The sequence below is a fragment of the Marmota flaviventris genome, chromosome 3 (assembly GCF_047511675.1).
Source record: "Marmota flaviventris isolate mMarFla1 chromosome 3, mMarFla1.hap1, whole genome shotgun sequence".
Taxonomy (NCBI): domain Eukaryota; kingdom Metazoa; phylum Chordata; class Mammalia; order Rodentia; family Sciuridae; genus Marmota; species Marmota flaviventris.
The window spans coordinates 63,240,510-63,312,392 of NC_092500.1; the positions used below are offsets into that span (position 1 = coordinate 63,240,510).

Genomic DNA, 71,883 nt, shown 5'->3' on the forward strand with positions numbered 1-71,883 from the left:
CTCCCCGAGCACGTGATCCAAAGTAGATATTGTCATATATCAGTTCGGAGCACTTCGCAGACGTAGGAGGGGTTCTGTCTTAGGTAAGGTCGGGGACGTTCAGGCGATTGGTTTGCAAACACCGCAGAAACATTATGAAAATCAATTGCAGATTTGTATTCGTTTTTCTCTCGTCACTCCCCTCCTCTCCATTCCACAGAGCGAGCAAAGGAGGAGAGAGAGGTTGGGGTGGGGTGGGCGGTGGGATGGGCGGGGGCGGTGGCTGGGAGGGGGCAATAGTATTTTTATCCCTAGCTGCTGCTCCCCACCCCACCCCCAGGATTGGGGAAAAGAGGCGAGCTTTCAATATGGGGGTCTTGCTTCTTCCTTGTGATCAGCAGAGACCAGAATGAAGACTTCTTTCCCCATTGCTCACTTCCCGGAGAATAGTGAATCCTTTTCCCCCAAGTCTAGGGACTCTTACCCCTCCAACCCGCAGTCAGCGCCTGTACAAAAGAGTTTGAAGAAGTCCATTCTATTATTTTTTCTGGCCAGAGCTGGTTGTCAAGACTCCCTTTTAGGTATTTGGAGAAGCTCCCCGGAAGAGTATCTGAAGTTTCCCAAAGGTGAGGCAGCTCATCTACAAGCCAGTGTCCCAACTTTGTCTGGCTTGCTGTGCTGTTGCCAGCTAGGGACTCCGATTAGTCATAAACGAGTGGTAAGCGAAGCGCCAGCCGCCCAGCCGGTGCCTGGCGAAGTCTGGGAAAAACCTTCTCTAATGTTGTGTTAAATATTTAGTATGAGAGAGTGGCCCTGGGTGAATATTTCATGCTTGCCTTTATTGTCAATCAATGTGCAGAAAGCTCCATCCACTGTGGATTTTTAAATCCCAAACCCCAAAGAAAAAGATTGGAAAGAAAGTCATGCATCTACGTTAGGGCCCTTGGGGTTGGGGGCTCAGCTCAGCTAGTAGGCTGAAAAGAAGCCTAATGGGGGGTGCAGCAGAATATGGTGGGAGAATTAGGTTTGGGGCTCCTATTCTTGAATGATTTGGGAGACCTGTGAGGCGAATAGTGGGGCCAGGTACAGTACAGACCAGCTGGACAGTGGTAGAGAGCTGTGGATCCCAAGGCAGGCAGGGTAGGGCCAGGGGCCTCTCTCTAGAGGGAATCTCCAGAACCTCAACCTTGGTGAAAGTCAGATACCATTGCCTCCTTGTTTCTCAGTCCGGCCTTGCCCTGCTCTCTTCCAAGTCTGTCATCCTCCTGGATGACTGTGACCCAAAGGGTAGGCTCGGTAATTTTGTCCTCTTGTCTCCCATCCCTTTGGGCACCACAAGACATGTCTGGGAATCAGAAAATCACTTTATTGAAAGGTTCTGGACTGAGTCAAAGGGACCTGATCAATTGGCATGAGCAGAGAGCAATCTTGGTTCCAAAGAGGAACTGCCAGTGTATGATTTGTTAAGAAAGGAGAAGAAGAGCTGAGACCCCAAGGACTGAGCCCACTGAGCTCTTAGAGAAAGAAAGAAGGAAGGAAGGAAGGAAGGAAAGAAAGAAAGAAAGAAAGAAAGAAAGAAAGAAAGAAAGAAAGAAAGAAAGAAAAGCTAGAACCCACCTTACATCCCTAACTTTTGGTCAAAATTGGTTTTCACTTTAAAATTTTTAATCATGATTATATTTTCCTTGCTGAAGCATGATGAAGTACGAGGCCCCCAGATCAGGTAGGGAAGACCTATGGTAACTTCTCTAAACACAACCCTGCCAAATCCATTCCTCCTCAACTTTTATTCCTCCCTAAATTTGCTCAACTTTTAGAGTAAAACCTGGGTGGGGTCTGCCTTGACCCTAGGTCCCATTCTTTAGGTTAGAGTGTTAGAGTACTCTTGTGCCCTTCTACCTACTCAGTGCTGGGCTTTGCTTTCTGAGCCCTCCTTAAGTCTGGGCTAGATCTTTACTGAGGGCAAAGAGGAACTAGATTGGGGCTTTGCTAAAGTGTGGGACTTCTCTGTGCGGAAGGGACCAAAAGGAAAAATCTGTTGTGTTTCCTACTTCCTCCAGCCCTTTTTATAGGGTAAACTGGGGGCAGCATTTTAAATTATAATGGTGGGGAACTCGGAACTGTGGTTTTTATGGGGTTCGCACTGACCTCATTAAACTTGAGTTTATTAGAGGCAAAATGCTCCCCAAACAGTGATAGTAATCAAGGAGAGGGAGGCAAGAGGTACCCCTATCCCTTGCAGAGGTGTTGATGAGGGTGGTGTTTCACCTTCTGCTTTCTCCACTTCCCTAGGAGAGTCTGCCTCCTTCCCCCTTCTGGCCTCCCGGGCAATGAGGGGCCCAGTCCCCCAAGGCACATTCTGCACAGGCAGGGACAAGGGGGGTGTGGGCTGCTTCCTGTGAGGAGACAGCTGTGGGCCTGAGCACTTGAATTTGACCACCAAGTTTATTCCAGGGCCATCATAAAAGTAAGCCAGGCGGCTGCAAGGGGCTGCTGGCGGCCTTATTTCCTTGAAACAAACAAACGAACAAACAGAAACAAAAAGGAAATGCAAGAAAGAACATCAATGACTTAATATCCTGGAAACTTGGGGTCTCCCAGTACAGACTTTGAGAAGTTATACTCTGCTTCCTAAAAGTAAAACACCAACCTTACATTTTTTCCTATTGTTTCTCTGACTTTTAATTTTTCAACAGTTAAAAAAAAAAATTCCAGCAGCTGTCAGTTGCTGCTGGGATCAAGGAAAGAAGGCCCTAAGGTCAGCAAGATGTTGATCGGCGAAAATACCTAAGGTGTAGGGTAGTGACTTCTCTGCCTAACTTTGGTTCCAGACCACCCATAAGCATGGTCTGAGCTTGCTTGTCCCAGGCTGCACCCTCTCAATCTGCAGTTTCTGGCCAGGACAATAGTTATCTCCCCTACAGGGACACATCGGTGGCCCCAATCCTTTCCCTGGTGGGCTTCACTCCAGGTGGCTATTTTTTTTCCTCACCTGGTAGGTGGGGAGGTCTCTCCAACCGCCCAGAGTCCGATCCTTCGCCTGAAATCCTCCGAGGGAGGGCCATCCTGCTGGCTCTACTGGCTCTTGTTGGCCTCAGTTCCCGCTGCCTGCCTGACCGCTAGCAGGCGGCTGTGGTCTAGGCAACTGCCTTGGTAGTCTGACCAGGGCCACACCAGCGCCCTTCCCTCCCACACAGGGACGCAGAGACAGCTTCAGAAGGGGGCAGTATCTAGCGAATTCTGGCCTGAGCAGCTCCCAGCGGCCTCCCACACACAGCGCTAGGGTTGCCTTGCAGCTTGTCTACCTTTTCCTGCTGCTGTGGGTTTTACAGATCTTGGTGGGGAGAGGTGACTACCCCACAGACCATGACTAGGAAGAAAACCCTGGGAGAAGAAAAGGGGTGTCTAAGCTCTCCTGTGGGCTTTGGTTGTAAATTCAGTCCTGTATAGAGTCAATGAAAAGATAAGGGGAAGGAGTCCCATGCATGGACACCCACAGTTCTTATCCTTGGAGGTTGAGGAGGAGCCCTCATAAAAAAAATCAGCTTGCACCTTTTTGCACATATTTCTGTCCCTTAGAGCAATATTGTTGCATTGAATAATCCCTTTAGAGTGCTTTGGGATTTTCAGACTAACAGCTTATTTTTCAAAGGAGACACCCATACCCCACTCCACCTCAGCCAAGAAACTGGAAAGGGTGGGACTGCTGGTTTGCAGCTTCCGCCTAGCTTCAGCCTTGGTCAGAGCCCCAAGCCCAAGGCCACAAGTCAGGCCACCTAAGCGGTGGACTCTGCTCAGTTTCCTCCGGCACATGGAAGAGGTGTGTGGTAGGAGAAGGGCAGTTTCTATACCCCTGTAGCCCCACCCAGCTTTCTCCTCAGAGGTATTGTCCCAGGAGGCTAGCAGTGCAACCCCATTTCTCCCCATAAAAGCCCGATTTTATGAGCCAGTTTCACTGCCCCCCACCACCAAATGCTCTAAAATGAAAGAAATGCCTTAAAAGTAGTCTGGAAATGGAGCCGCTGCCCTGAGCCTTAGTTTCCAAAGCCAGTTGTGGCCCCACAGAAAATATCTTTTCTGGGCGAAATTGCCCGCTTGGGCCACCCAAATCTCCCCCCCTTGCTCATAGCAAAGACTGGGTTGGCCCAAGCCGCCATTCCCAGGCTTTAGCGCCTACTTAGGCTCGGACCCAGTCCTAGCTGATCAAAGTGAGCTCGCGGCATTTTTATGAGATCAACTTCAGTGCCTCTTTACTTGTAATCAGACGCCTGGATCGAAAATGCAAAAGAGAACAGCCCATCAATCCAAAAAAGAAAAGGAGAGAGAGAGGGAGAAGAAGAAGGTAAGGGAGGAGAAGGAAAGGGAGAAGGAGAGAGAGCAAGAGAGAGAAGACAGAAAGAAGGATCTGAAAATTCAGGTGTCACAGAGCAAGAAGATTCCAGTCACCAACAAAAAAAGAATCTTTGCCCCCAGCAAGAATGGTTTGTGGGTCTGTCCTAGCCTCTAGGCCCTGTCTTTCTGCCCGCACTTTTCTGCCGGATTTCCGGGAGCCCTGACTCGCCAGGGCTTGAAAGCTAGATCCATCTGATAGCTTCCACAGTGTGGATGCCTGCGTGGGTCGAGTGTGCTGGCCTCCATTTTCTTGCCCCTACAAGAAAGCCTCCTTCTGCTCACGATTTAAAAGTCTCCCCCATTTTGCTGCCTTCTGTGATCTCCATGGTTCTCTCTTCACTACAGCCAGAAGTTGAGTTACAGGAAGATTCGCCAGAGATTTATCGCCCAGCCCCAAACTTGGAGAGCCTTGTTGTCATAAACAGCCGTCTATTGTCTAGACTTTTATCTCCCGGTATGGATCTGGATCATGCATTAGCAAGGCTCAAGGGACATGGGCTGGCTCTGTGGGGTGTGCAGTGCAGCCATGCCTGCCCAAGACCCTTAGGGGTTTCTTTGGGTCAGTTTAGAAGAATGCATAGATTTGTGTGTGTTCTTGGAGTTGGGCAGGTATACCTGAGTGTCCACGGGTGAAGGCCAGAGGTAGAAAAGGTCTCTTTCTCTTTGTGCCTGGGAACATTCTGGTGCGTGTACTTGTGTGTTGGGTGAGAATTTGTCACGGTGTGCTTTGTTCTGGGGCATTTTAAGTGTTCCTGTCTGGGCTTTTGCAGGTTTTATTAACCTGCATCCGCTGAGCCTGTTTATGTCCCTTCGAAGCAGATCATCTGGTGTTTTTCAATATTGGAGTCCATTGTGTGGATTGGCTTCTTTGAGGAAATGGTTTTGGGTGATACCTTTTCAGCCTTGCCCCTTCAGATTCCCCTATCCACCCTGAATCACACTTTAGCTTCTGCCTTCACCAGGGTGCCTGGCCTTGCCTTTCTCTGAGCGAGTTCCTAAATCTCCGAAGTGCCTGCCAATTTTCTGTCAGACATAGAGTACATTTTTGCAGGGTGAAGTCTGGCTATCTCTATCATTCCCACACTAGGGGGAAGCATCCCAACTAGTAAACCTCTTCACTTCCTGGGACTCCCCTTCACAGCTGAGGGAACATTAGAAAGGGCCTCCCCTGTCCATTTTGAACATTTAAAATACTTTCTGCAGAGCTCTAGATCTTGACAAACAGGGCCCGCCATTCCTTTTCTGGGACTTCCTGGTAGTGAAAGCTCCCACCCTGGCTATCCCCTAACTGCTTGAGCCCAAGCACTTTGACAAAAATGGCACTTTCACTAGATTAAATGCCTACAGGTGAAACACTTATCACTCAGACCTTAGGTTTAGAAGCTCCATTGAACGCCAGGATCCTTTAATACAACCAGAAATAATCAAACCTGGCCTCTTTGTTTTTTAGTATCGGAACACAGGGTAGGAGGTACCAGGCCCCAAGGCCTGGGAGCCCTGGTGACCATACCCATTGCTTCTGTCACCCTGGCCCCACTTCAGGTCTCTGAGGTATTCTCAACCAGGTAGGCAAGGTGGGAGGGGGTTGACTCCAGAGGCCAGCTTTCAGGTTGAGGAGGTGGAGGTTACAACAATTAAGGGCTTTGGAAGCATCAGATTTAAACAGAAACCCCTATCCTTGCTTTCTGAACATCCTTAACATTAGAATTTCAATTTAAAAAGAAATAATTAGACCTTAAAATGGCTCCAAGAAGAGGAGAAAACAAGCTGTGAAGTCCAGAAAAAAGGAGGTGAGCCCTTTGCAGATACCACCACTCCAATGATACCTTCTCTCCACACCTCAGTGATACCTTGGAGGAAAAGGATCAAGGATCCCAGTTTAGGCTCCTTTCCGCAGCACTTTCAACTGAGCTGCAGGCTCTACACCGCCAGCCCAGCCGGCGAGGATCTCACTTTCTGTCTCACAGGCCGGCTGTGACTCCGCCTTACTCTCCGTGTCTCCCTGCCTTCCTCCATTCTGCCGCCCAGCTCCCTGAAGCCAACAAATATCGAATATACTTGCTTCTCCGCACCCAAGGCCTGGACTGAGCAGGCTCAGCGCTATGGGATCGCAGCGGGAGTACCCGGTCCTTGCGTGATCACCAGCTGCAGCCTCTTTCTTCGCTATTTGCTGGGTTAAAACGCTTCTCTCTCACTTCCCTCCTTTTCGCCCCTGGATCTGAGAAATAAATCCAAGTCTCCTACTGCATCAGCCCTCCCCATCGCTGCTATCTCACTTCTCCTTACCGAAGATAATCTCTTTGTTTCCTGAAGGAAACCGTAATATTCAGACATTTGAGCGGTAAATGAATTTTTCTTTAAGATGTTTAATTTTCTCTCCATTTCTTAACGTCCTGCTCCGCTTGACGATGGAATAGAACGACTTTAGAAGTCTGCAGAGGGGAGAGGGTGAGTGGAGAGATGGAGCCCAGAGTTAGCGGTCATAGATGCGGAAGACCAGGAGAATTTAGGAGGGGAAGAGGGGGGAGGAGAGAGAGAGAGAGAGAGAGAGGAGAGAAGGCGTGGGGGTTGGGGGAGAGAGGGAGCCCCAGCTGGCGGGAGCCTAGCCAGAGAGAGAGAAAAAAGAAAAGTTTCCCCGGAGTCTTCGTTAGTTGACTTCCCTATCCGAAGCTTTCTCCGGCGGACAGAACTCACCCCCAATAAAGGAAGGAGTGGGGGTCCTTATTTTTTCAATGTCCCATAGAGTCCAGTGTTTACAAGATGAGAAATGCCACTGCCAGCGTCCTTCTGGAGAGAAAGGCTGAAATGGAGGACCGACGCCTTCCTTATAAGGTACGATGCTAACTTGACCTTCACTTTGTCATGGCGCCCCCGCCCACCCAGACTGCTGAAAGCGACCAGGCAGAGTGAGAGAAATTGCTGACCCTTGCCTCTGCCTCCCTCCTCTCTTTTTCTTTTAATTTCTGCCCTTTTCAACCCTACCTTTTCCTTTTAATTTCTTCCTTTCTTTGTTTTCTCCTCCGGTTCTTGCTGCCCCCTTTCTTTCTCTCATTTGTTTTAGTCTTGCCTTTGGTTTCATAGTTCCCTACGATTATCTGGGCCTTGCTCTCTGCCTTTGCCTCTAAGGCAGTCTTCCCCTGTCTCCCACAGGCTTCTGGACTCTTGACTCCTGGAAACAATTTTTTTTTTTTTTTTTTTTTGGTGCGAGTGTGCATGCTGCTGGGACTTAACCGAGGGTCTCATACATGGTAGGCAAGTGTTCTACCCCTGAGCCACAAACCCATCTTGAAAAAAATATTTTCAGTCTTCCCTTCATCCCCACCATGAACTGACCTCTGCAGTCCCAACTAGGCTTTTACCTCCACTCATGTGTCCTTTGGGAGGAGACTCCAGGAAAGAAAATAAATTTGGGATTAAAAGGGGGGGGGCTTGCTCTGGGCCCAGTGCCTATTTGGGGTTGACTGTGAACTTGATTTTGATCAGCTCCTGTCTTGCTCTCTCTAGTCTCACCTACCAAGTCTCCACAACACTAGTGGCCTTGCACTGAGAACTGAGAGCTAAGTCCCTTACTGTGGAGGCCTAGGGAGAGCAAAGCCCACTGCTCCCTAGACTAAGAAGGGCACAGTTCAAGTATCAAGTTGTTCTTTGTCCTTGTCTGAGCTTTATGACCCCTAAAATTCTAGAGATCTCCCTGAAGACACTCAGATAAGAAATTTAGAGTATTAACAATTTTTGAAAAATTTCACTCTTTTAATAGTAGGAAAGAGAAAGACTCTCAGAGCCTCTCTACCTTGCTTCATGCTGCCTCCCAGGCTCCAACAGAGCTTCTGACATTAACTCTAATCATATCTTGTGTGACTATAAAATAATATTATCGACACCCCTATAATTATCTATTATCCACTTACTTGTGATGATTACAATACTAGAGGAGGCAGGTCTATGCTGACAAAGTGAAGCCAAGTGAATATTGAAAATGAAACTGGATCAGAGGCCTTCAAACTGGATCTCTTACTTATTTGAGTATGTTTTCAAAATCTGTAAGCTCCTGTCTAGACCCTTCTTGATTTAGGAGTAGTCATTTAGTAGAACTTAGGGTAATATTGAGAGACCCTACCACTATATCCTTTTCCTCTATATCCCAAACACCCCCTGGCCCCTCCTCCTCCTCAGCACAGACACCAGAGAGGGTCAAACAATAAAAGGGAAATGCTTTCTCTCACTCCCCCTACAATTATCCGGATAATTGCATGAATTCTTCCTTGAATACCACTGTGTACTGAGGGTCCAGGATTTCAGCAGGAAGTGCAGAGGACAGGATTTCAAATGGGGGAAGCTGAGAGTCCTGGGTTCTTACATTCCTGGACTTTATAGTTCTGTATAGTGTTACATTGTTTCTTCAGGCAAAGATCTTTGTTCCCCTTCAGTCATTTTTCTCCCTTTCCCCCTCCCCTTCCCTCCTCCCCCCTTTTTGGTCCCTTTAAAGGAGACTCAGATCATCTTCTGCTCTTAATAGATGACTATAAAAGTAAAATTAATTCCCCCTTGCCCTTTAATATCAATATCTCTCTGTTAAGTATGCACATCGGCGAGAATAAACAGAATTAAGTGCTACAACCCGAACCAGCAATTACACCCAAGGTGTTTTTCTCCCCCATTGCATCTGGCTTATCAGGGGCTGTTCGCTCTGGTGCAAGATAACCAGCGGGTATTTGTATTTTTTTTTTATAAGCTCATTGGACCCTGAGCCAGCACCGACCTGGTAGAAAAAGCAACCACGAAGCCAGAGAGAAAGAGAGAGCCAGAGGAGGGAAGAGAGCGCCAGACTGAGATGAAAGGGAACCACGCAGAGAAACGCTGGGAAAGGAACGAGACGGCAGGTCCCCGGAACAGAGGGCAGGACAAGCACTCACTGGCTCGCGGACAGAGGTTTATATATTTTTATTTTTAAAGTCTCATTTTGGGCCCGATGAAGAAAAGGGAGAATTCAGGGAAGGGGAGAGGAAAGAGAATTATCCGGGTCCTGGCTCACAGCACGAACGCTCAAGAAGGAAAGAGCCCTGGATAAACCCGAGTGGGCGCCAGGGCAGCTCAGGCTCCAGGCAGGCATCGTCCCACTCGCAGCTCAGCTCGCGACCGGCGCCCTCCAAGCCGCACCCTGCCCGCCCCGCGGTGGCTGCCGCAGCTTCCTTGCTCTTCTTATCATCTCCATCTTTATGATGAGGCTTGTTAACAAGACCAGCGAGCTGGCCACTCACATCTATCTCAGCCGCGCCCGCTCAGCCGAGCAGCGGCCGGCGGGGGGGACTGGGAGGCGCTAATTAATTGATTCCTTCGGACTGTAAAATATCGCAGCGTCTACGCGGAATCCGTGGATTCATAAACAATATCTCTGCTGGGTGTGAGTGAACTGTCTTAAAGAATTTTTTTCATAGGTATGTCAGACAGCCCTGAATTTTTAGTTGCTGAGACCTAAGTGAGACTAATTTTTAGGGGGCCAAAACAGGGAACTCAGTGCCAGAAAGTGCCTCTCCAAAAACGTTGGGAATGATTTTGTTGGGAAAAGGAGAAAAGAAAATTTGGGGTTGTGAGATAGCTTTTTCCTGTCGATTGTGTAGACCCATAGTTTAAAAATGGGAGTCCAATGGGCTGGGACCGCTGGAAGCATCTCTTTTCCTAGCGAAAGGGAGGCTAATCCCAGATTTGAGGCTACCAATAGAAGCCCAGGTCAACCTTTGTTTCATGTTGCTCTCTAGACTCGATATTTAAAATAAAAATTTAAAATTAAGCAAATATTAGCCTTCAGGAACCCCCTTATGCTCAGAGAACAGCTAGAAATCAACATGTCTGTTAAACACCACACCAGACCAATGCGGCCTCCTTTTTCCTACCTGGCAGAACAGAGTCAATCTCTAATGTACTTACATTAGGTCTAGAAGAGAGCATCTTGGGACCACATGGGGTAACCTAATTATATAATACTATGTAGGAGTGATTATGCAGTAGATCCTGCTGAAAACAGGACTTAATCCTGTTCTAAATACCCAGCTTCAGACAAGAGAGATACAACAGGGAAATAGATATTGGCGACCACTTACATAATAATGCTTGTAGACATAGAAGGGGATTTTAGGAGACAAGAATAATAGAAACACAGAAAAGAAAAAATAAAAGTTCAGCAGATGGAGACTGTCATTACTAATGCCTGAACTTCTTCTAGTTCTTACTTTTAAGATCACCAGAGAAATATGTACTATAAAGATGTAAGTCCAACAATTGTATTTTTAATATATTTGGTATACATACACCATGCAGGCAAACATAATTTACAGTGTGTAAATATGCACTTTGTGTATGTACAATATTTTTTCATTAAATTTTTGTGTACATATAGCAAGATCTAGGTAAAATTAATGCACAGATTCTATGTGTCCCGTGGAGTATATAAGCATGTGGCCAAATAGACTCAGGACTGTACATTCCCCATGTAGGACATATTCACTGTAGTATTTATATATGTAAATAAATTTTACATGTGAGTACCTATGCTATGTGATCTTTTCTCTATACATTGCTTTTCCATGTGACAGATAACAGTGCCTCTGTGTGCATATTTTATATAAAACTGTATTTTGCATGCCCACAAAATACAAGTAATATAGGTATCTCAAAGATCTATTAACATACATTGGTCATGGCCCCAGCACAGCCAGGTGTATATATTAGGGATTATCTTTCCAGGATTCCATGTGGACTACATGCCTTTCAGAAAGCTTTCCAAGCAAGGACTCCTGGTGGGTTGGATCCCTACAGACCTGTCCTTGAAGGAAGTTTTCCTCTCATGGTCAGACAAACTGAAGACTTGTCTCCAAGTGCCCAGCAAACTCTTTGGCTTGAAAATGAGAAATCGTCCACTGGCACTGAGCTGGTTCCCACTGGTCCAGCACTATCGTCTTGTGGTGGTTCAGTTTCCTGGCTTCTGTGCTAGGATTTGGCGGGTAGCACAGGAGCCACCGGGGGCAAAACCGCCAGAGATAAGAAACCCCGCTGGAGGGCTGGCTGCCACTGTAGGGACACTGCGTGCTGGCAAAGGGAAGGCATTTTGGTAGAAATGTCTAGTTCCCGCAGCTCGGACAGAGCCTCAAACTCCATCTGCTTTTCAAGGCTTCCCACAAACTCATGGTGTGTGCCCTAAGGCCCAGGGTGCTCAGGGAAGAGGAACTGGGTGGGACGCGGTCCAGGAGAGACAGTCTCCACTGCTCCGGCCAGCAGGGGTCATCCCGTCCTTCGCGGGGCCCGACTGCCCTCGGAAAGCGACCAGAGCCTCTGGCGCTGTTGGGCGGCGAGCTACTCGGATCAGCCGAGGCTTTGGGCGTGCTGAGTTGCCTCTTCCTGGGCCCCTGAAATGGACCAGTCGGCGGGATCCGGACCGATCCGGGTCTCAGAGCCCTCTCCACTGGGCCGGGGCGCTGAGGGCTCCAGGCGTGAGTTGGGGAGTGGCCCAGGCGCCCGAGTCCTCCGGCAGCAGCCGACCCGCCTTTGTCTTGGGGCCTCCCCTAGAGCAACAGCCGCGAGCACGGCGCGGGCCTGCAGCGGTGAGCGGCGGCGGGAGAAGACTGGGGAGTCTTGTGGCTGCGGGCGCGCGCCGCGGGCCTATCCGCGGAAAATCGGCAACTCTGTCTCCATGGAGGCAGATACAGAAAAGCGGCCGCTCAGGCTTAAGACAGGCCTGTGGGCTGCGGGATACCGGACCTTCTGTTCACCTCGCGCTGGATTACACCAAAACCTTCTGCACCTCCAAATGCCCATTGCGCAGAGAGGTTTGGAGGCTCCAGGGTGCGTTTCTCCTGTGGCCTGGAGCCTAAAAACCGGCCCCGCTTTCTTGGATATAAAGGGGAGGGAGGGCTGGGGTGGAAGAGAGTGGTGGTCCGAGCTGGCCGGAACCCAAGGTCCCAAGGGTTTGTTTTGTTTGCGGATCTAGGCCCCTGGTCCCAGCTTCTCTCTGGGTCTGAGCCATCGATCGCTCTGGGTTTCCGGTTGCATTAGCATCCACAGAACCCAGACTGCCGGGTCCATCTCCTGCCTGCTCGCTCAATAGTGGCTTTAAATACCCAGCTTTGGTTGTGCAGATCCGAGTGGAGCAGAACAACTTCGTAGATAATCAGGACCAAATACAGAACTCATTTGGATGATATAAGCTTATATATGTAAGCAGAACAGAAGAATGATTTTCTTCCTAAATCTTATTTAGGAGAAATATCTTGCTCCTTGAGACCCAGTTTTAGACACAGGGTGCTTTGTGTTAAAGTCAGTGGAGTCCATTGTAATTTGCGGGGGTTAAACTAGACAAATAGTTGTGGCACAGACACAATCCTCACTCAGATTCAGAGCTCAGCCTCAACCTGAATATTGGGGTGGTGGGTCCACCATGACCTCCTTTTAATGAGAGTCCCATGGAATTCCTTTTCAGTCCTGAGGAGAAGGCTGTAGTGTTTTCCTTCTCTGACAACTTCCTCAGTTATTCAAACTGGAGGCCTTCATAGACGCCACCCAGGAAGGTGCTTTCTCTTTCAGGTTGGGAGCGTTTTTTGGGGGGGGGAATAAATTAAGGGACAGTTATTCATGATCTCCCTAAGTTTACTCTTTTTTAAAAGCCACAAACTCTTACACTGTTGGCCTTTCCTGTATAGACACATCTTAAGCAGTGGATCTTAAGCAGTCCTTAAGCAGTCCTTTGCCTGATCTCCCCACCTTTACTCTTTATTCTGGTATTAACTGGCCCCTCCCCCAGCTCATGGCTTCCAGAAGCTGGTTACCCCCAGCCTCTCCTGCACTCCCTGGGGCCTCAAGGCCTGGAGTCTCCTTCCTGCCTGCACTCACAGGCTCTGCCAGATAGTTGGGAATTAGGAGTAAAGGGAGAATGGGATTTGATATAAATTTGCTAGTTTCTTTAATTGAGGAATGAGGAAAGGAGAGAAAGATTTCAGGGCAGGAGGCTTTGACTCTATGGTCAGTTCAATGGGAGCACCTGGTATTCCTTCAGAAGCCTGGGAGGGTGGAACAGGAATTTGGAAAAGACTATTTATTATGGCTGAAGCCAGAGAGTTAGAAAGGGTCACTATGGGGAGCAAAAGGAGTAAAGGTCAAGGCAGAGGGAGGGCATTTCATAGGGCAAGAAGGGATAGTGGAGGTGGAAAGGGCTCACGGGTACATTGCATCCTGCTGGGCCACTGACCTGGATGTGGGCTTCTCCCTGGAAAAGCCCAGAGGGGAATACTGGCTTCAAGGATGGAGCCTACTTCACCCACTCCAAGGGGTCTTTAGTTTCCTGCCCAGTTATCTTACAACACACAATGTCCTCTCAGAGTGAAGTTCCAGAATTAGGATCACAGAGCTGAAGCTCCCGAAACACCAACCCCCATTTCAGGGGCACTCTTATCACCCCCATGTCCCAGCTCAGCTTCTATTATTTGAGTTCCTGCAATGTAGACCTCCTTTTTTGAAACTGGTTTCTGCTTCTTCTGAGCTGTCCACATTATTTTAGTCCCCGTGACTCCTTGGAGCTCTCTCTCCTCCCCCTAGTCTACAGCTCCCCAATTTTCTCTTTACCAGTAATTGCTTGAGACTACAGATGGCAGTTCATCAACATTTCTTGGTTGACTATATATTTTTGTTGCTTCTGCAACTGCTCTTCCTTTATTATCTATTATACATTTATGATTTTTATTATTCACCTGAATTGGAGAAAATAAAGTGGAGAACAGTTAGGAAGCTGAAGCTCTCATTCTTTGTGGACAGAGGAGTCCATATGTGGGGGGCCCAATTTTAAAAATTGTTCCAAAAATCATACTGTCATACATCCATATTTTAATTATTAATATTAATATGACAAAGCAACTCTGTACAAGGACCATATAAAGGAGAAACGTGCTAAAGACAGATGTTTGAATAGGAGGATATACTACAGAGAGCTGGGAAGGAAGTAGGGAAGGGGTGACTATCCTTGGGGACTATACTAGGTACTAGCAACAGACACATAGTACAGGACATAGATTGACAGAGAAACTCACGGAAGTCAAGTTTAAAGTGAAGGAAAGAAAATATTGCATATTTGTCCTCCCGCCCCCCACAATTTTTGAAGTGTTCTGGTCTCTCTGATAGGTTGTAAGAGTCAAGTCAGGGTGGTGGAGCTTGAATCCAGCACTGACCAGGCTGGGTATGGGTATGCCTCATTTCCAGGACCAATGCACAGGAAATTGAGTGGACAGCTGGAAAGGAGGGGCACTCTAGGAAGGAGTGCCTAGGTGAAACAAGTATAGGTTGGTGGAAAGTGTGTCAGGTGTCAGGTGCCCCGTGGGGAATGAAGGCATGTGATTGTATCTCCTCTCTATAGGACCCTGTGAGCACTAATAGGCTGCCTGCAAGTGCAGTAGTGGGCTTGTAGTGGGCCCAGTGGTTTGCTGGGTTCAACTGTTTGCCTGTGCCTCAATACAAACCCGTACAAGGACTTGAAGCTGTGCGTTGTTGGGGAAGTCTGGTGATCTGTGCATTGCCCTCAGAGGATGGGGAGACTTTGCCCTGGTGGGAAACACTCCAAGCCAGCAGGCCAGTTTCATACTGTCCAGGCAGCACTTAACTCCAATCAGTCTTTGCTTCTCATCTCTTTTGCTTCTATAGGGGTGGGACAGCAGATGGGAGGCTGGCAGACTTGGGAAGAGGAGTAAAAACTGAGTGCAGGATGGCTAGTGGGCTATCTCTCTCAACTGCTCCTCTTTGGAGAGTCAGCCCAGGGTCTACTCCACTGGGCCTGGGGCCTGAAGGCATTTATGGATAAAAGGCTTTCCCACTTGGAGAAGCCAATCTTTGGCCTCCAATGGGTTTTAGGGAAGTGCCCCTCCCTCTGCTGTGGTCCTTGTATTCCAGTGGTTGGCTGGCCTGGGGGCGAAGCAACCCAGAGACAAAGGGCAATGGGGGGGTTGGTAACGAGAGAAAGGAGTTGGGTGGGGAACTGTAACCTCCTTCATTGTCGCCAGCCTGGGAAACAGGGGCTGAGCTGGGCCTCCGTGGCCGGTAGCCCCTTTAAGGGCTGATTCTCTTCCCGCCTCGTAAATTACGCCGGTCCAGCCTCTTCGGCCATGACCATGAACGCCAGCGGGAAAGGGAGAATCAGCCGCTGCTGCCTTGGATGCCAGAAATTCTCCCCGCCAATCAATGCTGTGCTAGGCAGCCCCTTCTGCAGCTTCTTGAACTTCCTGGAGGGCCAGGTGGGGGTCCCTGGGGTGGCTACTGATCTTGTGACTGCATCCGATTGGCCCTCAATTTCTGGCTAGCTGCTGTCCATCCGCAGCCCCATAGGCCAAGATAGCAGGACACCTGTGAGCCAGTGTTGGCCAGGGCAGGCAGGGGACTTCTGAGAGGGCTGGGGGCCAGGAGACTGTTCTGGAAACCTGTCCTAGAGGGGGCATAAGGCTGATGATCGCCTTGCTTGTAGCTCAGTCTGCCAAACCCTGAAACTTCTGCCCACACTATGCCCAGGCCTGGGGAACCCAGACCTGAACAACGTTGGGCTCTTCTTCTAAACTGCACTTCCTCCTTGGTTTCCCCCACCCTCCAGTCCTGCCAGAGGTACCCTGACTCCCTTTAATGATCCTCCCCTCTTGCTCCCTCCTCCCAGCCTGTTCTAATCCCACCAACTGTGTGTTTGGGCACCTTGGTTCTACTATCCCACCCTCATCTGCTCCTCCAGGAAGAGAGACTAAAGACCACAGAATGGAAGTGGAGGAAGGGGCATCTGGGCCGCTGTTTCTTCAGATCCTTAGCCTAGGTGCAGCACCCCATTCCTGCTTCAAATACACCAACCCTATGCAGTGCCCCAGTCTTTCCTGCTTCTGCCACCCAATGGCAGCTGTGAGCTTACTCTCCCTTCTCTCTGGGACCTGGCAGGGCCTGCTGGATGGGGTTGTGGGAGGGAACCACGAACAAAACAGACAAGAGGATGTCCAGGGAGGGCCTGCCAGAGAAGCCTGGCGATCTAAGCGGGAACTGCGTCCCAGGCAGCGCCCTCTCTTACTCTCGTTCAGTACAGGCTCAGTCTGGGGCTGGTGCCGGTATCCTGACCCCCTAAAAGAAGGAGAGCGCTTGTTCCCTCAACAAAAGTCTTTTCTTTTTCATTCTCCGGTTTTGAAACCAGATCTTGACCTGCTGGTCACTAAGATTCAAGCGGTCCGAGAGTTCCCTCCGGCGCTGGCGTGTGATGAACTCGTTGACCAGAAATTCGCCCTCCAGCTCAGCCAGCTGCAACTTCGAATAGGGCTTGCGCTTCTTCCGTGAGCGGCTGTGGATCGGGTACCAGGGCGCGCCTGGGTGGAGATGAACCGCAGGGTTGGCCAGAGGATCAAGGGGTGACCAGCCCAGTGCCCTCAACCCTTCCCCAGATCCTTTCACTTTGGCTCCACATGGGACCCTAAACCCTTCCTTTCCCTTCTTGCCTCTATGCATCCCAATACCCTCCTCTACCCAGACCCCACCCCAACAATTCCTCATCTCATCACTTTTTTTTTCCGCTCTCATTCCTTGCCCTTGACTCCTCAACCCTATCTCTGTTCTATGTTCTTGTTCCTCACTTCTCCCCAAACCTCTCCGATTTCTTCTTTCCTATTCCTCCCTGGCCTGGTTCTCCCACATTCACGACCACTAGGTCCTCATCTGTTAGAACAAACATGGACAAGTGGTGAACAGCCTGTGTCCACTGATGTTTCTTAAAAAAAAAAAAAAGTAGATAACGGGGGTCAGTGGGAAGGCAGAGGGAGAGCCAGGTTCTCCTTTCCCACCTCCTTACCCCAGGCCTAGGGAAGTCCCAGTCAGGATCCTCCTTCTCCGGAGCTCCAGTTCCCCTCTAGTAGCAAGCCAACAAAAAAGGAAATCTCACCAGTTCTTTTATGGGGATATTTACATGTTTATAGGTCTCTCCCCCCACCCGCACTTCTTTTTAAAAGAAGTGCTTGCTCACCATACATTCTGTCACCCCAGGCAGCCCTAGCTCAGTCCTACCCTGCCCACTCTAGTAGGATGTCAGGTCTGAGTAAGTCTCAGAAGCGGGCCGGGGTCCTTACCGCTGGCTGAGAGCCCGCCGCCGGGGTTCAACGGCGATACCAAACTGCCGGGGTCGCCTGTCCCGGCGCCCTTGTTGCCCTCGTTGAGTAGGGACGAACTGGAATCGGATTCCAACGACTGACACGAGGGTGGGTCGTGTGGGGGTCCAGTACTGCCGTCCCCACCGCCGCCGCCTGCCGCGTAGTCGTACTTGAAGCCCAGTGCAGGGGGCCCCGACGGCTCCAGCGGCAGCAGAGCTGCCCCCGGCCCGGGACCCGGGTCGCGCCCGCGCTCCTCACGCTTCAGACTCCCGCCGCCGCCCTCCGCGCACGGCTCGCGGTAATAACCCTTGCTGTCCTCCACACGAGCCAGCTCGCACGTGCGCCCGAAGGGCGGGTTGAGCGACACTGGGCTGCCGAGATAGGGCTGCGGGTAGCCATTGCACGGCTCAGCCGACGGCCAGGGCAGCGAGCACACGTTGTCGCGGCGTGGGTAGGACAGCGAAGGCAGCCCGGGGAGTTGCGCCCCGGACGCGCGGAAGTTGGGGAAGTAGAAGGTGTCTCCTGTGTGGATGTTCACCAGCGGCCCCACAAACCCAGGATTCAGGAGATTATGCTCGCCCATTTCCGCGGGGCCCGACCGGCAGCTTCTACTTTATTGCTATCTGACATTAAACATAGTTAAACCTGCACCAGTCACCCATTGGCCGCCCTGCTCACGTGGGCGCCGCCGCCAGGGGGAGGGGTGGGGACAGCCGATTCCCCCACCACCACCCGGTACCAACTCCAACTTCCCCCTTCCCCAATCGTGAGCAGAGGTGGGGGGGGGGTGAGGGGCGAAAGGTGGGGGCAGGTTTATTCGCTGGATTCTGGTTTTTTTTAAAAAATCATATAAAACCTGGGGCAGAGAGTGAAGCGATCGCTGGATACGGGGGCAAGAGGGAAAAAGCTACACCAAAAATACCGGCACATACACACCCCTGCACCCTGCAACGCCTCCCCCCCCCCCCATATGTATTATCTTATCCCCAACAGCTGGACGAGTACAGCCTGTCCCTCTTTAATTAGCTCCTTTATTAACTAAAACCGTTGGAATTTACAATATCTCCCCAATAAATTACTATTAGATATTGTGTCATATAAAGTTTACTGGCTGTTTAAGGAGACGGATGAGCCCTTTGGCTCGGGGTTTATTTACAGTAGAGGCGAGTGGGGGTAAGGACAGGTTTCCCTGCAGCTATCTCTCCCAGCTCTGCTGCTGCTGCTATGCTCATCTTCATCAGTCCTTTCTTAGGAATTTGGAGATATTTGAGGTCCTCTCATCAAGAAGGGCTGTGGAGAATTGGTAATGCCAGTTCTTTTCCCCAGAGCCCAGAGCCACCCCAGCCTCACACCTTCACTCACCATTAAAGGAAGGATGCAAAAGGAAACCAGAGAAAGCAAAAAAGGAGCTGCCTGCCTGCTCTTGAAAATCTGGGGGCTTCTGACTACTATTCCACTGCAACTTCTGGGGATGGAGGGTCTTCTGGGAATCTCCTGAAGTCTTTTTAGCAGGAGTCTGTGTGCCCCTACCAAGGCTTGGCCGCCAGAGAGATGCCTGACTTCCACTGCAAAGGAGATACCCACACACAACAGAGGACTTGCCGCTGGGACCATCAGACAGCAGCACACAGAGGCCGGCTTTAGGTTGCCTCCTGAGGTGGGCTGGGAGTGAGGGAAAGAAACCTGGAAAATTATCTTGTTGGGGTTTTCAATTTTTATTTATTGTGCAAGCCTCGGAAGCTTCTTCCTGAGAAGTCTGAGAACCCAAAGCTGATGGGTGGTGAGATAATCAACATCAGCAAAACCATAATTGGATTCTCAACTAGATGCACAAAGCACAGTCAAATGGATTTAAAAGACAAGAAAAATATGCCCCCCCCCCCAATCAGATTATCTTATTGGGGCCACAGTTGAGAAAACACTCAGATATCTATGTGATTGTTTCGAACTTTGATCCAAGGCACAGGCTTAAGTAGTACAAGGTTAGATAAATAGTTCAGCAAATGTACAAATAAAAATAATCCGCTGGAAATTTACAGAAAGCCAGAGGGACCGAGACAGTCCGAAAATAAGAGAGAAAGAAATCCATGTAGGTGAAAGTTAAGTATCTGAGAATTATCCAGAGCTACAAAGGACACCGAAGTGGAGGAGAGTCTCATCTCCCTCTTTTTCTCTCTCCCTCCCCTCTCTCCTCTGCAGGATGCGGCAGAGGAAAACACAGATTCCTCGAATTCCACCGCTCCCTGAGTGATTTCATATCCCAAACTATAGCTGCTCACTCCAACAGAAATGTGTCCCCGCGGGCGTCGCCCTAGCAGCTCGCAGCCGGTAGCTCGACGCCCTCCTCTTGCCCAGCTTGGCGGGTTCCGCTTCCCCGCCCCGGCCAGCCAGGCCGCTCGACCGGCCCCTCCCGCCCGGGAGCCGGTCCTGCGCCAGGCCCACTTGCCCGAACCGAAGTCTAGCGGTGGGATGCCCCTCTGTTCAGTCAACCTACAGTCAGATCTAGAGGCGCCAAAGAATGAGCAGGACATTCGGACTGGATTGGTCTTTTTGTGCTTAATTGATTAAGGGGCCTCGAAGCTGCAGAGAGGAGCATCCCTCAGCTGCAAATTCCGTATCACAGCATTTCCAATATCTTATTTCCCGCCTTCCAGATGCATTAATGAGCGCTGTTGAAATTTTAATTTTTATAATTTTTATTTGGGGGTTACTTTGGTCATAAAGATAAACAGGGTGTGACTTTAATATTGCTGATTTCAATCAGAACACTACGCTGGCAGCGAAGTCTCCGCCCAGGCTCCCCAGGCCTCGGCGGCGCTCAGCGGCTATTGTTGGTGTGAAGGATGCCGTAGCTGGCTTGCCGAATAATCACTAGCCTTTATGGAATAGAGTCTTCTCCCCACTCTCTTTTCCCTTTCCAGATGACTCTGATCTCCTAGAAAAAAGGACTCCAGGACGAAGGTCTCGGCCTCTCTCGTCCCTCCCCAGCTCGAAAAACCTCAGGCTAGGAGCTCTACTTGCCCCTCCTGGGCTAGACCACTGAACGCTGGAAGCATCGGCCACAGGGCGGCAGATGCAATGCTGGGGAAAGGAGGATAGGGTAAGGGTTTCCTTCCACAAATGCATTTCTCCCAGCCCTATTCGGCTCCATCAAAGCAGGCTGTTTTCTGCAGGTTTCAGACTCTGGGCACCGACGCACGCACAAACCCGCTTCCTTCTGTGGAACCGGATATTGGTTTCTCTCAGGAAGAGCTGCCGAGAGTCATCAGTAAAATTCGAATCCTCAGGGTTCTGCTCCCTCAAGTCCACGGTGAACCAACCTAGGGATTTTCAGGACCTTGCAGAGGACTCAAGCAATCTAAGTATCCAGTCTTTCCATAGCGAATCACAGTGGCTCTGTTTGCCTCTAAGTAACCTCTCCACCGACGCAACTTAGACGCCCCTTCCTTAACCGGGCTCAGACAAACAAAACGCGGCTCCCAAACTGGATCCCCGGGGCCGGCGGGAGGCTAGGTTGTGAAGCTTCAAATTTTAAGTCCTGCCTCGGTAAAACCTGCTCCCTGGGAACATGCTGAGGCTAGGTGAGGAGATTAGGAGGGACTTGCAGCCCAAGCGTTGGGCAGCTGCGTTTAGCCGGGTTTAATCCGCCGGCACTCCACTACTCACACGCAAAACTATGGATAGTCAACAGCGGAGCAATTGGTGCGTCTCAACTCTCCTGCACATTCATCAAATCACGGTGCTAGAAGGGGTGGCTTGCCTGCTGGTCCCTAGGCCACTGGCTGTCGCTGCAGCTGGCCAGGCTCAACCATGCCTCGCTCATTAACTCGGGGGTTAATTAAAGCTGAAGGCAAGGATACAGTCCAAGGCTTTCCTTGAAGACCCTAGGCAGCCGGCGTCTTTCAGCGCATCCACCAGCTGGATGCCCCTCCATCTCTTCCACACTTTGTCTTTTTTTCTATCCCTCCCGCATCCTCGTGGCCTCTACTGTGGCTAAGATCGGGGACAGGAGTTAATGATAAAATTTAAACCGTCTTTGGTGACTTGGGCAAAGCGGCCGTAGGAAGCTTATGCCTCCGGAATCAGTTTAAGAGGCAGCTGCGCTCAGGCCCTCCTGCCAACGAGGTCGGGAAATATTCAGCACAGTGCTGCCTTCTCCCTGGTGGGTGAGAGGCCAGAGCCGCCCAGTTCAAGGTCACTGTCTAGTTTGCAGAAAGCGGTTCTGCCACGTATGCAAATGAGCCAGGGCCTGGACCCCTGTAGGGATGCCAGCAGGAGATTTGAAGGATAGGGGAGGGGAGAAGAAGAGAGGTGGTTGGGGAGGGGCTGAACCCCGCCCAACTCCTTTTCGGTCCTCTATATCTCTCCATTTTGGTAGGCTGGGGTTTGGGACTGGAACTTTGTCAAGTTCAGACAGGGGTGGGGGTAGGAGTAGTAGATTTGTTCTCCTCTTTCCTCATTTCACTGGCTTCTCTAGTATTGGAGCCCACCTGGATCCTAGCCCTCCCTGTGAGTGTCCAGGACCTAGATCAAATCGCAAGATCCTTTCTTCAGTGCCGCTTTCTAGGGATCTGCAGCCTGGAGGAGAGGGGCTTGGATGAACCTTGGGTGAAGGAGCCCAGACAGGCATTCAGGTTCAGACTCCTCCAATCCTGGCTCCTCTGGGCTCCCTCCTGCCAAAAGACCCCAGTCGAATTGCCACTCAGAAAATGGGAAAGGGGTAAGGGGAGAGAGACATCTGGGAGACCATTTCTTCACACACACCTTAACTTGAGCATTTCTAAATGAGCCATCTTCCCTCATTTTTCTGTCCTTTCGGTGGCGCGCTAACAGTTAAATAGAACCGTAGCTCTGACATTTTCCGCCTCCGCCAGCAGAGGATCTCCTCCGCCTAGTGAATTACTGAATGTCAGAGAAGGTGTAGGGACCAAGTTGAAAAAAAAAAAATCATCAAATGCCACACCCACAGCCGCCAGTAGTGCAGCCCAGTCCAGGTCTGCACCCACCTCCAAGCTGGGTAGGGGGGATGGTGATGACTACCCCAAGTGCCCTGGCCCTTCAGCCCTGCAGGCTGACTCTGACCACATCCACTGGCTTGGTCCATCTCTGAAGAGGGCTTGACGCTTGGGGTCTGCTCAACACAGCTACCCAGCTGCTTCCCAAACCCAGGACCCGAGTCCTGGGCGAAGGGGGGCCGAAGGATTGAGGTTGGAGCAACCAACCCAGGAAGCTGATGGGGGTGGGACAACTAGCAGACAACCTCAAAGCTGGCTGAGCTTGGAGAACAGGGGTTCACTTACCTTTGGAGACTGAAGAGGCTTAGAAGGGTGAGGGGCAGGAGTCCTCAGCCTCTAGAAACCTTCCGTATCCCCCCCTCCCCAAGGCCGCCCGCAGGCCCAGACGAGGTATCCAAGGGGCGGGGCGGGAGAGGCGAAGGGAGCGGCCAGTGGCAGGCGCGCGGGAGCTTAGTTGCCAGAGCATCTCTGGAGAAGCCGCCTTTTATGGGCGTTATTAGCGCCCCTGTCTAGACTGGAGACGACACCTCCTCTGTGTGTAAACAGAGGCGGCGGGCTTTGGCGCGAAGGGGGATGGTGAAGCAGCCCTCCCCTTCATTGGCCACCGGAAGATCAAGGCCTTTTCCATCCTCCCCCCCCCCCCTTCCCCTGTGCTCCCTGTGATGTCAAGGTCAGAAAGACCTAGTCATGGTCAAGGCTAAAAGAGGAAGAGCCTGGTTGGTTGCTAAAAGAGTCTAGCCCCCTCCTCCTTCTCCCAGAAGCCCCTCGCTCCTCAGGGCCCCTCAATCCTGCACCAACCAACGAATGTCTAGTTACACGTCTGCGAGAACCGGCACTTAGAAGTTTTGTTAAGGGTGGGCTCCAATACCACCTAAGACTGACTCAGGAGGATCCTGGGTGGGAAATTCTCTTTGAAACAGGATGGAGCTACAAAGAGGTCAATTGCAGGGACCCCAGCTGGAACGGGAGGGACTTTTTAGAGAGATGTCGGCTTTGCACCCACAGTGAGTGCTCACCTCTCTCCCCACTGCTGACCCAGCCGCCTGTGAATCAATCTCAAGAGAAGATGGTCTCAAGAGCAGACAGCCATGAAGGGATCTGCTGAGAGAATTGCTGGCCTTACTTCCTCAGGTGGGTTCCTGACTCTGGGACTACTGGCCAAAGAAAGGCCTATCTTGAAATGCTGAGTGAGGAAGTTTTTTTTTCTCCAATCAGAAAAAGATCTAGCTGAACCATCCTTGGCAGCCTAGGAGAATGACCTCCATAGGGTGAGTCCTGTGAAGCCCCAGCTCACTAGGCACACTTCTTGGCCTAGGGCAAGTGGGGAGTGGCATCAGGCTATCAGAAGGATACAGCCCTTCAGACTAACCTCTTGTACCCTCCTATTTGCCTTCACTTGTAGCCAGCCTAATTCTAACACCAACACTAGGAGACTGGCCTTGGAAAGAAAGACTTTTGGTGGGGAGGGTACTGAGGATTGAACCCCAGGGTGCTCTACTATTGAGCTATGTCCCAGCTCTTTTTAACTTTTTGAGATAGGGTCTCAATAAGTTTCTTAAGGCCTTTTTCCATTGCTGAGGCTGAGCACAAACTTGTGATCTTCCTGCCCTAGCCTCCAAAGTCACTGGGATTACAGGTTTGTGCCATCATGCCTAGACAAAAGATTTTTATTATAGGTGTAAATAAAAAGGAGAAAATGCACTCTACACCTTGGGATAAGTGTGCCAACTGACAACACTTTCATTTCTACACTTCCATACAAGCAGCCAGGACATTCTCAACTGCTCAAAGGCTCTACACACACACACACACACACACACACACACACACACACACATACATCCCTTCAAGGAATATCTCACACAGTCACCAGTGACAACTCTTGGATGAAGAAAAGGGACCAATATAATTGGGAAAGAATATCCATTTCCCAACTTTGCCTCCCCAGAACCCCCCCCCCACACACACACACACATACAATATTTGCTTACTGTTATGTGAGATATACCTCCAGAATTAATTTGGGCATGATAAGCCTCCAAAATCAGTGTAGATATATTTCATCAAGTACTTGGGAGGATTCTAAACATGCTGGGGCTCACAAGCTTTCAGAGAAAACACAGTCCTTGCTTGCCTTGCCAATGTCCTAGTGCACCTTCAATCACCCACTTTTGGGGACTTTGAAAGCATCTCTCAGTATGGAAGACTTGATTTCTTTCTTGTTTTCTCCCTACTCCCCACCCCACCCTTTTCTTTTCTTTCTTTGTTTACTTCTTTCTTTTTTTTCTTTCTTTTTTTTTTTTTTTTTTTTTTTTGTCAGTGCTGGGGATTGAACCCAGTGCCTAGTACATGCAAGGCAAGCACTCTATCAACTGAGCTATATCCCCAGTCCCTGTTTGTCTTTCTTTTTTCTTTTCTTTTCTTTTTTTTTTTAAGAAGGGCTTGCTGTAATGCCCAGGCTGGCCAGAACTTTTGGACTCAAGCAATCCTCTGGCCTCAGTCTCCAAGTAGTTGGGACTTCAGGTGTACCACTATGCCTAAAACTTGGTCATTTGGTTAAGTATGGGTTTGTGTGCAGAAATAGAAGGATCCCTCAGTCCTCAGAGAACTCTAGACTTCTCTTTACCCACTGAGTCCCCAACTTCACTTGCATCTATTACAATGTCACAGGACTACCCCTAACAGTCAAGAGGACTGGGCTTCAATAGTCCCAGGATTCTCTCCACTTTGTTCCTTTCTCTAATCAAACACACACACATTTAAACTTCAACTCTCTATCTCAGAAGACATTCAGAGGGTTTTGGAGAAGAGTTGGTATATTAGATGTGGAGAATAAGGACAGATGGAATTTAAAATGAATTTTTTGGGGGGTACTGAGAATTGAACCCATGGGTGCTTAACCATGGAGCCACATCCCCAGCCCTTTTTATTTATTTATTTTTAAAAATTGAGACAGGGTCTCACTACATTGCTTACAGCCCTTCAAAGTTGCTGAGGCTGGCTTCGAACCTGTGATCCTCCTACCTCAGCCTCCTGAGCTGTTGGGATTACAAGCGTAAGGCATTGCACCCAGCAAAAAAAGAATTTTATTCTTAGGAGATTCACCTATTACCTCTCCACTACCTAGTATGTGGTTCTCTGGTAGTCAACCCAGTGTTGAGACCAGTGGAACAGAAGTGGCAGCCACATCTCTTGTAGAGCCTCTCAAAGAATAAACTCTTCAGGCTGTTTGTCTCAGGCTGTGTGTGTGTATGTGTGTGTGCGCGCACGCGCAGGTGCACACATGAGCATGTGTGAACTTGTGCTTCACTCCCAGAAAAATTATTTAAATGAAAATTTAAAAGCTAGAGCCCCATCAGGGAAAAGGAAAATGGAGAACTCTGATTTCCAACCTGATGCCTCCAGTCTTTCTATGTCTCAGGAGAGGAAAAATATTATATATAAATAAAAATTGCTGCAGTAAAGATTTAATCTGAGATAACATTGTTTTAGGCTATATTGCTTTTTAAAAGTCTCTTAACCTGACAACTTAACGATCTCATTAACTCTGCCAGATAGGGAGATAGGCACAGACGCGACAAGGAAAACAAATTAGTGGCAGCATCTACACAGGCTCCTGATTGCCTGCAAGACTGGGGTTCCCAGAAATGCTAGAGAGTAAAAGCAGTGCTGGCTTGGGTAACTGGGGGCCCTAGGGATCTTAGTGTTCTGACCTCTCCTCATAGGTTGACAGAAGAAAATACTGCACTCAGGGAAACTGGATCCTAAGCTTCCTTGGCAGACTGTGCCTATCTTATTCCAGCCTCAACTCCAGCCCCAAGCTGGCTGGAGGAATTTGGGACCCTCTGATGGCAGTAGGACCCCCGGATGGAGCCAAAGTTTAGCTTTCCATCCCTGCAGCTGCTACCATAAGCCCACTCAGCTCCCAGTTGGGATGCTGCCTACTCAGCACCCAGAATGGATCTGAATTTCAGTTATTATTTTTTATATATTTTGTGACGGTGAGGATCAAACCCAGAGCCTCATGCATACTACTCAAGCACTCTACCTCTGAGCTATACCCCCAGCCCTAAGCCCCAACTATTAATGGAAATGGCCAGTGATGTACTTTTCTCATCCAACTACTTCCATGCCTTTTAAGTTACCAAACATATTTTTTCCTCCCCTAAGTTTGGTGTCAGCATGGGAAGTTTTCTCTTGCTTGAATAGTACAAATAGTTCAAATCCTAAGTAAAGCAAAATACAGCTTGGGGGATCTACCCAGATGGGGTGAATCTATACTCTTTCCCCTGCCCATTCTGGCTCAGTCATTAGACATCATTAGATGGCTCTGAGAAGCCAGTGGACAGAAGGGACGTCAGAAGGAAATCTGAGCAATGAAATCAAGCCAAAAAAAAAAGATATTTTATTTTAAAAACAGGTTTGTGGGATTTTTCTGTTTGCATTCAGTACATTGTCATTCAGACATCACAATACTATATACAGATACACAACATTTAAAAAAGAGCCTATTTCTGATGGACATTTCAAAAGAACACTGTTTTGTAATGCGCCAGTGCGAAGAAGGAAGGAGGTGAGGGGCCCCCACAGCACCAAGTTGGCCTTTGAGAGGGGAAATATTAGGCAGTATCTACATTTAGCTGGATAATGGAGGACCAGTTATTTTAGGCTCCTAGAGTAGCTCCTCTAGCTTTCCTAGGAAACTCAGTAAAAATGAAAGTGTAAATCCTCTCTCTTCAGCTATTGTTTTGATGGAGAACTGACCAGAGAAAGATTCTACTGAGGCACCCACTCTCCATCCCCTTCAAAGAGAAGTTTATTCTTTTTTTTTTTTTTTTTTTTTTTAATGTTCTGTTTCTGAGCCTGGCCTAATTCCCAACCTCACCAAGAGAGATAAAGAGGAAAGATAAGCCACGTTTAGCACTGGGGTTGGAGTTTTGTCCTCCTTGAATTTCCACATGAGTGAGAGAGAGAGCATAGAAGGGAGGTGGTGGGGACAAAGGCAGCTTCAGAGAGAAATTGTGTTCAGGTTGGGATGGGGTTAAGGGATGCACCAACTCCAGGTTTTGTTGAAATAGGAAAGAAAACCTAAAAGTTCTAAGCAAGATCTGTACTCCAATCAAGCTGCCAGGTCCCCAATAATTATCATCAATATTATTAACACGACTTTAAAAATATGCACAAAAATCGTAACTGGAAAATCTTGCCTATGGAATGCAAGAGGGAGAGGGAAAAGGAGAAACTGGAAGGGAAGTACAAACTCACCAGATCCTGTGCCCAAGCCACACCCCTAAGAAGGGTCTTCTACCATCTTGGGCATAGGATGAGGCAAGGATAGGGTCATTTGGGACACCCCCCCACCAACCCTACTTTGGTTGGAATGATTGGGCTCTCCGCTGCCATTCCTCTATTTCTGGTGAGGCGAAGGGAGACAGCCAGAGAAGTAGAGGCCCACGTCCTTCCTCGCCAGCTCCAAAACAGCTGAAGCTCGGTGAGTACCCTCTGGATGGGAGAGGGGGCGGGGATGGAATGGGGATTTAGGGCAAGGCAGAGCGCAACCTCGGAGACTCTGGGCCTCCTGGCGCGGGGTCCTCTTTCTTGTTAACATTAAATACTGCATGGGCGCAGCGTCCTTCGTGGGTTCGATTATGGTACAAAGCGGCGACATAAATAGACGGGGCGGGCTGCGGGGTGGGCGGTCAGGTGGAGTGGAGATGAGGCGCTTTCGATTTGCTGACCACCTTCTTCTCTTTCACCCGGCGGTTCTGGAACCAGATGGTGACCTGGCGCTCCGAGAGGTTCGTGGTAGCAGAGATGCGCCGGCGCTTCTCTTTGGTGATGAACTTGCTAGCCGCATACTCCTTCTCTAGCTCCTTCAGCTGCACCTTAGTGTAGGGCACACGTTTCTTGCGCCCGCGCCGGTAGCTGCTCACTTCAGGCTGTAGGGGAACCACATCTGAGGGGAAAGAGAAGGCGGGCGGGAGGAAGTGAGGCAAGCGGCTGGATCTGGCTAGAGGCCGCAAGCAAGGCTATGACACTGCTGAAGCACAGGGTTTGGGCAGGGACTCAAAGAGGGCCCGAGGATTGCTCTGCCTAAGCAATCCTTTGCACCTTTGCTATTAACAAAGACAGGAATAGGGTGAGACCATTCTGGCCTCTGGTACAAATTTCAGGGGAAGAGGCGCCAAAAAGTCAGTGATTAAGATAATATTTTAATGCAATGTTTAAAATAATCAAAATGAATGCAAAAAAACCCCCACAATAAGCAGAATATCAATTTAAAAAATAAATACAGGATCAGTATTACTGATTTTTCATTTTGCCTCGCGCTCCAAAATGGCTCTGCATAGCTCTCCTTATTAGGAACCTTGAGCCTTCAGAGGGGAACCTCTAAGGACCTGCCATGCCTATAGGATCCCGGGTATTTAAAAAAATACCTTCCTACAGTTGGCTCATTGGGTGCCTATCAGTCTATACTCTGCCCCATCATCAGAGGAAGGAGTTCTGTTGTATGCGTGTTCTCGGCTTCAGTGAGCACAGACAACCAAATGGGTTCTTACGCCTTTGGGCACTGGCCTTGCAATAGAAATCTGAGGTACCAACATAAAATGTCAGGAGAGGAAGGGTGTCCAGGGGAAGCCAGCCTATTTGGGGACCAATCACTCTAAAATTGGGGCTCAATGTTGTAAGCCACCTAACAGCAACCAAGGTGAGAAGTCCTGTCTCAAGGCATTGGAAATCAGGTAGTGGGGGTCCACACTCAGGTCCCACCCAAACAGAGCAAATTTGGTCCCAAACTCTTCACTGTTCCATTCTTTTAAGGCTAAAACAAACTAACTACATTCCATGAGAGTCCTAATTCTAATCCTAACCTTGTCATTCCCATCACAACCAGTTCAGTTTCTTTGGGCTCTGAGAATTTCACAGGAACTGAAAACAATATGTGACTTATATCCCTGTCTTCTACTCTACCCTCACCCCTGGCAGTAAAGGTCACAGAAACACTTTCACAGGGAAGTGGGGAATGAGGAAGATTAACTGAATAACTCAACTCTCAATTTTTTCCACATAAGTATTATACTTCATTAGGTAGAAGCCAATGAGGGAGACTGAAATATGTGAAGTTTCCTCTTCATTCACACTATCCTTTGGAGTTCAGAGTGAAGATACAAAATTCCTCCTGAAATGCTTCTTCATACCCCACCCACACAAAACACCTTCCCTGCACCTACTCCCATTGGGTCTGCACTCTCCCAGGGATGCTTATCTATACATGCTGGGGAAAGAAGAGTTCACAATCAAATGTAGGGAAAAATAAAATGCCCAGTAAGAAAACAGGGGTGAGGGAGTTCCAATAGCCTGCTTTGGCTGTCTTCATGGTGACAATTTCTCAGGAAAACTGTGCAGCTTTTCATTTTTCTCTGTCTCTGTACAAATAAAGCCATTTTTTAAATCTGAAAAACAAAATAACTTCATTTTAACAGATAAGATCCTTTAAGTTAAAAAATGAGTTTTAGGTACAAGATAATTTTTAAAAATTCTTAGTTCTCAGTTTGTTTTTAGATATGACCATGATTTGAGAAATTGATGATTCAGGGACAAGAAAAAAAAATGAACAGGGTAAGTAGTGATACAATGAGTTTTCTGTTTTTGCTTTTGTTTTTAAATCCTCAGAACATTTCCTCAGGTTTATTTTGTTAAACCCATTTAACCAGATCAGGAGCCTGAGACTCAGAGAGGATAAAATAATTTAAACGTCAGAATCAAATTTTTAAATTCAGATTCTTTGAACTCTTAATATAATAACATCATATGTTTTAAAATGAAAATAGGCCATGTAGTATAACTCAGCTTTAAAACACCCCTTTTTAAAAATTTTTCCTAGAGAGCAAAGATAGATTTTACTTCCTGAATTAACCAAATAATTGTCCCTGATTTTTTTGCTTCACTTTCTGTGAACTCTTACAATTACTTACCTAATTTTGACTATCTAAACTCCAACTCTAAATTTCTAGTGAGGTTTAATCCACAAAACCCTTAAAAAAAATCTGTTTAAAAAGCAAACAACTAGTCTAAACTGGTTATTTTCTCTATAGGATGACACTAATTGATTTGACCAAGATTTTCATTTTTCAATTTCAGCCAGAGTGCAGGCTGTCTGGCTTCTTTAGGAAATCCCTCCAGTCTTGACTTTTCAAAGAAGCCCCCCTTTCATTGTCTGTGGCCTTTTGGAAAGGAAGTAGGATCTACAGATGTGGAAACACCTGGTAGATGAGACCTTGAGCTGTGTTTACACTGGCTAAAATAAGTGGGGACTTGGCTATTAATTTCACAACTACTCCCTCCCTAGACTCCCTCTAGATCTCATACACAAATCACTTCATACCTCTCAACCTAGTCAACACCTTTGAGGAGTGAATGAAAATTAGATCATTGCTTAGCCTTAGCTTTTTCTTGGAGCCCAAGGGGCTTCCATGTACAGGTTCTCACAGCCAACCCACCCTTTATTACTCACTCCCAAAAGCAGGCTCTGGGCTCTGAAGACCATGTTGTCCAACTAGAAATCCAGCTAGCTGCTCTTCTCAACCCAAATCCAAAGGCTTGTCAGCAGGGATTTCTAATATGGTCCAAGTCATCAATGTTTCTTTCTCTCCCCCTTAACCCCATCTCTCTTTCTTTTTCTCTCTCTCCCTCCCTCTTGAATTCTATCCTGGATTTTGTCTCTCTCAGTTTAAAAAAAAAAAAAAGAAAGAAAGAAAAGAAAAAGGAAACGGTGTCTACACTCATCATAAGACCAAAAAAAAAAAAAAAAAAAAAGAGCAATGAAGCAAGGGTCTGTATAATTGGAAGAAGGAAGAAGCCACAACACATCTCCCTAATTATCTGGATCTTTCTGAACAATTGCCTCCATCTCCCACACCAGCCCAGACTGCCATAGATGAGGTTTCTCAGAGCCAGAGGCACTGAAGAGAGACAGTGGTGTTTATGCCTAGATGTTGCCGAACAAACCACAATTGCATAGACAGAGTTATCTAGAAATCTCACTACTTCTAAAAGATCTGTGTGGGTAGAAAGATGGAGGGTGTCTGAAGATAATTTCTTTTTCATCTGACTCTCGCCCAGACCTCTGCATTCACTGAGCTACACCATCCCAATCCTATTTCTACGGAGTTGCAGAGGCACGCTGGGTTTTATATCCATTCCATGCTATAATTTTCGAATGTATTAAACCTCAATTGGGCTGTATTTTTTTTTTATTTCAAAGATATTTTTCTCTAGGAGGCTGTGATAGAAAAGTGTTTATTTTTAGCAGATTTTTTCCCCCTGAGAGCCTTTGAGATGTTTATTTTGATCAAAGATATTCCTGAGCTTCACTCCAATCCTTTATCCCCACCAGGATTCACATGCAAATCATGGATATTAGAGTAGCTCTTTCTCTTCTACCTCAAGACTCTAAACACATTGTCCATTGCTGTAGGCCTGGGTGCTCCCACCCACAGTGGGCCTGCTGGGCACCTGCTCTCCTGCCTATTGGTCCCATTGCATGGTCCATGGGGTCCACTGCTCCAGAAATTCATACTGGACCCTCATTTTCTAAGGAACTTTCTGTTTTGGTCAAATAGAGAATTAAAGGGCAACCTCTCTATAATACATTATAGTATACCTACATGTAAACTGCCTATCTTCTAGAAATATTTCACATTAGGCAGTTAATAAAAAATCATGTAACATTTAGTTCTTACAACCAATAAAGAGTAGGTGATACATGATACCATGTACTAAAATTATATCATACTTAATTCTGATAGTCAGAAATGGGGTGACTTGTGTTGGTCCCACCCTGGTATAAGGTGTGTTAGTAAATTTCATAATGGTTACAGAACATTGTCTGCTACTCTCTAACATCATTCAGTGATTCTTCACCATCTACCTCTCTTCCCAATCCCAACCCGGATACAGAGGAATTTTAGGCCCACCCTTAGGAGGTCTTCAGGTCTATGCTTTCCAATGAAAATATCCCTGGCCCCAGCACGTGTAGCTAAGGGGGCCTTTTAGGCATTATAGGGAGATATCTGGGGCTGCTCTGGTCCCCCAAAGACCTTTGAATGCATCACATCAGAAGGAAGGACCTTCTCTCACTGAGCTCTGCTTACAGGGACAGCAGACTCAAATGCTGGCTTCTCTAGACCCCAGAGAATCCTTATTTCTCAAGGAAATGGAATCCAAAACTACTGATGTGGTTTTGGGAAATCTGGGATTGGTCTTTCTCCTCTGGGGAAGGGTGGGAGTTATAGAAACCTTTCCTATTCAGAGATAGTATCCGTTGAAAAAAGAATAGGTCATTAGTATATTGTCCTCTCACATACACAGCTATGCAAGATTCAGGGGTCCCCAGGCAATGGCCTGGACCCCAGATCCTCACAGGTCTTCTTACTCCACCCTGCATCCACAGCCCCTCTTCCTCTGTCTGGGGCACCAACAACTAACTCTTTTTTGACCACATTTGGGAGATGTGGAAGTGGAGACATTCATGGGATTTGAGCTCAGCATACCAGAGTGCCAAAGAAAATTTAATAGGGCTTGCATCCCTCTCCTCTCTTGTTCCTCTCGAGATTTTAGCTCTTCGAGACCCTTAACAATCTGAGTATCTATGGATGAATTTTTTAAATAAATCAAGAAAAAAACTTACAGTTCTACAGTATCTGGCAAATTAGATTGCTATTTTTTAAAAAGCACTACTGCCTGAATGATTCTGAAAATCCAGGCAAAGAGAGGGCTCTTATCCCCTCCTGCAATTATTCAGCGGGTTGAGAGTTTTGTCCTAGATTTCAAGGCAATGGAGGCCCATTCCACCCCCATTCTGACCAGCCAGCGGGTTTAAGGTACAGTAGCTCTGCGTGAGGCTGGAGCAGGAAGGGGGAGGAAGAGGTGAGCTCCTGACCCGAGCCCGAGCCCGTGGCCGGGCGCTCGGCGCCTGTGATTGCTTCACTCTCGACCCGGCAGCTCCGGGGAACGTGTCGGAGCAGATTTCTCCCCAGCGCATTCCTCAGCTCAGCTCGCCCGGCCGGCTCCATCGACAGCCCAGCCGAGCCGGCGCGCCGGGGCCAGACGGCGGGGGTGGCTGGGGCGCGGAGCCCCGGGGCAGGCAGGGCGGGAGGGGTCCCCGGCGGCGGCGGCGGCGGCTCTCGGGCCCCTTCCTTACCTGGGAAGGGAGACTTCCAGAGGTGGGCGGACTGCGACTGCTCCTTGGAGCAGTACACCTGACTGTCCCAGCCATTGGAGAGAGCCCAGTGCTGGTAGCCTTCGACCGGGATGAGCGCGTCGTGACGCGGCTCCGGGTGCCCGCTGATCCCAGGCACCACCGACACGTCCAGGTAGCCGGGCATCGCCTGGTAGGAGCTGGCGAAACTGGGGTAGAAGGCGAACTCCTTGGCCCTGGAGGACAGGTCGTCTCCGGGCAGGGAGCCCGACGGCTCCGGGTACTTATCGCCCGGGTGGTAGGCGCAAGGCTTCTGCTGCAGGTTCACGTTGTGCGACAGGCGGCAACCGTAATAGCTGCCCCCGAATGGGTAACCATAGCCCAAGGTGGCGCTGGACGAAGTGGGGGGCGCCGGCGGCGGGGCGCACTGGCGCGCCGCCTCCGGGGCCGGGATGTCCGTGTAGACGGCGCTCTGAGGGGCTCCCAGGGGAGCAGGCGGGCGGCCCAACACCGGGTGCGGAAGCAGGTCGCGGCAGTGGCTGGCCGGGCAGCTGCTGCCCAGACCGTCCATGCTTGGGGCTTTGCCGGGGCTGGCTCCGCTGCAGCCGGCCCCCGTTCCTCCCGCACCACCTCCTCCCCCGCCGCCGCTGCCGCTCTCCGCCGCGCTGTCCTCATAGACGTACATAAGGCTCTCCGGCCAGCGTGGATGCAGGAGCAGCGAAGTCGTCATGACATGATCTGCTCGAGCTTTTTAAAAACTCCACTTGCCAGAGGCAGCGAGCTAGGGAGACACCTCGCTCCCTATTTCCCTCCCCCATCCCTCCTCCCTTCCCTCTCCACCCCACCCCTCCTCCTCCTGGTGCTTCCACCTCCCTCCACACAATCCCTCTACGCATGCGGGAAACACTTCATTAAGAAATCCACCGGCTTCCCTCCCACCTCCCCTCAGCACTCCTTCCGCTCCCACGTGACGGCGGTCGGCGCACGTGACGCTCTGGCTGAGTCTCCAGGGGTTCCCTCCCCTCGAAGTGGGGCGGGGCGAGAAGAAATGAGGTTTTTGCTGATTGGTTCTCAGGAGGGGAAAAGGAGGAGGGAGTTGAGAGATTTAAAGGGACAGGGTGACGCCCCCCTGGCAGGCCCTGAACGGGAGAGGGAGGAGGGGGTGGCTGAATTTGGCCGACGCAAAGGGGCCAGGGGAGGAAAGCGCTGTCTCTGGGCACCTCCCCCGAGGCTCTGGATGTGCACCAGCTAGACAGACCCCTACCTCCAAGCCAGTCGCTTTGACTGCCAAGTCCTTAGATTAAGGCTTGGAGCTAAGAGTGGGGCGAAAATGGATTTTTAAAAATAATAATAAATGAAGAAACTAGAAAACAGGATGGAGTGCTCGGCTGTGGCAGGCTTCGCTCCAGCTCGCTGCTGGAAAGAACCGAAGACGCCGGGCAGCAAGCCTTTGATGCTGATTGTGTTTCTATTTCGGACCTTCAGTCTCTTACTCCAAAGCGCCAGTCAGGGAAGGACCCTTTTTTCTCTTTGCTGGTAGTGGAGAGGGTTTGGGAAATGTGGTAGCCCCCAAACACAGACTTCATCATAGGGGTTGGACAAGCGTGCAGAGATGGAATACTCTCAGCGAGAAATAGAGAAAGAATAAAAGGAGGGAAATGGGACAGAGAATAGACTGACACTTCAACATGCAATAGAAATAAAAGCCTCTGAATGAGATTTAAAAAAAAAAAAGAATTAGGGAGGCGGAATTCGGTCTATGAAGGCAAAAAGTATTGGATGCTATGAGAGCGCTCCTGCCTTTGTAAATGTACTAAAGGAAGTGTGCAAAATGGGGAAAAATTGGCGCTGCCCCTTGAAGAGACCACTCCCAGGTACAACTCTGGGGGGACACTGGAGGTCCGACCTCAGTCCTATAGTACCCAGGCATCCTTAGCTGCCTGGGCTGATCCTGGAAGGTGGAGGCCAGACAGAGCCCAGTTCCACGCAGTCCCCAGTTGAACACCTCGCTGTAGCTGCCACAGTTTTCTTGGGGTCACTCCTGTAGTGTGAAGTATTTTTATGTCCTAAAACTGTCTCCTATTTCAAAGAAAAACTAACCCAACTTACTGATTTCTCAAAAGCCCCCCTTCTTTCTTCATAGCCCTCTGACTTGTCTGGAGCCTCAATAGAGTCACCCCTTTGCGGGGGGCATCGCTGCGCGGAATTGAGCCAAGTTCTTTTTCAGCACAGGGCCTCCCTGAGGAGAAGAGGTAATAAAAAGAGGGGGGGGGAATGGGGGAGAGGGGCTGAAATGTCTCCATGTCTCCCTCTTTCTTGCCTCTGCCACAGACTTTAAATGCTGGGTGCTCTTGTTTGCATAAGCAGTGGCCAAGCATCAGATCCTTGCCAAACCGAACCTACTGGACCCCTCAAACTCTCAAGTTAGACAGTAAATAGCCAGGTCTGCGGATTTACACTGCGACCCCCACAGTTGCCTCCCTCTTCCCTTGAGGGGAAGGTGGTATTTGATGGTTGAGAGCTGCCCATGCGTTGGTGAGTTAATTCTTATCAGCATAGTCTTCAATCAGAAGGGTCATCTGAGAATTCAGAAAGCAGGCTGGGTTGGGGCAGTAGGTGGAAAAGTACAATAGAAAGAGGTTGGAAATACAAGTAGGCCTGCTTGGGTATGTGTTGAAGGCAATGATGGTGGGAGGAAAATAAGCAAGGGGAAGATGGGATCTTGCCGGAAAGGTGTTTAGCTGAGAAACTAGCTACTCTCCCGCTGGAGTCCAAGGTCAAGGTAAAAACAAGGAAAGCAAACTCAGGTTGGCCAAGTCTAGACTGGGTCCTGAGACCTTGGGCCCCTTACCTAAGACCTGGTTAGTGGGAGGTGGGAGAATAGTGAGATCCGCTGTTTTTCAGTCTGTGGGTGGTAGAGGAGGTGCAGAGGCCCTAGCTACAGTGTGAAGTGCCGAATCCACTTGGAGAATCCAGGAAGAGTGGACTGGTTCTGTAGGGCTGCCAGGAGAAACAAAGGACCTGGAGCTTCGGCCCCTTTCCTTGGACTCTCTCTGGTCCAGTCTGATGCCAGAAGGACCCAAAGGAGTAAGGGCCAGAACGGCGGGAAAGGTCTGAGTACAGGGCGGCCCAGCAATAAATAAAATTAATAGTATGTTCTTTTCCAGGTTTATATAAGGGCATTAACTATTCCTATTGCAATGAGATATAGGTTTAATTAACCCGGGAATTTTACAGTTTCATTTATTAGGGGCATTGTGCGGCCAAAATTTAGCGGCAAGAAGAAAGCAAGGGAACCCAAGAAGCCTTTCTCAAGAAGACCAGATGCATATGTACTCCCACCCCCACTCTTCAACATGGGGGCGGGCGCGGGAGAGGGCTGGAGTGGAAAGTTCGCGGCTAAGGGCACCAAAAGCTGCTGGGGACGTCTGACAGGCATGCTCTGACCGACACCCCCAACCCCTTTCATTTGGTTCCCCAAGAGTTTCCGCGCCTGCCAACGCAGGCACCACGACTAGGACGCGCCAGACCCGGGAGGGAGAGTCGGATGCAGAGCCTGACGGCGGGCGGTGTAAAGTAAAACGTTGCTGGTTAATTAACTTTAAGCCTGGGGTCGCTTCTTTCCCCTCCCCGCCAAATGTGGATCTCGCTGAGACACAAATAAAATCAAATTAAACACTCCAGGAGAATATGCACCACTGGAAACGTAGTAATTACATCTCAGAAGCTATGCCGCCCTACAAAGGCGGGCGCTGAAACCTTCGGCTACAATGCTCACCCTTCACCTCGACCCGCCGTCTTCGTGGATGGGGAGGTAGGGCTTAACTATGGATGAGGTTTAGAGAAAAACCAAGAGAAATGAGAAGGAATGTGGCTTCCTGGTCTCTAGCTGAGCCACTAGTATTGGGGGAAAGATCGAGCCGTTAAATATACTAATGGAAAATGGCCCCTCAGTCTCATCAGGAAGTCCTGGCTCTGCTTTGGGCTGCCTTTTCAAAGGGGTATCAGCAGTAGCCACTCAGCCCTCAGCTTTCTCTGGTGAACAAGTTCTCAGCTAGGTACAGCTAACCCATTATATAATGGATATGTTCAATGTGCTTTTTCACTGATTTTTTTTGTGTGTGCACTCTGTGTGTGTGTGCACACGCGCGTGCATGTGACACACACTCCTCATACTCAGGCTCCAGGGCTTGCTCCTTGCTCGTGTACACAGGCACTCAGTGTCTGTGAATTTGGGGATATATACGGGAGCTATTTCAGCACATGCCCTTATGGACACAGTTCACATGTGCTCATGGAGATACCCAGCTATCTACCTAAATTCTCTTTATAAATAAAGGTTTCTGTTTGCCTGCTTATCTGTCTGTATGCATACTTGATTTACATGCTGATCCTACCCTCTACTTATGAAGACATGTCTCAGAAAAATACTAGAAAAATGAAGAGGCAGCTATCTGTGTCTTTCTGAAGTTGGAGGATTGAATTCCTGGCCCACTGCGACAAATGCAAAGTCAGAGATGAAACTTGGCAGCAATTTCAGCAGGAAAGGTCAAGACTGATGCACACACTTGAGGGCTGGGTGTAGTTTGAATTCTAGGCTAGGGAGAAGGATGAAAGAAATGAGATTGGTGTGTGTGTGCCTTATTTGATGCCCAACTTCCTCCTTTGGAAATTCGGCATCAATTGATTTCCCTCCCTGCCTTCCTTTTCTGTTGCTACCATATTTCCCAAGGTGCGGGGAACACTTGAAGTTCTGAAGCTTCTGCCCCCACTTTTATGGGAGAAATTCCAGTTTAAAAAAAGGAGGGGGTGGGTTGAAGCTGTAGGAGAACAAAGAGCTTCACCACCATGGGGTCTGGACTCAGGCCTAGAGTTGGGGCCTTGTAGGACTGACAGAGTTTGGGGGGCCCTTTCCTGTCCAGAGTCCTGGCTGCAGGATGGAAGAGATTAGTAGAGGGGAGAGGACATAGCTGTCCAGGCAAGAAAGGGATTTTGAAATTATAGGAAAGGTCTTAGGGGTTCATAAAAGGCCTATGAGGGAGCATCCATCAGTGTTTCTGAGTGGGGAACCCTCCCACACAGTCTGAAAAAATTCCTGTTGGTGAGGATGGAAGGAAAAGTGGCTTGGTGTTCTTGGGCAGTGTCTATCCCCTTCCCCTCCTCTTTCTAGAATGTTGGGGCAAGTGCAGATTCCTGGATCTCTCTAGAACCTGCTCAGTCTTTGATCTCTCAGTCCCCACAGCCTGGATTCAGAGAAGGGTCATTAGGCCTCTCTTCCCGACCTGGAAACTCACCTCCCGGACAGCACTGCCATCCTGGCATCTCCTTCGCTAGGCCCCCAGCTTGAGGGGATAGGACCCAAGGTGAATGAAGCATCATTTTGTTTGAGTTTTCCATTTCCCAAAGCCAAACTTGCCCTCCTCCAGCCCTACCCTCTTCCTTCTTTTGGACATCAGGGAAATCCACTCCTTTCTGCTGTCTAGGTGGCCCAGGTTTTTTTTGGGGGGGCATCCCAATCTTTTCCTCTATAGTTCTGCAGGGATCCATACAAAGATCCAGCTTTAGGAAATCAGCAGTCTTTTTCCTGGATTCTCCTCCAGCCTGTCCTGAATTGTAGATTCTGCCTGGTGGTGTACTGGGTTTGGTCAGGAGATATCAGGTGGCCCTTTCAATGGGGAACTGTCAAGAAGCCGCCTCCACTGGCCTCTAGAATTCTCAACCCCAGACCTCTTTCTTCCAATTTCTGTCCTGCTAGTCCCACCAAGCTCACTACAAAGCCCCCTCCCCAGCCCTCCTCATCCACTAGGCTCTTTCCCTTGCCCTTTTCTAATCCTTGCTCCTCCCACTCCCTTTTCTTTTGGGGCAGGCAGCATCTCAGTCTGTCACTTGTCCCTCTACTTTAACAAAAGAAATTTAGGGAATAAACGCAGAGTTAAGAAATTAACAAAGTATCTCCTCCCCCTTCTGGCCTCCCAGGAGCCTCCTACTCAGTCCTCTGCTACAGGAAAAGGCCCTTCTCCCCCAACCCCTCTCCACAAAAACCTCCCCCTTTTAGGAAGCCCTTCAGAAACAGACAAATAAAATCTCTCCTGGTTTTAGGGCCTGTCTGAGAGGGAAGTCCAAGTTCATTTTCAAGTTAGACAAGGGAGCTAAGGGGGGTTGGAGAAGAGGTGGAGGAGTGTTTGCTGGGGGCTGAATTTGGCTTCCTTGCAGAGACCTAACAAAGGCCCCTTTTGGTCAGAAAACCAACAAACTGAATGCCTGGAAAAGGTATTTATCACTTTCAATCATTTCCTCCATTTTTAAAAGTTTAGGTTTGGGGCTTCTGGAAGGGAGGCAGACTAGACACTTTAAAGGAAAAGAAAAGATTTGCAATTACTTTAAAAGAAGATATGAAAAATAACATTTTTCTTAGAGCAGAGAGGAGTTGTGGACCCCAATACTACAGTCTTCTGGATGAAGGTGAACTGTTTAATCTGTCCCAAAGAATGAATAAATACAAAAGATATAGTTGAAGATTTGGGCATTTTGCCTATAATGAGACAAAGGATCCTCTAAATGCTACTATGATGTGGAAAACGGAGATTGGTGGGACCTTAAGAGGCAGATGGTGGAGGTGCATGTCATTGTGAGGAAAAGGGAAAATTATTCTCTAAATGGATCACAGCCTAACTGTCCCTATGACAAGACACCTTAAACCATGGCAGCAAAACCACATTTTAATCTGAAAAATCATTGAACATAACACAGTAAATTAAGGGCCTTCAAAAGATACCTCATGAAAAGAAAGATAACTTAATTCTCCCCTCTCTAAAAGAGGGGAGAAGAGACTCAGGCTTCAACTAGAGGGGGAAGGTACCCCCTTTCTGCTAAAATGGCCAACCTTTGTTGGATTCCTGTAGCAAAAAGGTAGAATAAACCTTATATGTCTGGTGACTGGGACAAGATTCCTGCTGAGGGTGATTAATTAAATCTTCCTAAAACGTATATAATTTAGTGTAGTTTTAGTGAAAGGAGGGAAACTATCATTCTGATATTCTTGATGTGGGGGCCTCATAGACTTCCCCTCTTTCACTGCCTCTTCCCTTCCATCCAGAGTTCTCTCTTTTAGGAAATTTAGAGGTACTTCCCTCCCTCCCACCCTCCTTGCTGTGATGTTTCCTTGTACTTGAAGCAAAGCTAACAGAATCCAAAGAACTAGAAAGGAGAATGAGCTCATCCATTTTCCCCTTTTCCCAAAGACTCCTACACTCACTGACACTATCAAAGAAAATTTAACTCAGATAAAAGGAAGTATCTTCCAAAGCATACAGGATATCCCAGGCTCCTTGTGCTTGGTTATCTTTAGCACTTTTGAGGATCATGATTGTTGAGTTCTGGTTTTGGGACAGTGTGTGTGCTGGGAAACATGTTTTGTAATGGGTGTGTACTGTGTGGATCATCAAATCAGAGGTGCTGGTTGGCACAGGCCGACGAGTGAGCTTGAAAGGAAAGGAAACAGTTAAGATGTAAGCTTGGAAAAGACCCTGTGGATCCACCAAATCCTGCAGTTCTCACGACATAGAGGGAGAGAACCTTGTGTAACTCCTCTCCTACTCCAAAGCCTTAGGAGAATCCTTTTCTGCTATAATCTGTACTTGTGATTTGAAGCACTTATAACCCTCTTTTCAGTGCTTGGCTTATAAATGAATTTCCCTACAAAGAAGTAATGTAAATTTATTTCTCTGTCATCTATCGTAGATCCATAATTTCTACACAAGTATATGTAATATATGCTTTGTTAAGCATTAAGGTTTAATATCAGATAAATATTAACATAATATAGGCACCCTCAGATACCTATATCCATATAATTGGATAATTAAAACTTATTTTTTTTCTTTTTGAAAGTTTCCTTTGACTGTGAAAACATAGCCATGTTTAATTTAAAAAATTCAAAGCCTTAAATTGTCTTTACACCCATGCTGAGATGGTGGTGGGGTTTGGTGAACCTATAGTTCGAGGGTAAAGATATGTGTTTGGCCCAGACTTCTTTATTAATCCTACTCCACCGGTGCTTTTTCTGATACAGTTACCTATTAAGCAGAAATGGGATTCAGGCATGTGTAACTGCAGAGTTTTTCTTTCTTTCTTTTTTCTTTTTTATTTTTAAGGGGTAACAAAGACAACAGGTCTGAGGTTATCCAGGAGCAACTTCGCAGCATACAGTTCTCAGATTTATTTTTTTCCTCAAGCATCAACTAGTGGAATTTTGCATCTGCAAACTACTTACCATATCGCAAAGCTTGGCAGAACATTAGCGTTGATACTGTTCTTTCAGAATAGTTTTCTTCTACGGATTTGGTGATGTGGGTCATTCCCAGAACCCATAGAGGGATTCTGCTCAGCCGGAGGAGTCATCGACCAACCCCGCAGCCTGGCTCCACCGGGAACTCCAACATCTAACTCCTTCTTTTTCTTTCTCTCTGGATTGTTCCCAAGACTCGGAGAGTTCTGTAGTTTATTTTAATATACTGATTCTTTTAAACATGTGGCAATTATTTACTATTTATTTCACTAATGCCCACCAAGCTTAAGCTTGGCGAAAGTCGCTTTCACACAGGACAATAAATGGCCGACCCGTGAAGACAGCGGGATGAGTGCCCGCATTGGGAAGCGCCAGCTCCTCTCTCTGCAGCAGAGCAAATCAAGCGAGGCAGGCACACTCACACCCGATATCCTGATTGATGCACTTGTGTGCACTCTATGGGCACCTATAGCTGAGTACATAGGTGGGTATATTTATTTGTGGGGTAGAACAGAATCCAGTGGGATCCCTGAGAGCTAGCTCTATTGTGTGGGTGGCTTCTCTGTCTTACCGAACTGCCTGGGCATTCATGGGTTCTATGTGTAAACAGAATGGAAGGGTTGGTAGTTAGGTCTCTGTACCTCCAGGGGCTCCTAAGCTTATCTATAGACCGTCAATTTCTGTTGGTAGCATCTACTGCCAGGACCAAAACCCAGGTTTCCCTCTCTTCTCCCTCATGGTTCTCTGGTCCCTGTGGGAAAAGCACCTTTCAAATGGGGAAAGAAATAAACTCCTATTTTCTTTTCTTTATGCCCAGTCTTCAAATAGAGAAGTGGTATAAAAATAAGCATATATCTACAAAGATTTCTTTGAAAATTGAGTGAGTTCCTGACTCAAAAAAAATGGGAGTGGAGGAGGATGATAGGTGGGTGGAAAGTACTAGGGACTAAAAGGGAGAGAAACCCTGCAAAAAGACATATAAAGCTGCGTAGATCTTAGATGGCATAACGGTAAAGGAGGAAAGAAAATTAATCTTAGTATTAATTTCTGTGCAGCTGTGTGTTCATTGCCATTTGCTGCATATAATGCACATAAAAATAACATGGCCATGTCTTACATGGAAGCCCACTAAGACAATATCCGCATATGCTTGGACATGTTTCAAATCTACTTCTAAACTTGGTGCACTGCAGGTCTGCAAATGTCCTACATTAAGTTTTATCTTCAGAATATTTTGTGTTCTAAACAGGATCATAAATAATGGATTTCTCCTGAACATTGCCAGTTAAGAGAATCAGATTCACTATTTTTCAAAGCTCAATCCTACCTTTGAAAAAAGTTTCCTAAAATGTGATTCATCTTGGGAAAAAGAAAGCTTAACTAACACTCTCTCTACCAAAGATGTCTGTTCCCTCCACGGGGTGGGGGGAGTGGCCCTCTGGATACAGCCTTTAGAGAACTGGGCTCTGTGCCAGGTCTAGAAATACCCCTTTAGTCCCCATGCTGGTTTCTCAGGGCTCCCTTCTTAGGTTCTGCCTAGTGTGCTTGGAATACAGAGCTGAATCTGCCTTATCAAGTGGAATTTTCACCTGAAGACTGTGTAGGGTAAAGCCTAACTACTCTGCAAGTGCATATTCAGTCCTACCCAGCTTTCCTCATACTGGAAGAAAAATTGGAGCCCCAATACTATATTATTTCTGGCCAAGAAGTGTGTTTTGATCAACAGGAGTAGAAAATCCTTGTTCTGATTCTGCTTCTGGAGATATATATCTATATCTATCTCATAAATGCATATATATATTCATATATATATGAACATATATACATATATGCATTTTAATAACTCTACACCTTTTATTACAACAAAACAATATCCTTCCAGAAACTGATGCCTCAGATTTTGTTCTTTTACATCTGGAAAAAAAAAAAATTCACAGAAGACCCATTCCCCCATATCTGCACATATTGCATTAGTCTCTATTCGATTTTCCCTTTTCTTTTTCCTTTCCAGCAATGATGAGTCTCTACAAAAATTAGAATTTGCCTTGTCCTAAATTATTCAAATAATCAAAAGATGAGAAGAATCTGAATTCTTCAAAGATTATGTTGTATGTTTTAAAGAGCACTGGAATATTGTCCCCCTACTCCCACCCTCAGGGAGAGCCCTGAGGCTGTGATTCGCCCCCACACAGTGGAGCCTGGAGAATGAGGTCCATGCTATTCCTACAGGGAACTCATCTGCAATAACTTCAACGTCTACCTTCATTGTAAGCACCTAGGACCGTGAGGAAACCCCTCTCGGCATCTCCAACACCATTTCTTCAACATTTTATTTGGCAGTTCAGCTTCAGGCATCAAAAGCTGCGGGGAGAATTCCCTCCTTCTTAAAACTGAAAAGGTGCTTTTTCATGCCCTCCTGGACCGAGCTGGAACGTTCTGAGAGCTCCTCAGCGGAAAAGCCAGGGGGGTCATAATCTCGCTCCACCTCTTACAGTAGAGATTAGTCACGTCCTTTAATTTTTCTCTCTCCCAGGGCTCTCTAAAGATCTTAGGGACATTGCTTTGCTAATTCTCGAGCGGGTTTGTGTTCTGCCCCCCAAAGCTGACAGCCTTCTGCAGCCAAAATCAGGTGGCGGGAACCCCAGGAACTGCGCGCCAAGGCTTGCCCCTTTCCTTCGCTCCCCACTGCCGCAGTCGCAGCCGCACCCGTAGGGCCGGCGCTTGGTGGCCGGCGACTTGGAGGGATGCGGGAGGCGGTGCGGAGGGCTTTTTTTTTTTCTGTCCGGGCCCTCAGGGATCCAGCGTCCAGTGCCTCCTGGGAACCTTCCTCGAGCTTCAGGCAGCACGGAGAGTGTGTCTGTGTCGGAGCGAGCCCCAGAAGGTTTGCACAGTCCAGAGACCAAAGTGCCCACGCTCCTAGCCTAGGACCGGGAGCCCCTTATTTGCTCAACTTGAATCAAACGAAATCTACATCAGTGGTGAACCTCAGGTCCTAGACCCGGTGACGCCTGCCTGCCCACGTCTTTGTTTTTTTGAAGGGAATACATTTAAAAGGAAAAAAAGAAAAGAAAACTCAATCGGGGAAAAAACTTGAGTTTTCGAACATTCCTAGAGAAACTTGTGTGTGTTGGCGCCTCACTAGGACTGGGCATTTGCCCAGCCTCTCCCCGTCCTGCCCAGGAGTCCTGCAAGTGGAGGCATTCTAGGCGGCGGGGAGGCGCTTTCCCGCAGCCGCGCTCGGGACACCCACCGCCCCCCAGGGCTGATTTTCAAGAGGCGCGGCCCCCTCTCCAGCCAGCATGGGAGCTTCGGCCGCGATGTGGGCCGGCGGTAGCTAACCCCCGCTGCCCGGCAAATTAAGCTTGTCGCCTGGGCGCGGACGTCTGGGCACCCTGCTTCGCGTAGGCAGCGAGAAGGAACCCCGGAGTGAACTAAGGGATCACCGACTCCCACCAGCCTCAAAAGACCACACTTTGCAGCGTGTAACCCTCGGAGCTGCACAAACCAAAAGGCATTTACCGAGGAGGAGGGCTGGCTTTCTCCGCTAAGACAGTGCAGGAAGAGAGGAGCAACTTCAACCCTTAAGTGTCTGCATTAACGGATTATTCCTTAGCCAAATCCTTTTCATTGACTTAGGAAGCCTTGGCTGGACTTTATTTTGGAATTTGATGGACCTTCCCCCATCTCCCGTTTAGTTTTTCCAACATGCATTCCAGCTAGTCTCAAGAAATGGGGCAGGGGAGGGTGCTTAAAATAAAACTCCAGTGAAGCTGGAAGAACAGGAAAATGTTCATTGCACACAGACAGGAATAAAGTAGTGAATGTCGCTGCAGAATGGGACATCTGGGGGAGAATAGAGGCGCCCTTTTATTTTTAATAGCGAAACAGAGGCCCGGAATATAGGTAGCAGGGGGAATAGAGTGGCGGGAAGCTTTGCCTTCCGTGACTAGTCTTGCGAAGCTGTTTGCTCTCCACCACAAGAGAATCAAGGGAGGTGGGTGTTTTTTTTTACTGTAAATAGTCAAACTCTCTTTGGGATGACCTCATCCCTGCCAGATGTGTCTTCTTATCCTACCAGAATGAGGCACTTAAAAAATATTAATCCAGTTGGGGGGTTAATCCTATGTAAAATATGCTTATCTTATTCAGAGTAGCAATGCCAGACAATTCTTCTGCCTTCATGGACTTTATTGACTTCTGTGTCTGGTGGCAAATCTTACTGAATTTTTTTTCAGTAGCAAAAAAGGAATTTTTAGGGTTGTGTCCATTTCCAGACTCCCTGAGACCTCAAATTTTCAATTGCATCTTCATTACACAAAAACCCAGAAGTTCCACTAGGAAGGACAGTCTTCTCTAAGTGGTAAGTTTCAGGAGTCAGGTTCTAGGAACCATTACCATCTTTGTGGGACAGATGATTATGGCCACTTTTGCTCCTGGTCTTTTCAGAGTTCTCTCCTTTCTACTTCACATTTTATTCCTCACCATCCACCAATACACATTGTCTAGAGAAAAGTCCCTGTGGGGAATAATGACCCTCCTTTGAAAAAAGAAATCCTATGCTGTCTATAGTGATTCACCACAGGTACTCTACTGGACTTCCCACGTTGGTCTCTATAGCAGCCCTTTCCCCAAGTCTGGTAGCTCTTCTCCTGGGCCCACACTTGGACTACATTCCCCAGCTTTCTTTGAAGTTAGTTGTAGCCATGTGACTGAGTTATAGTCAATGGAATGTATGTGCCATTTCCTGCCCCAAGTTTTTAACAAATATGTGTGTCGCCGTCCCCCTCTCCCATGTCTTTTCTTCTGTCAGGATGTAAGGCCACACAGGAGAGTGTGACTACAAGATGGGAAGAGCCTGAATCCCTGAATCACATGTGGAGGAGAGGTGTCCACTGAAAAGAATCATCTACTTAGGACTTTGCTTGAAGGAAGAATAACCTTATGTTATGTTTGAGCCACTGAACATTTTGGAGTTAATTAATTATGACATTCCAGTCCATCCTTAACTAACATACCCTCTTTAAAAGGCAAAAATTGAGCTTAATATTTATTTGTCTTCTATCACCACTTATAAATGTTAATGGATGTTAAATAACCCCTTTTGGCTCTTGGATTAATACCCAAGGAGGTCCCAAGACTCTTCTACCCTCCCTTAGGTAAAAGATAGTCTTATAACAAATGTCAATATACAATGTCAAATGTGTAGTTAGAATGTCCAGTCCAATATATCTTCAAGACTCTGAGCTTGGTTTAATGTGAAATTTTCTTCCCTTCTAACACAGGATTGCTTCAGCCTCCATACCAATAGGTTAATTTTGGCTTCTCTATATCTTCAGCTTGTATTTCTCTTTTTCCCCCATTCTGAGTTGCTGTTTCAGACCTACTAGGATTCAAGGGATAAAAAGATTGGAGAACTGGCTCAAACAGTTTTCTAGTGGCTTTGAGTTGAGATAAATCAGCTAAATCAGAGCTATGTGTAGTGGCAACTGTGGCACTAAGTGAAACAGAGTTTGGGAATTCATTGCTTAATTTGAATTATAGACAGGAATACAGATCTGGACAATTTAAAATTTTAAGTAGATTGTACAGATTACTCAATTTGATATATTTCCATATCTAACTAAAGAACCACCATTCTTTCCACTAGGTTATATGTGAAAGCTCCTTTGCAGTGGTGGCTGATATGAAAGCATTTTCTCCAAATGTGACAAGAATATATTGAATTGGTTCACCCAAATTTCTTCTATTCCCTGGAAATGAGTTCCTCTTTTTTAGCCTCTGCCAGCACCAAGAACGGGGCGGCCTCTTCCCTGCAGTTTTATTTTGCATTCTTCTTATTCTCTTATGGAAATCACAGCAGCTGTCTTGTAGTCAGGCTGCTTGCCAGACTGACACTGGCACTTTTGAGACATTGGCATCTCTCTTAATAACCAGCTCTAAGCCATTTGGGCCAGCCTTGGGGTCACCAGGTGGGGAGAAGGCCTGTCAGCCACAGCATGCCAAGTGAAGAAAAGAAGTGTTAACGATGCAGTTAATTTTACCCATGAACACTGCTCAACTACAAGATGTTAGAACTGTCTGTGTATTAACAAAAGAAAATCTGTCTTTCACTGGGTTTCCAAATATCCAGATATATGGTAGCAAGTGAATACCTTAAACATATACTTTTTCTTTCTGCTTAAAGCTAGTTGGTTGGCATTATATACACCTTTGTCATGTGTGCATGCTGTTGAGTGGTACCAGCACTCTCTGAGGCTGAGCTAGAGGAAGAGCTGTCAAGTAGGATGTGGGCAGACAAAAAACACTGAAATCTGTGTAAGACTAACCCAGAATTAGAAACCTGCTTAACATAGTGAGCCCAAAGATATTTTTGGATCTCCATAGTTAATAGTTCAATTCACCTGAAAATCATTCTGAACCCTAGAAAGTATACAGATTGTGTTGAAGATTGAATTATCCTATCACAGATAACCACTTGGCATACTTTCTCTAGATTATTCCCAATCTTCTAGTTCACTTTTTAATTTTGGGGGGTATACAGGGATTGAACTCAAGGGTGCTTAATGATTGAGCACATCCCCAGAGTCCCCACCCTTTTTTTTTTTTTTTTTTTTTGCAACAGGGTCTCACTAAGTTGCTTAGGGCCTTGCTAAGTTGCTGAGGCTGACTTTGAATTTGTAATCCTCCTGCCTCAGGCTCCTGGGTTGCTGGAATTACAGGTGTGCACCACCATACCCAGCCTAATTCACTTTCTAAAAAGTATTCAGTAGGTTATATTCACCATCATCAACTTTCTGGGAACAATAGAAGTGGAAAGGAACAGACATTAAAAAAAAAAAAGACTAGGTCCCATATTCAAACATATTATCCTGTGTGAGCTGTTAGATAATGGAATGGGAATGGAAGAGTGTGACATCCATTTTCCTGTTTAGCACTTTGAATACTAGATTTTTTTTTTTTTTTAATTTACTTGAGTAGAAATGGATGGGTACTGGACTGAAGACAGGAGTGTGTCCAAGATGACCTCTTGAGGCCTCATTTTTTGCCTTTGGTTTCTATAATTTCCTGACAACAGCTGTACCTGTAAAATGTGTTGGATTCAGTAGCAGGGTCAGGGGCTGCTGTCACTTGGAAGACTTCAACAACATGACCCTGGCAAAGACTTTGGAATAAAAACATCAGGAAAATAAACACTTAATGCTCCATAGCCAGAGGATCGGCTGGGAGCTGTCAGGGTTGAAATACTAGTCTATTTGGGAAGGGAAGGAAAAAGAGCAAGACCTCCGACACTCCTCTGCCTCCTAGAATATACCCCTCTAGCAGCAGAACTGATGCCAAACACATCAAATTAATTAAGAAAAGAAATAGGAGAAGTATTATGGCTGAACTTCTACTCCAGCCAGACTGTCAATCAACACCCTGTCAGGAACAGGGCATTGCCTGAACTGGGGGAGGGAAGCACCAGGAAACAAGAAATAAGAATCCCTGCAAATGGGGAGCCCATCCCAGCTATACCAGGAGATGGAGCATAGATTCAGAGTCCAGATAGAAAGGCATGTGGTCATACTATGAGACAAGAGAATTGAGGGACATCACTGCAGGGGAAGATGAGGCGCTGCAACATAGGCTGGAGTAATCACACATGGTAGTCAACCCCATGGAGGGGAGGGTCACTCAGACCTGGGGGACAATTGGGAAAAACCTGTGTCCTAGCTTGGGCAATGCAGCTTAGAGCATAGGCAGCGTAGCGTGTGTGTTGGTAAAGAGAGTGTACGAGGAGGCTGATTGAGCAGAAATTCTGTATCAGGGAGTCATGGGAACAGAGGACAGGAAATGAAGCATTGTATATCTGGCAGGATAAGATGGACCACACAGGAATTGCTGATAAAAACATTAACAGAAGCAGCAGTTTTTTCCTCTGGATACTCTTTAGAAGAGGTAAAGTCCCAGCAGATGAGAGTGATATAGTCATCTATAATCAGCTGTACAAGGCAAACAGAAAAATCAGGTTGCTATACTGGTCCCAGCCTGAAGCAGCAATACATCTAGCCAGCCATGGCCGAGGTTTTCAGGAAAGAGCTAGTAAATGTGTGGTAGTATGTGCCTGTATAGTCTTAGAGAGAGGGGGTGGGGAGAGATTAAAGCTGCATGTACATGTCTTTTTTTTCCTCCTTCTCCTCCTCTTCTTCCTCCTCCTCCTTCTTTTTCCAGTACTGGGAGTTAAGCATAGGTGCTTTACCACTGAACTATATTCTCAGCCCTTTTTATTTTTTATTTTGAGACAGAGGCTTCTTAAGCTGTTGAAGCTGGCCGTGAACTTGCAGTCCTCCTGCCTCAGCCTCCTGAGTAGCTGGGATTACAAGTGTGCACCACCATGTTCAGCTTTTGAGTTTTCACAAAAGATATACCAATAATAGGCTAGAGCATTATATTAGTAGACAGACTGATGATACGATTTGAGTAATATACATTTCCATGGAGGAAAACATCAATACTAGCTCCTCTATACCATACACACACAAACACATATGCAGATGTTGAATAACACTCATGTAGATATTGGAAATGCATGTGTACAAAGATACATCATTGTAAATATGGATAAAAACCAAATGCTACTGAGTGACTACTATCTATTTCATAATTAAGACAATTGTAGATTTAAAGTGGAATTTAGACCATCTTCTCTATTCTTTTTGAGAAAGAATACCAGTTAGCCAGCTCCTTCAAGCAACATGATACCTTATTTCCTGAAAGAACTATAGGCAACTAGACCTAATCTCTAGCACATATAGCATGTATTCTGTAAAGAAAAGTACATTGAATGACAGGAATCAATAGGTATGGATTATCAGCCCACATTTGTTGTCCAATAGTGAGACATACTATGATAAGCCATCTTCTCTCTGGCTCCAATTCTTCCTCTATTAAATGTGAAAGTTATCTATAAAATCTGAAGTTTCTTCCAGCTGTAGTCTTAGAATATAAACACACACACACACACACACACAAAATGTTCTCCAAATGCTCTGAAATTTTTGGTGGGAAAGATAATTAGAAGATAAACATAATTGTCTACAAAATGTCCAAAAAATTTTCAGTCTTTTTTTGGGGGGGGCGGGGTTCTGGGGCTTGAATGCAGGGCCTTACTTATGCTAGGCAAGTCACTATGCTATACCCTCAACTCTCCAAATATGATATTTTGTGGGGAGGTACTGGGGATTGAACCCAAGGGTACTTAACCACTGAGCCATATCCTCAGCTCCCCTTCCCCACCCCCACTTTTTGTATTTTATTAGAGACAGGGTCTTTCTGAGTTGCTTAGGGCCTAAGTTGCTGAACTTGGCTTTGAACTTGTGTTCTCCTATCTCAGCCTCATGAGCTGCTGGGATTACAGGAATTTTCCATCACACCCAGCTCCAAATAGGATTTTTGACATTGTAAAGATTAATGGATTGGTGACTGAAGATTTCATTCTTCAAAAGCTGAGTTGGTGTCATATAGACCATGACCCTGAGAATTGAAAATGTGTTCTTTATTTATTTTGACACGTAGTTACTCAGTGTCAAAACAGTGGAATAATTTAGTTAAGTAAATGAAAAAAATCACATGTTGGTCATTGAGCAATCAAAACATTTTTTTTAAAACATTTTGAGCAGATCCAGTCAATGTTTGTATTGTTTGCCAACTCCATTGTAGGAGTTGCTTAGGCCCTCTTCTCCCTGGATATCTTTCTACCCTCTCTCCCTAATTCCCAGCAAGGGGAATTGCTCAGGACTCCCTGAGTAGCCACATTCTAAAAGCCTATTAGTATATAGCAGTACACCTTGATGTTCCGTGTGTGTGTGTGTGTGTGTGTGTGTGTGTGTTAAAGGACAAACAGACCATCAACTAATATCATATTATCTCTTGAGAGGCTCCTGGTCCAGCATTGGCAGTAGTCACAATATTCCATTGTGGGAATGGGGTGGGATGGAGTCTGCAGCTGGTAAACTTCATTCTGAATGTCAACAGGCCTGATCCCATAACACAGTAGCCTGAGATAACCTGCATCACAAAGCCAAGCCAGGCTTTGATTACTTAGCATTTATATAGCACTTTATCTGGCTCCTGTATGTCAGCATCATTAATGGGAGATAACTCACCAGGAGTTACAGCCAAGAGAAAAAAATTCATGACCAAAAAGGGAGAAAGAAGGGAAAGCTTAAAGCATTTCAGTAATTCCATAAGGATCTGTGATTACTCAGTACTGGGAAAGGGGCAAATATGCTATTTAAAGAGGACAAGGAAAACTGTTTGTCTCTTACCTGCAAACAGTAGAGGCCAAAGGTACACAAGGAAAGAGTGCTTCAGAACCTTGCTAGTGAGATTTGCTACATCTAAGAATTTGACTAAAAGAATTTATAATTTGTCTTCACCTAGCATTTTAGATCTCCAGGAAATGATCATCCAGCAAAGACTATGAGTAAAGATTGAAGGGTAGGGTTCTGTCTGGAGCAAGGAGAGGGACAAGATGGCCTTTTAAAGTGGTTTCTAAGTTCAGAAGTCTGTTTTGAACAATAAACTATTCAGATATTTATCAAAGTTTCATTGTGATGTTTTTGTAAAGAACAAGTCAGATCTTCTATTATGATATCTAAAGATGCAATCATTCAATTAGCTGGAAATATGCAAATGATTGTTGTAGAATTAGAAAATTGAAAGTAAAGAGGCTGCCTAACTGTGGTTCAATGCTAAGAGCATGGGTTTTAGAGACAAATGACTTCAGCTTGAATCTTTGTACCACCACTTGTTATTTGCATGAATCTGGAAAAATTATTTAACCTCTGTAAGCATAATTTTCTCACTTGTTAAATTGAAACTATAGTATATAGTAACGAGGCATAATGTTGTAATGATGTTTCCAGCATCATAATGTAAAAAAATGCTTTACTATAAAGTATTAAGAATGGACTAGAGATGTAGCTCAGTGGTAGAACACTTAGAATTACTGGATAATCTTTCTTAAAATGCATAGCTGAGCTTACAAGTAAAAAAGAAAAATCTCCCAAGGGACCAAAAATAAGAGAACTGAAAACCTGAATAGTAAATGTCAGAGCTAATCCTGGAACTTCCTTGGAGTATGTTTGAGGACAGTTACTGATTTTGATAACTGAAAGAATTGGGTTTTAATGGTCATGTAAAAAAAAAGGAATCAAAATTCAGCCCAAATAAATAGTAGGAAAAATTATCAGCCCACTAGTAAAGGGAGAAGACAAAAAAGCTTACCTATATTGGTGTGGGTTCTGGACTGGAAAAGAAATCTTACATATCAAAACACATTCTCTTATGAATTTTTTTCTCCCTTCATGCCAGTTTTTGAAGTCAAATTTATATCATATACACGATAGAGGAATTTCTTAACTGTGAAACTCATATCAAGAATGATCACATGTTGGGGCTGGGGTTGTGGCTCAGCAGTAGAGTGCTCGCCTACCATGATCAAGCTGCTGGGTTTGATCCTCAGCACCATATAAAAATAAATAAATAAAATAAAAGTATTGTGTCCAACTACAATTAAAAAAATTTATAAAAAAATGATCACAGGTTGAATTTCCTTGTAGAACCACATATATAAAAATCTCTCTGAGGGGAGAAATCTTCATCCCAAGCTACAAAATATCCCCACAAATAAAGCCTTACTTATATTATGCTCATAAATCAAAATTACAAAGGCATGAAGAAAACCATCCAAAATAACAAAAATTAGCAGACAAAATCAAATAGCAGATTTGGATTCCCATCAAATTAATACATTATCAAATCCAAATAATGAAGTGAGTATGCTTATGTGATTAAAGAGACAATTTTTAAAATAATAAAGAATAAAATACTATTAAAACCAGATGATTTTGTAAAATCAACTAGTAGAATTTTTAGATATGAAAAAATACTATATTTCAACCATTCTAAGATGTATTTCATTCACATTTTAGCATCTCTGAAACAAGGGTATTTCCTATAATTAGTGTGGGTTAAGCAGCCCCTTTGATGTAGTTGACATTGCCTGCTCACACATAAATCAAAATTTTCAGAATACATGGCAGTTGACTTTGAGAAGGTCCTGGAAACAGTATGGAGCACCCCCATTGAGCACTATGCATCACCAGTGCCCTTGGCACTGTGGAGACATCTTTTGTAGAAAGCATGGATTTTAAAAGTCATTCAGAAGAGTTCAATATAAATGTGAAGAAGTTTTAGCAGTATCCAAAAAACTTATTTCACTTATGTTTTCTTTTTTATATAAATACATAAGAGTAATAAATTATAATACTTGTGTCTAAGATCTAAAATGACACTTTAAATAGGTAGGGGAAAATCTAAATGTCATGAAAGCACTTCTCATAGTTTAATGGCAGCAAGGTCTTTCTTTTTTCAGGGGAGGGTACCAGGGATTGAACTCAGGGGCACTCAACCACTGAGCCATATCCTCAGCACTATTTTGTATTTTGTTTAGAGACAGGGTCTCACTGAGTTGCTTAGTGCCTCTCTTCTTTGCTGTGGCTGAATTTGAACTTGGGAATACTCCTGCCTCAGCCTCCCAAGCCGCTGGGATTACAGGAGTGCACAATGCCACCTGGCACAAGGTCTTTCTTAGTGTCAGTAAAATATGGTGTTTCTTACCTTTGATAGTGTATTTTATTATGTGAAGTACAATAGTCATTGTATTAGTCAGGTTTGGTATTGAAAAGAAATCTCTTCACAAACTTTAAACAAGAAGGAATCAAGGAACTAGGTGCTTACAAACTATTGAGTGTGCTGGGAATGAAGGCAGAAATCAACTTATTATCTTTATCACACCTACTTTTCACATTGGTGAAGACAAATTCAGCACAAAAAATATCTGACAGATGCTCCCTATTTGCTTCTACCTTCTAAACCTTTCATGAATATACTACCTAATTTCTATCTAAACACTGAACAATGGGCAGCATTTGTTGTTTTACCTTCCAGAGCCTTTCATATGAAATGGTAGGTGGAAGGGAATGGGAATAGATATTAATGCCATTAGATCCCATCTAGGAGGGTCACTAAAAACCAACTGGATAGATGATACATTTAATTGGCAACTAGTGAAATCACTACAATTTAAGGCTGCATGAGATATGATTACATACTGCCAGGCTGGTTTACATTAAAGAATTCCAATAAACAAGGATTGATGAGGTTCTTCAGGAATGGAATTTGGTCATGTACTACTGATTGGAATGTAATTTGAAGAACAGTTTGGCATTTTCAGACAAGATTGAAGTTATTACTAATACCTTAAGACCCAGCATTTCTCTCTCCTTCCTTCCTCTTTTTCTTTACTTTTTTTTTTTTTCCTTTTGGTGGTACAGGGAATAGAACCTAAAGTCTTGCACATTCTAGGCAAGTGTTCTATCACTGAGGTACATTCCCAGCCCTTTTCTTTTTTTTTTTTTTTATATCTTGTATTTTCTTTTTTCCCCCCTTTTTCATTTTTTAAATTTTATTTTGAGACAGGGTCTCACTAAGTTACCCAGGCTGGCCTTGAACTTGAAATCTTCCTGTCTCAGCCTCCTGAATAGCTGGGATTATAGCTGTGTGCCACCATGTCACGTAATTCCATTTCTAAGTATATAACCTATAAAAATACACACTGTACTACCAGTATTCAGGTAGCATAATGTTCATAGCAACATTGTTCATAACAGCTCCAAATTGGAAACAAAAATGTTCATAGCAGTAGAATACCTAAATGTTTGGTATATAAAGCAATACAATGTTGCATAAATATAAAAAATGAGTGACCTACAGATATGGATTTTTTTTGAGAGAGAGAGAGAGAGAATTTTAATATTTATTTTCAGTTTTCGGCGGACACAACATCTTTGTTTGTATGTGGTGCTGAGGATCAAACCCAGGCCCTGCACGCATGCCAGGCAAGCACGCTACCGCTTGAGCCACATCCCCAGCCCATGGATATTTAATATATGATGTTGTTCAAAATATCAACAAAAAAATCCTACAGATTTCATTGTTTTATAAGTTTCCAAAAAAAAAAAAAATCTGAAATCAAACTAAATTGCTTAGGAATCAGTGGTAGAGGGTTGTTTTTTTTTAAATCTTTTTTAAGGCAAAGGAGTGATTATCATAAAATTTAAGATGGGCTACTTATAGTGCAGAAGATCGCTGGGACTATGGCAGGCATCTGGGGTCTGATGACATTCTAATTCTTGATCTATAACTGTAGGTACAATAATCGATCCAGCAATATACATATGTTTTGCACACTTTTGTATGTGTGTGCTATAATTCAAATTATTAGAAGTTTAAAAAGAAACTAAATGTATGAATAAAAAGAAATAGACATAGGTTAGGACAAAATTATAGAATTGAAGAAATATGAAGAAATGGTCTATTATACAGCACAAGGAGATAAAGAGGGAGAAAATATTAGAAGTTAAAAGACGTGTTGGAGAATGAGAAGTTTCAACACAAACATTTAAGAAGTCCTTGAGGAAGAAAATAAACAAGATTGAAAGAGGCAATATCCAAAGTGATTATGGGTGAGAATTTGCCAGAATTAACAGAATCTTAAACATGAATAGAAACTTAAACATGAGTCTTTAGATTTAGACAGCTCATGTTCTCAGCAGGATCAATTAAATAAAATCTATATCCACATATGTTGCCATGAACCAAAAAATTCCAAATTCAACGAGAAAAACTTAAAGCAAACAGAAAAATATTACCTTTAAAGGAATAATAATTATCTTCACAATAGACTTTCCAAAATCAACTTCAGATAACAGAATACAATGAGTAATATTTTCAAAGGGCTGAGTAATCCCCTCCAAAAAATGAAGAATTCTTTACTTGACTATAACATCATTTAAGAGTAGGGATGAAATAAATAAATTTCCAAACAAATAAAAACAGATTTATGACTTCCCACTAATGGCATTTTGTGGATGAATTTCTTAAAGAAAATTTCAACCCATAAGAGAAAGAAAGATAAAGAATTTCAGAGAATAGTTATGATGAGCAAGAAAACTAGAAAACATAGTTTTATCTAAACAAGCATTGACTACGTGTAAATGAGAATAGCATTGAATAATTTGGGGACACAAAATGCTATTATAATACCACATGTAATGAGGGAGATGATCAGAGTTAAAGTAGTCTGTAATTATTTGGGTGGATGGTAGAGTTATTGTATAATTTTTAATTTAAAATCAAAGTAATCCTGAAAAGAATAGAAAAAAAATGTGACTTTCAAAAAAGTAAGAAAGAAAAGAGGAATTTTTAAAAACTTACATTATTTTAATAGAAAGCAGGAAGAAAGACACGTAGAAAATATAATTACAACATAAGATGGCATACATACACTTGATCTTAACTTAGAAGCAATAAGATAATTGATATAAAACAAAAATTATCAGTTAAATCAGTAATTATAAATAGTTTAAACTTACCAGGCAAAAACTGAAATTGTTGAACTGGATTAACTTTTTGTTATATGCTATTATAAGTCATGATAATACAGAATGGTTGACAGAAGAATGGAAAAATATGTCAATTAAGATTGGGTTGTGACCGAACAGGCACTTCACAGAAGAAGAAATATGAATGGTCAATAAATACATGAAAAATTTCAATATCTCTGACAATTAGAGAAATGTAAATTAAAAACTACACTGAGATTCCATCTCACTCCAGTCAGAATGTCAATTATAAAGAATACAAGTAACAATAAATGTTGGCAAGGATGTGGAGGGTAAGATACACTCATATATTGCTGGTGGGACTGTAAAATTGGTGCAACCACTATGGAAAGCAGTGTGGAGATTCCTCAGAAAACTTGGAATGGACTCAGCCATCCCACTCCTCAATATATACGCAACGGACTTAAAATTATCATACTACAGTGATGCAGCCACATCAATGTTTATAGCAGCTCAATTCACAATAGCTAAGCTATGGAACTAACCTAGGTGCCCTTCAACAGATGAATGGAAAAAAAAATGTGGTATATGCCACAGTCCGGCTGCAGCAAACTAGCCGGGGGATGACGAATAACTTGTGTAGATTGATACAGCAGGAGTGGGAGCCGTTTATTGCAGGACAGGAGCAGTATTTATACATTCCACATAGCTTATCTAATTAGCATAAACTAGATACATCAGTCAACCAATAAGGAATCTCCACACTTAATGGCTTGCTTTTGTTACTTTTCAAACCACTCCCTCTGGCATTTTGCCAGGCACCATCCAGACTTGTTTACGAACTCTAACATTCCCCTGGCAAAATGCCAGGTGTTATTTTTGACTTGTTTACGGACTCTAACAGGTATATAGGGCTGGGGTTGTGGCTTAGCAGTAGAGTGCTCACCAAGCATGTGCAAGGCACTGGGTTTGATCCTCAGCACCACATAAAAATAAGTAAATAAAATAAAGATATTGTGCATAACTACAACTAAAAATAAATATTAAAAAAGAGAAAATATTGAATATATACACAATGGAATATTACTCAGCCATAAAGAAGAATGAAATTATGGCATTTGCCAGTAAATGGATGGAACTGCAGAATATCATGCTAAACAAAATAAGCCAGTTCCAAAAAACAAAGCCAAAATGTTTTCTCTGATATGCAGATGCAAATACACAGTAAGGGGTGGGGGAAAGAATAGAAGTTCATTGGATTAGACAAAGGGGAATGAAGGGAAGGGAGGGATGGGAATAGGAAAGATAGTAGAATGAATTGGATGTAAATTTTCTATGTTCATATATGAATACACAACCAGTGTAACTCCACATCATATACAAGCACAAGAATGGGATCCTAATTAAAATAAGTTGTACTCCATGCATGTATAATATGTCAAAATACACTCCACTGACATACATATCTGAAAAGAACAAATACAAAATTCAGATATTCTCTAAATGAAAAAAAAAAAAGATTGTATTGTGTTGGGCATGGTGATGCACACTTGTAATCCCAGCAACTCACAAGGCTAAGAGGTGGGAGGATTGCAAGTTTGAGGCCAGTCTTAGTAATGCAGTAAGGCCCTAAGTAACTAAGCGAGACCCTGTATCAAAATAAAAAATAAAGAGGATGCAGCTCAGTGATTAAGCGCCCCTGAGTTTAATCCCTGGTACCAAAAAAAATTGAATTGCTATATTAATATGAAACAATATTGACTTTATTAAGATCCATAGAATAAAGCTTTAGGTGTAGCTCAGTGGTAGAACACATGCTTTGCCCCTGGGTTTGATTCTCAGCACCAAAAACAAACAAACAAACAAAAGTATCCCATAGAATAATAGTTATTAGGGCTGAGGGGAGGAGATAATAAGGAGTTACTGTTTAATGGATATAGAATATCAGTTTTGATATAAAAGTCCTGGAGCTGGATAGTAGTGATGGTTGTATAACAATGTGAATGTACGTAATGCCACTGAATTTTACACTTAAAATGACTAAAGTAGTAAATTTTGTTATGTATATTATACAATTAAAAAATAGGCTTTAAAAGCCCCCAAAATGTAGTCATAACAATAACAGATCACCAGGATGGTGTAGTAACCTTTTACTTTTATGTAACCACTTCAAATACATAAAACAGATTTTAAAAGGAATTGATAAATTCATCATGATACTTGGAGATTTAAAAACCTGTAACTGTGGGCTGGGAATGTGACTCAAGTGATAGTGTGCTTGCCTCGCATATGTGAGGCACTGGGTTCGATCCTCAGCAACACATAAAAATAAATAAGTGAAATAAAGTCATGCTGTATATCTACAACTAAAAAATAAATATAAAAAAACAACAAAAAACTGTAACTGTGTAGTAATTAATGAATTGTCAGACAAAAATTAGTAGAGACAGGAGATTTGAGCAACACAATACCCAGATCATTGACGTTGTCTGTGATGTGTCCAACCCCTGAGGAAGACCTGTGCTTAAATTTGCTCAAAATCATCAAGAACAATTCCAGAAGTTCTGAGCCTGGACATCTGCCCCATCTCCTAAATGAAATCATTAATTTCCCATTAAAAATATAGAATATTCCAAAAATTGGCCATACACTAGCCACAAAACCAATCTCAATAAATAAAAGAGAATCAGTATCATACAGGTCACATTTCTCTGAACATAAGCAATTAACTTAACATCAATAATAGGAAGATAAAATATACATATGGTTGGAGTTTTAAGAATAGATTTCAAAATTTAACCAACAGCGGAAATTAGATAATATGTAGACTAAACAATAAAGAAAATGCACAATTAAAACATGTGGGAAATGCACCAAGAGAGAGCCTAATTTGTGTATGGGTGAATACTGGTGATTTAACCCAGGGCATTTTACCACTTAACTGCATGCCTAGCCCTTTTAAGATTTTTATTTTGAGACAGTCTTGCTAAGTTGCTGAGGCTGACCTTGAACTTTCAGTCCTTTTGCCTCAGCTTCAGTTGATGGTGTTATAGGTGTGCATCATTGCATCTGGCTGTGAACCCTAATTTAAATTTTGGATTTGGGGTGATTATGATATGTCAATATAAGTTTTATCAATTGTGACAACTGTACCCCCTTTGTGGGGAAGTTGTTACTGGGCAACTGTGCAAGTGTGGGAAAGGAGGTGTATGGGGAATGTCTATACCTGCCTTCAATTTCACTGTGAACCTAAAACTGGTCTACAAATATTAAGTGTTTTGAAAATGGGAGATACATCTAAAATAACATTAAAAAGGAAATTTATGATCTTAACACGATAGAAGAGAGGAAAAAACATAGCTAAGATTTTAACTCAAAAAGTTACAAAAAGAATGTAGTGGAAATGTCCCCCTTCACCAAAGCAGATGAAAATAATAAATGAAGAATAAAAATTAGAAAATAGAAATACTATAGGGACACTCAATAAAACAATAAATTGGTTGATGGTTGCGCACCAAAGGGTTCTGACAGGTGTCAAAAATCAGGTGGATAAGATGCCTTGGTTCTGTAAATGTCAGGCAGCCTTTTTATCAAAAGGGCTCATTTAACATGGTAGTTATGATGGCGAGGTAGGAAATTATGCACGAGCTCAACAAAACAGATTTTCTCTCGCCACGGCAGATCTGGCCACTAAACTTCCTAAAGGAAAATCTGCAAACAGCCAAGACCAATAATGAACCATGTGGTACTGCAGCCAAGAGGACCAGCCAAGACAAGTGCATATTATGGTAGACTCTTCATCATGAAGGAGGCAAAACATTGTCCTCTCCAGAATAGATATTTATTCTGAACATGGATTTTTCTTCTCTGCTCTCAGTACTTCTGTGCACCATTAGCCATGGACTTAGTAAATGTCTTGCTCACTACCTTGAAATCTCAAACAATAGCTTTTCTAAAGTTTTAATTTTATTGCAAAAGAAGTGAGGCAGTGGGCTTACAATCACTCAACCGCCTTACCATGTAGTCCATCATTGGTAGGCAGTTAGCCTTACGGAATGACAGAAGGTCTACTAAGACTCTGTGACAGAGCCATCACCCTGTGAGGTGGGATGCCATCTTCCAAGACTGGCTGACTGAGCCATATTTGAAGATATTTCTCTCAGAACCAGACCATGTAGTTGTATGTACCCAGCAGTGTATGTAGGGGTGATTTCTCTCACCATTGGGATGTTTTCTTGCCTTCTATTCCTTTTTTAACTTTGCATTCTGCTGGGTTTGGGTATTAATTCCCTGGAGAGGTTTACAACCTCCTGTCCATTTGGTATTCTTCATGCCAATGAACTTTCCTAAAGGTAAAGGTATTCCTGTGCCAGCAGGAGTAAAGCAGGGTAGTTGTCTCTCAATCAGGACAAAGAGGAACATGCTTAACACCCAGGAAGTCCCCTGGGGTGCCTCACAGTACTTCCATATCCAGGGGGATTTAGAGCAACCCAGTGCAAACAGGACCACTGGAGGGTCAGATGCTCAGGAACAAAGGTTTGGGTCTCTTCATAGGAATCCTGTATCAGTCAGGCTGTGACTGAGGGTAACAACAAAATGTAATGGGTAGTTGACTAAGAGACATAAATACCAGCTGCAACTCTGTTCCCAAAAGCTTTGAGACAGATAATCTAAGACAGTGTTGGTTGGAGCATCAGCATTCTGGCCTCTGGATCACAACCATGGTACTGTGCTTTCCAGCTTATACATTTGATAGCATCTTCTGACTCTCTCTTTTAGCCTTTCCAACAATTTTGTAAGCATTGAATTCCTTGTAGTAAATACCCTTCTGCTTGAAATATCATATTATGATTGACACAGTGTAGTATTCACAGATGATACTCAACTTGGACAATTTAAAAGACAAATAACTCTGCTTAGGATGCTCTTTTCCCTGAATAGTCCCTCTCTATATTCAGTTTTCTCACCGGCACTTTCTCAGGAAGGCCTTTCCTAACTACTCCATTTAAAATAGTAGTCTAAATACCAACAATTTCAATCCCAAATGTCTACCCTGGGGAAACCCTTAGACACAAGGAGAAATTAATTAGAATACTCGTTGTAGCATTTCTCCAGCCCTGGACCTCTCACAAACATTCCCTCTGCCTGAAACATTCTTCAGATATCTACATGTCTTACTGCCTCACCTCCTTTAGGTCTTTGTCCACCATCTTCTCAATAAGACCACATTAACATCACAGCCTCCCTCAGCACCTCTTGTCCCCTGCTTCTTTATTTTCCCCTCATAGAACTTCAAACAAGTTGTATAGTTCACCTATTTTTTAAGTTTATTAACTGTTTTCCTTTCATGACTCAGTAAGCTCCATGAGGACACAGATTTGTGTCTTTTGCCCACTGCTAAATTCCTAGGGGCTAAAAGAGTGCCTGGAAGTGGTAGGCACTCAATACAAATGGGTTAATGAATTAGTGTGTTTATGATAGCAAATATTTGGGAGCCATCTTAATGTTCTCGCAAATATTAATGGCTAAATAAACTAACTCCTCACATTCTTTAGATAGGAATATTATGTAGTTAGAAATGAATAAATAAAAATTTCATGTGTCTATATAAATAAATATTTTTTATAAAAACACAGAACAAGAAAAGCAAGTTTAGAAGGATAAGTATGGCATGACCCCACTTATAAAAATCAAGAAGCAAGCCAGGTACAGTGGTACACATATGGAATCCCAGCTCCTTGGGAGCCTGGGGCAGGGGGATCACAAGTTTGAGGCCAGCCCCAGTAACTTGGTGAGAATCTGCTTCAAAATAAAATAAAAAGGGATGGAAATATAGCTCAGGGGTCGAGTGCTTACCTAGCATGCAGAAGGCTCCAGGTTCAATCCCCAATACTGGAAAAATAACCAAGAAATATGTATAGTGTATGTTACATACACATGTACATATGTAGTAAAAGTTTAATTATTAAGCATTAAATTCAGAACAGAGGTTATCTCTAAGAATAGCAGAACAGTAATGTGTTTCATCATATTTGTAATGTTGTATGTCTAAGCTGAAAGGTGCATGTATTGGTGTTAATGTTCTTATTATCTATACATTTTTGCATGCCTAAATATTTTATAATAAGTTTAAATGAAATAACCATGACTGGTGCATAATAGTCAATATTTATACAGAAATAACTTTGAATTCAGCCTTTTTAAGTGTTTTACCTATACCAGCTCATTTAAATTTTCACAACAGCTCTATGAGGCAGTACTATTATTATCCCCTCAGGCATGTACCACCTCACCTGGTTGTAATCACTTTTAAAGTTTTCAAAATCTTCTGCGTGCATGTCCTAGATCTCATCACCTCTGAAGTGCAGGGGAGTGAAGTTGAACACCAAAAGTGACTTGCCAACATTATCCTTGAAATCAACTGAGGAAGGGAAGGCATTTCAGGAGACAGTGGTCGTGGTTGTGGAGGTGACTTAAGAGCCTCCCATGGCAGGGAGTTGGACAGCATGGCTGAACTGCTCCCTCAACAGCCCAAGTCCCTCTTTCAGTTTATCTAAAATCTGCTTCAAACCAGCCAGCATGTAACCACGGATTTGGCTCAGAAGTCCTTGTTTGCAAGCCTTCAAACAAACTTCTGAGAAACCCCAACAGGGCAACAGGCTTCCTCATTAGAGTGCCCAAGAACATGAGACCAAAAGCCCCTCTTCCCAGTTCCCAGCTGTACAGACTCCCAGGAGTCTGGAAGACAGATGACGGTAGATAGATACCCATTCCCTTCAGTGCAGACTGTCTGCTCTTTGTAGTTCCAGTTCCAGTGTTTTAGCAGAAGTTTCCAGGATTCATCTTTTGCATCTCTTGAATAGCATAGTCTCCTTTTCAGTGTCTCTGTTTCCAATAAATCAAAGCTTAACTCCCACTCTTGTGTAGAATACCCTGCATGAAACATTAACTTCCTCATGTCCTTCTTCAAGAACATTTACCAAATACAATGCAAAATCTCTGGTGCAAACTTCTGACAACTACTCATCACTTTTACAGCATTATATCACGTTAGTCCGAATAAAATCCACATCAATGGTTGAATCTAGCCTAGAGCCGGTTTGGAAACAGAATAATAGACAGGGTTATTTCTGAAAAGTATGGTAAAATTTTGTTGCACAGTACTGCATCCATGCTGCTTCTATGAGAGGAAATGTGTGGGTATACATACAGGATGGGGAATAGCACACACACATACACAAATGAAGTTGGTAACTGTGCCTGAAGGTGATGTGAGCATTTTCTAGAACCCTATGCTCTAAGTCTCACTCCATAAATCTCTTTTACTGGCCGTACTCAGAAAGCCAAGGGCTGTGTAATAATTTACACTGCATTGTCCTTCCTCTCTTGCAACCCTTCACTTGCCCACGATGAAAAATTAAAGATTGATGGTGATGTCCCTTTGGAGAAGCCAGAAATGTCATTCACCCCTACTCTGCCAGTCGATCCCTCAGTAGTTTTCCTCCTCACTCTATTCCTTCTGCTGGGCTCCAGAGGACCAGGTTTTCTAGCTATTTTTCTCCCAAACTTTCTTCCCTGACTCCTTCCAAAACTTCCCTCTTGTTGGTGCAACTACCTTGGGTTAAGGAGGACGACAAGGACTTTTCAGCTCACTCAACCATAAGACTTAGAAAATATCCTCCATGAGACCCAAACAGTGCTGGAGGAAGTCATCTCCTTCCTCCATTAAAAGCCATTAAATTCCAGTTTTCTAAGGCTCCAAAGAGAAGGTGAGTCCACATTTCTGATGGTCCTCAGGGGATGTGCTTCTAACTCTCAGTGCTTATTTCTTATCCTTTCCACAGTGGTTTTGACCTTATTCTCTTCAGACTGTTTTGTTTCTACCATATATAAAGTTCCAGATGAAGGATGAAGTGGTAAGAATAGAAGCCAAGAGTTGGATGGAGTAATACACACTTGTTTTAGTTTGCGCCTTGCAGCCTGCTGGTGATTTAGCTAAGTTCCCAGAGACCTGGACCATCACTTTATCCCTTTTCTCTTCACTTCTCCCCTTCAGATGAACAATAATCTCTCTGCTATTCAACAACTTCCAAGCACCCTGTTATTAAACAAAATGAAACAGATTCTAGTGCTTCAATAAGTCACTAAAATTGTAAACCCTCACGAGCAGGAAACTTTTCCTGAGGTTAAAACAACTCTCCCTGCAACAACTTTAGCCCAAATTGCATGCAGACAGACTACCTTTGGCGTCTGCCTTCTTTGTAAAGAAGGAAAACCTTTCTTGATCTCCAATTGCCAATTCTCGCATATTTCAAAAATCTATTCTAGCACAACTTCAATTTCTTAGGAAAAATTAAATAGGGATAGGAAAAATGTCTTAAAATAAGGTATAAAAAGAAAATCATAATGGAAGAGATGGACAAAGTTGGCTACATTAAAAACTTGTTCTTATTTTGCATTTTTTTTTTTTTTTGGAGGGGGAGTCTTGGGGATTGAACCCAGGGTTTCACCCATATTAAGCACACCCTCTACTACTGAGCTACTTCCCCAGCCCAAAAACTTGTATTCTTTTTATTTATTTATTTATTTATTTTTTTGAGAGAGAGAGAGAATTTTTTTATATACTTATTTTTTAGTTATCGGGGGACACAACATCTTTGTATGTGGTGCTGAGGATCGAACCCGGGCCGCACGCATGCCAGGCAAGCGCACTACCGCTTGAGCCACATCCCCAGCCCCGCAAAAAAACTTGGATTCTTTAAGGGCTTCATTTACAAAGTGACAAGACAAGCTATAAACTGGAAGATACTTGCTACTCTATGACTCATAAAGGATTTGTACACGGAATATATTAAAAATTGATTTTAAAAGTAGTGGAGGGGCTGGAGTTGTGGCTCAGCAGTAGACTGCTTGCCTCACATGAGCGAGGCAATGGGTTCACTCTTCAGCACTACATAAAAATTAACAAAATAAAGGTATTGTGTCCATCTACAACTAGATATAAATAAATAAATAAATATATTTTTTTAAAATCGTTAAAAGAAAAAGCAACCTGGGCAATAGGAATATGCGCAAAGACACGAAGAGGTCACTCATTTGAGTGGAAATCCAAATAACCAATAAACATCCCAAAAGATGCTCACATTCTCTAGTAATCAATAAAATGCAAATTAAAATAATCCATCAGGTTGGCAAAATTTTAAAAAGTAGTATGATATTAAATGTTTATAGTAAGAATGTGCAAAAATTGGGACTCTTATACTCTGCTAGTGAGACTGTACATTGACACAGCCACTTTGTAAGCAATTTAGCTTGATCTTCCATACTTGAAAATATGCATGCCCTATCACTCAGCAGTACTATTTTTTACTATTGTTATAAAAACACAAAATAAAATTTAACATCTTAATTTTATTTAAGTATATAGTACAGTAGTGTAAACTATATAGTATTGTTATGCTACAGATCTCTAGAACTTTGTATCTTGAAACTGTAAGCATTGAACAAGATAGATATACTCTCTTCACACAGCATGTGGCAACCTTCATTCTACTTCCTGTTTCTCAGAGTTTGACTACTTTGGATATTGCATACAAGTGGAATCATGCACTATTTGTCTATGACTGGCTTATTTTACTTAACATAATGTCTTTAAGGTTCATCCATATTGTAACTTATGACAGGATTTTCCTTTCTAAAGGTTAAATAATATTCTATTTTATATATATATATATATATATATATATATATATATATATCCACCATATATACATATATATGTTATATTATATATATATAAACTTTTTTATCCATTCATCAGTTGATAAACATTTAGTTTGCTTCCACCTCTTGGCTGTTGTGCAATAAACATGGTTGTAGATGTATCTCTTTGTAATCCCATTTTTTATTCGTTTGTATAAATGCTTAGAAGTGGTGTGCTGGATCATATGGTAATTCTATTTTTAATTTTTTTTTTTTTTTTGAGAGAGAGAGAATTTTTTAATATTTATTTTTCAGTTTTCGGTGGACACAACATTTTTTTAATTATATGTGGTGCTGAGGATCGAACCCAGGGCCCCCGCGCATGCCAGGCGAGCGCATTACTACTTGAGACACATCCCCAGCCCTATTTTTAATTTTTTGAAGAACTTAAATATTTTTTCATAACTGCACCATTTTACATTCCTACTTACAGTGCACAAATGTATTGATATCTTCATATCCTCATTAATAGTTGTTAATTCTTGTTTTTTAACTCATAGCCATCCTAACATGTGTAAGGTCATATCTCTTTATGGTTTTGACTTGCAGTTCCCTGATGAACTGCAAGTGGGGCATCTCTTCATGTACTTTCGTCAAAGTGTGTGTGTGCGCGCGTGCGCGCGCGCTTTTGACTACTTATACATCTTCCTCAGAGAAAAGTTCGCTCAAGTTCTTTGCCCATTTAAAAATTAGATTATTTGGGGGATTTTGATGTTGAGTTCTGGTAGTTCTTTATATATTCTGAAAAAATTAATATAACACCTTATAAAATACACGATTTACGAATATTTTCTCATGCCAAAGATGGCTTTTTTACATTGTTGATTGTTTTCTCTGCTGTGCAGAAGTTTTTAAGTTTGATACAGTCTTGTTTGTCTGTTTTTGCTTTTGTCATCTGTGCTTTTAGTGTCACATCCAAGAAATAATTATCAAACCCAACATCATGAAGTTTTCTCCCCCACTATGTTTTTTTGGTAGTTTTATAGTTTCAGATCTTATTGCATTTCAAGTTAATTTTTGTGTATAGGGTAAGGAGAGCGTTCAGATTCATTCTTTTGTTCATGGATGTCCAGTTATTCCAATGCCATTTGTTGAAGAGATGTCCCTTTCCCCATTGTGTGTTCTTAGCACCCTTGTTGAAGGTAATTTGATCTTTTATTTCTTCTTACTACTTGACTCTTCTGGCTAGGACTTCCAGTATTATTGAACAGAACTGGGAAGAGTGGGCATCTTGACTTGTTTCAGATCTTAGAAAGCTTTCAGTTTTTCACCTTTTAATATGATGCTATCTATGGCAAATAGTTTAATTTTTAAATATGTATCTTACAGAAAAATTTGCACATGCATTTCTAGAGACACATACAACAATGTTTATAAGAGTATTGTTTGTAAAAACAAAAAATCTGAAGACAACTGGACTATAGGAGAATGGCTGAATAAATTGTAGTATATTCATTTATTTAACTATAATACATCAGTAAAAAATAAGTTAAAGTAGTATGCAGCAACAAGGATAAATTACAAAAAAAAAAAAAAAAAAAACGTAATGTCAAGCCAGGCACAGTGGCTTGATCCCAGCAGCTCAGGAGGCTGAGGCCAGAGGACAAGTTCAAAGACAGACTCAGCAACTTAGCCAGGCCCTACACAATTTATCGAGACTATCTCAAAATAAAAAATTAAAAGGTCTGGGATGTGGCTCAGTGGTTAAGTGCCCCAGTACCAAATAATAATAATAATACTATCAAGAGGAAAATGCAAATTGCCAAAGCACACATTATGACAGAATTTTTTACAAAAGTTCAAGCACATTAAAAGCTATATAATTTGTTGGTAAAGGATCTACATGTAGCAAAGCATTCTAAAATGAAAGAAATTATAAAAATAAACTCACTAGAGTAAAAGTTTGCTTCAGAGGGAGAGAAAATGCATATAATCAGACAGGGACCACAAAGGAGGCTTCACCAATACTAACAATAATCTACTTCTTAAACTAGGTGGTATGTACATAGTATCTATTTTATTTATTTAATCTTATATTTCTATTATATAGCTATTCTTTTATATTGTGAAATATATGAGGATAGTAAAAATGCATTCATTCATTCAACAGTGACTGGCCTACTATGTGCCAATCACTGTTGCAAGTGACTGAGATACAAGAATGAGGGCTGGGGTTGTGGCTCAGAGTAGATTGCTCACCTAGCATGTGTGAGGCCCTGGGTTTGATCCTCAGCACCTCATAAAAATAAAATAAAGACATTGTGTCCATCTATAACTAAAAAATAAAATATTAAAAAAGAGAGAGAGATAAGAGTAAACAAGAAAGAATAAAGAAAGGTTTCTGATACCAAGTTTTTTCATACCAAGTTTACAATTGACCAGGAGAGAACACCCACCTCTGCTATGTCAAAACGAGACAGTATTTATAGCCAACTCCCAGTTATTTATGCTGGGCAAGAGGCACAATGGTGTGGATAATCTAAAAGATGAACTTACACATTCAGCTAGATCAACATCACTGGAGGAAGTAGATAGAGCTCACCCAAGTAGTAGTTCATCTAAAACATCAGCTCATCCAAATAATAGAAGACAGCAAATAAGTAAATACATTTGCATTTGGCCGTGGGGTGTATTATTCCACAAGTGTAGCGTATTCACTTAATGTACTTTCTTTTGCACATTTTAAAAAGTAGATTTGTTGAATTTACACCACCTGCTTGGGACTGCTCCATGAGAAACTGGGTCACTTACTCAGTCACAACTACTAGAAGTCAGACATTGATCCGGGCATAAGTGATACAATAAGAGAAAATTTTGATTGCTGTCCTCAAGGAATTTCTGAAGTTAAAAGAGAGAAAAACTTTTGGACTGGGGATGTGGCTTAAGCAGCAGTGTGCTCACCTGGCATGCGTGGGGTGCTGGGTTCGATCCTCAGCACCACATAAAAATAAAATAAAGATGTTGTGTCCACCAAAAACTAAGAAATAAATATTAAAAATTCTCTCTCTCTCTAAAAAAAAACAACTTTAAAACAATATTACAAATGTTAAAATGGAAATATAAACAAAATGCAAGGAGGGAGCATCTAACATTGGTGGTTGTTTCTCAGAAGGGGTGAAGTTTAGGCAGCATTGAAGTCCAGGAGGAGAAGGGCACTACAGACAGAAGGGCCAACATGTGAAGTAGCATGTGGCGCCACAGGGCATGGGACAGCAGGAAGCTCCTATCGCAGCAGCCTTGGGTAAGCAATGTGAGAAATTTAAACCCACATGGGCTGATCATTGGCAAAAGCAGAATCTCTTTGAATGACATAGTAGAAACTGAACGTAGTGTAAAATGAAACTAGTAAGACCTCTATTGAATGACTGAAAGGTTTCAGTTAGACTTGGATATGGAAACTGTCACTTGCTCACATATCAGTTCCTCATCTCTTAACCGAGATTCTTTTTTTAAAATATCTTTTTAGTTGTAGACAGACACAATGCCTTTATTTAATTTATTTATTTTTATGTAGTGCTGAAGATCGAATCCAGTGTCTCACACATGCTAGGCCAATGCTCTACCAACTGAGCTACAACCCCAGCCCGAGATTCTTGTTTTCTTATATATAGTTTATTTTTTAGTTGCAGATGGACACAGTATCATTATTTATTTATATATTTAATATGGTGCTGAGTATTGACCCCAGGGCATCACATGTGCTAGGTGAGCACTTTACCACTGAGCCACAACCCGAGTCCCAAGAGATTATTGTTTTTATGAGAATATTACTTCAGTATTGCTAAAAATTACTCAACATAAAAATAGCCACTTACTTAGTCTTTTTGAGAACACATCGAATATGTAGAGTAGGATTAATCTATGTAATATTTTTTATACCACAGTTTGACCTGCCTAATTCTACATTGTTCTAACTGACATGAAAAAAAAATTGTTATCCATGTTTCTTAATTTCTCATTGATCAGGGTGGGAGAAGAAAACACTCCAAAAGGCCATAGGGGAGATCAGGAACTGATGAAAGACATTTCTGTGGACAATCTTAAAGTGGGTAACCCACATGGAGAAAAGAGCAAGTAGCTAAAATGGGTCAAGTGCTTTCTACATGCCGGGCCCTGTGTTAAGACTTTACCCGAATTATTGCAGGTAACCTTTATGACAAACTTTTTGTTAGGCTCTCTTATTGTGTCCATTTTATAGATGAGAAATCAAAGCTGAGAGAAATTAAGTAATAACTTTTTCAAGTTCACATAGATGGAAATAGCAAAGCAGGATTTCAACCTAAAGACAGCCCAAACTCTTAGCCATGTTTTTTAGAGAAGTACAGAACAATAATCCCAGCGTCACATCATATCCCTAATTGGCAAATACACAAATGTCTTGTGATAGACCTCAAAGACGTTTTATACTCTTACAAAAGGAAGAAATGAAACTATTACAAAGACAGTCTCCTGAATTTTAAGAAAGTAACCATCCATAATGACTTTAGTGGGCATCAGTCTTCTTGTGATGATCATTTCTCAACTACCCGACTATGTGCCACCTGTTTCAGGTCTTCTCCAAACCCCACCATTCACCCCAGTGCACATCCTTGATTCCTTCACTGTTGGAGCATTCCTCCTGTTGAATCTCAGTCCATCCATGGAAATTGGAGGCCTTCGGATTCTG

General features: G+C 44.4%; 2 protein-coding genes across 2 annotated transcripts; both read right to left on the minus strand.

The window, feature by feature from the left end:
- Positions 1–16,491: 16,491 nt before the first annotated feature.
- Positions 16,492–18,087, minus strand: Hoxc12 (homeobox C12). Its single transcript, XM_027950088.2, has 2 exons — positions 17,484–18,087; positions 16,492–16,730 (listed from the first exon to the last, which is right to left on the minus strand). Exons 1-2 carry the CDS (start codon positions 18,085–18,087, stop codon positions 16,492–16,494), a joined length of 843 nt encoding a protein of 280 aa, XP_027805889.1.
- Positions 18,088–28,218: 10,131 nt separating this feature from the next.
- On the minus strand, positions 28,219–34,449 carry Hoxc13 (homeobox C13). Its single transcript, XM_027950089.2, has 2 exons — positions 33,723–34,449; positions 28,219–28,475 (listed from the first exon to the last, which is right to left on the minus strand). The coding sequence occupies exons 1-2, from the start codon at positions 34,447–34,449 to the stop codon at positions 28,219–28,221; spliced, it is 984 nt and encodes a 327-aa protein (XP_027805890.1).
- Positions 34,450–71,883: the final 37,434 nt, after the last annotated feature.

Coding starts and splice junctions, on each gene's coding strand:
- Hoxc12 (XM_027950088.2), bottom strand. CDS start 18,087: ATGGGCGAGCATAATCTCCTGAATCCTGGGTTTGTGGGGCCGCTGGTG. Junction 16,731..17,483: donor CGGCGGGCTCTCAGCCAGCG/GTAAGGACCCCG, acceptor ATCTCCACCCAG/GCGCGCCCTGGTACCCGATC.
- Hoxc13 (XM_027950089.2), bottom strand. CDS start 34,449: ATGACGACTTCGCTGCTCCTGCATCCACGCTGGCCGGAGAGCCTTATG. Junction 28,476..33,722: donor CTGGAAGTCTCCCTTCCCAG/GTAAGGAAGGGG, acceptor CTTTCCCCTCAG/ATGTGGTTCCCCTACAGCCT.